The 72,089-nt window shown below is 45.0% G+C and overlaps 2 long non-coding RNA genes across 2 annotated transcripts; one reads left to right on the top strand and one right to left on the bottom strand.

Annotated features, from left to right (window-relative positions):
* Nucleotides 1-24,393: 24,393 nt before the first annotated feature.
* Nucleotides 24,394-24,763, bottom strand: LOC124652792. The gene is made up of 3 exons (XR_006987754.1): nucleotides 24,721-24,763; nucleotides 24,536-24,634; nucleotides 24,394-24,435 (listed from the first exon to the last, which is right to left on the bottom strand). It is a non-coding gene; the product is annotated as an uncharacterized LOC124652792 (long non-coding RNA).
* A 29,212-nt stretch (nucleotides 24,764-53,975) lies between these two features.
* Nucleotides 53,976-61,648, top strand: LOC124655288. The gene is made up of 3 exons (XR_006988621.1): nucleotides 53,976-54,284; nucleotides 54,561-54,674; nucleotides 61,603-61,648. It is a non-coding gene; the product is annotated as an uncharacterized LOC124655288 (long non-coding RNA).
* The last annotated feature ends 10,441 nt before the right edge of the window (nucleotides 61,649-72,089 follow it).

Below are 72,089 nucleotides of genomic sequence, written 5' to 3'. Positions count from 1 at the left end.
ACCTCTGAACATGTGAATTTTGATTATGCACTAACCCTCTAATGAGTTTGCTTTGAGTTTGGTGTGGAGGAAGTTTTCAAGGGTCAAGAGAGGAGGATGATATACTATGATCAAGAAGAGTGAAGAGTCTAAGCTTGGGGATGCCCCGGTGGTTCACCCCTGCATATTTTAAGAAGACTCAAGCGTCTAAGCTTGGGGATGCCCAAGGCATCCCCTTCTTCATCGACAAATTATCATGTTCCTTCTCTTGAAACTATATTTTTATTCGGCCACATCTTATGTACTTTACTTGGAGTGTCTGTGTGATTTTATTTTTGTTTTTGTTTGAATAAATGCTTGTGTGGGAGAGAGACACGCTCCGCTGGTTCATATGAACACATGTGTTCTTAGCTTTTAATGTTCATGGCGAAGGTTGAAACTGCTTCGTTAATTGTTATATGGTTGGAAACGGAAAATGCTACATGTAGTAATTGGTAGAATGTCTTGAATAATTTGATACTTGGCAATTGTTGTGCTCATGTTTAAGCTCTTGCATAATATACTTTGCACCTATTAATGAAGAAATACATAGAGCTTGCTAAATTTTGGTTTGCATAATTGGTCTCTCTAAAGTCTAGATAATTTCTAGTATTGAGTTTGAACAACAAGGAAGACGGTGTAGAGTCTTATAATGTTTACAATATGTCTTTTATGTGAGTTTTGCTGCACCGGTTCATCCTTGTGTTTGTTTCAAATAACCTTGCTAGCCTAAACCTTGTATCGAGAGGGAATACTCTCATGCATCCAAAATCCTTGAGCCAACCACTATGCCATTTGTGTCCACCATACCTACCTACTACATGGTATTTCTCCGCCATTCCAAAGTAAATTGCTTGAGTGCTACCTTTAAATTTCGATCATTCGCCTTTACAATATATAGCTCATGGGACAAATAGCTTAAAAACTATTGTGGTATTGAATATGTACTTATGCACTTTATCTCTTATTAAGTTGCTTGTTGTGCGATAACCATGTTTCTGGGGACGCCATCAACTACTCTTTGTTGAATATCATGTGAGTTGCTATGCATGTCCGTCTTGTCCGAAGTAAGGGAGATCTACCACTTTAATGGTTAGAGCATGCATATTGTTAGAGAAGAACATTGGGCCGCTAACTAAAGCCATGAATCATGGTGGAAGTTTCGGTTTTGGACATATATCCTCAATCTCATATGAGAACATTAATTGTTGCTACATGCTTATGCATTAAAGAGGAGTCCATTATCTGTTGTCCATGTTGTCCCGGTATGGATGTCTAAGTTGAGAATAATCAAAAGCGAGAAATCCAAAATGCGAGCTTTCTCCTTAGACCTTTGTACAGGCGGCATGGAGGTACCCCTTTGTGAAACTTGGTTAAAACATGTGTATTGCGATGATCCCGGTAGTCCAAGCTAATTAGGACAAGGTGCGGGCACTATTAGTATACTATGCATGAGGCTTGCAACTTGTAAGATATAATTTACATGATACATATGCTTTATTACTACCGTTGACAAAATTGTTTCATGTTTTCAAAATAAAAGCTCTAGCACAAATATAGCAATCGATGCTTTCCTCTTTGAAGGAACATTCTTTTACTTTTATGTTGAGTCAGTTCACCTATTTTCTCTCCACCTCAAGAAGCAAACACTTGTGTGAACTGTGCATTGATTCCTACATACTTGCATATTGCACTTGTTATATTACTTTACATTGACAATATCCATGAGATATACATGTTATAAGTTGAAAGCAACCGCTGAAACTTAATCTTCCTTTGTTTTGCTTCAATACCTTTACTATGAATTTATTGCTTTATGAGTTAACTCTTATGCAAGACTTATTGATGCTTGTCTTGAAAGTACTATTCATGAAAAGTCTTTGCTTTATGATTCATTTGTTTACTCATGTCATTACCATTGTTTTGATCGCTGCATTCATTACATGTGTTTACAATAGTATGATCAAGGTTATGATGGCATGTCACTCCAGAAATTATCTTTGTTATCGTTTACCTGCTCGGGACGAGCGAAACTAAGCTTGGGGATGTCGATATGTCTCAGACGTATCGATACTTTCTTATGTTCCATGCCACATTATTGATGATATCTACATGTTTTATGCATACTTTATATCATATTTATGCGTTTTCCGGAACTAACCTATTGACGAGATGCCGAAGGGCCAGTTCTGTTTTTCGCTGTTTTGGTTTCAGAAATCCTAGTAAGGAAATATTCTCGGAATCGGACGAAATCAACGCCCAGCATCCTATTTTTCCACGAAGCTTCCAGAACACCCGAGAGCCGCCAGAGGAGGGCCCTGTGGGCCCCAGACGATAGGGTGGCGCGGCCCAGGCCTTGGCCGCGCCCCCCTAGTGTGTCGTCGCCTCGTCGACCCTCCGACTCCGCCTCTTCGCCTATATAAAGGTCCCCGACCTAAAAACCTCGACACGTTCGACGAAACCGGAGAAAACCTTCCCGAGCCGCCGCCATCGCGAAGCCAAGATCCGGGGGACGGAGTCTCTGTTCCGGCACGCCGCCGGGACGGGGAAGTGCCCCCGGAAGGCTCCTCCATCGACACCACCGCCATCTTCATCACCGCTGCTTGTCTCCCATGAGGAGGGAGTAGTTCTTCATCGAGGCTCGGGGCTGTCACCGGTAGCTATGTGGTTAATCTCTCTCCTATGTGCTTCAATACAATAATCTCATGAGCTGCCTTACATGATTGAGATTCATATGATGATGCTTGTAATCTAGATGTCATTATGCTAGTCAAGTGGGTTTTACTTATGTGATCTCCGGAGACTCCTTGTCCCACGTGTGTAAAGGTGACAGTGTGTGCACCGTGTGGGTCTCTTAGGCTATATTTCACAGAATACTTATTCACTGTTATGAATGGCATAGTGAAGTGCTTATTTATATCTCTTTATGATTGCAATGTATTTTGTATCACAATTTATCTGTGTGCTACTCTAGTGATGTTATTAAAGTAGTTTATTCCTCCTGCACGGTGTAATGGTGACGGTGTGTGCATCGTGTAGTACTTGGCGTAGGCTATGATTGTGATCTCTTGTAGATTATGAAGTTAACTATTGCTATGATAGTATTGATGTGATCTATTCCTCCTTTCGTAGTGTGAAGGTGACAGTGTGCATGCTATGTTAGTACTTGGTTTGGTTATGTTGATCTGTTATGCACTCTAAGGTTATTTAAATATGAACATTGAATATTGTGGAGCTTGTTAACTCCGGCATTGAGGGTTCGTGTAATCCTACACGGTTAGTGGTGTTCATCATCCAACAAGAGGGTGTAGAGTCTAGCATCTATCTATTTATTCTGTTATGTGATCAATGTTGAGAGTGTCCACTAGTGAAAGTATGATCCCTAGGCCTTGTTCCTAAATATCGCTATCGTTGCTTGTTTCTTGTTTTCTTGCATCTTTACTTCCTGCAATATTACTACCATCAACCGCACGCCGGCAAGCACTTTTACAGGCGCCGTTATCTGCTGCTCATATTTATTCATACCACTCTGTATTTCACTATCTCTTCGCCGAACTAGTGCACCTATTAGGTGTGTTGGGGACACAAGAGACTTCTTGCTTTGTGGTTGCAGGGTTGCATGAGAGGGATATCTTTGACCTCTTCCTCCACGAGATCGATAAACCTTGGGTGATCCACTTAAGGGAAACTTGCTGCTTGTTCTACAAACCTCTGCTCTTGGAGGCCCAACACTATCTACAAGAATAGAAGCTCCCGTAGACATCAAGCTATTTTCTGGCGCCGTTGCCGGGGAGGAAAGGTAAAAGGCACTCATACTCCGGTCCCAGGTAAAGTATTTTTCTGTTGCCGTTGTGTGTGTGCTCCCGTAGACATCAGTGTCTACAAGAATAGAAGCTCCCGTAGACATCAGTGTCCCACAATTCCACATTCGTAACAAGTTATGGTCGACTTGTCCTTGGGGGCGACGGGGATGGCGTTGCTTCCAGTCCTTGGACCAGTGTTGTTGGCGTTGTTGTTCCCATTGTTGTTGTTGCTGGTGGGGTTGTTGTTGTTGTTGTTGCCTCCGGGCTTCGGGGGTCCTCCATGGTTGTTGATGTAGTTTGGGCGGTAATTCTGAGTAGGTGGCCTGTTGTTTCTTGGGGTGAACCCTCCAGAGGAGTTGTTGCGGTACTTTTGGGCATTGCTGGACCCATGCTGGTTCATCATCCGGCGCTTGCGGTTCTCGTTGGCTTGGTGAAGTTTTCCTTCCATCTGGATGGCGGAGTCCACCAGGTCTTCTAGGTCAGCAAAGGGAATGTTGACCAGTGCAGTCTGCATCTCATCATGCAGTCCGTTCAGAAATCTCTCTTTCCTCTTCTCATTGGTGTCGGTTTCGTCCGGGGCGTACCTTGACAGAGTAAGGAATCTGTCGCGGTATTCTACCACGGACATTCTGCCTTGCTTGAGTTCGCGGAACTCATCTCTCCTCTTCTTGATCAGTCTTTGGGGCACATGGTATTTGCTAAACTTGGTCTTGAAGTCCTCCCAGGTCATCATCTGTCCCGCATTCATTGCGCGGGCGCTTGTCCACCAGGCTCTTGCAGGTCCTGACAGGTAGTGGGTGGCGAATAGCACTTTTTCTGCGGCTTCTACTCCCGCAACTTCCAGGTTGTTCTCCATTGTCTGGAGCCAGTCATCGGCGTCAAGGGGCTCTTCGGTCTTGCTGAACATGGGTGGTTGGTGTTCTGAAAGTTCTTCAGCTTTGACCCAGGGTGGTCGTGGTTTCCATGGCCATGATTATTCTGAGCGATCTGTTGCAGTGCGGAAATGTTGGCTTGGCGTTCAGCTCTCTCGGCTTCTCGGTTTGCCATCATCATCTCTAGCATCTGCATCATGGCGTCTTGGTTGGCGCTGCGGGTTGGTGGGGCCATCTGATCATTGATGTAGATGATAAGGTAAGAGGGAAATTTCTATGGTTTGTTTGGGTTTTAAAGTTCAAGAAGTTTCAAAAAGTTCAAAACTTGAAAACTTGAGTAGTGTTGAGGGGGTAAAAACCAACAACACTTTTTCATTCATACCAAACATCACACATTACAAAGCTAACACACCGTTGGTTTGAAGAACCATTCATTCGCTCTACGATACAAGGGGATCCTGATACAACTCACACCTACTCAAGTTCTTTAGCGATACTACTCTTCGGGGTGGATTCTTCGTCTTCAGGGGTAATGTGCCTGGCGAAAGGCGAGTGCGTGGTCTAACTCCTTGTGGGTCTTGTACAGCATGAAGTCCAGGTGTGCTACATAGTGGTTCATCTCCGTGTGCGGGGGCATGGTCATCGGTCTTCCCATGGGGTCATGTCTTGGGTAGTAGATGAAGCGAGTGTTTTCTGATCTTGTTCTCATTTTGTCCGCACAGACGGGCAATGGCTTCTTGCATAGCTCTAACTATCCCTTCCTTCCAAGTGTTTCCCGTTACCGAAAACCAAAAGGTTTCCCATATTGGGGCTCCAGGCTTTCTTCGCAGATCTGCGGTAACTTCCCACCGAGGTGGTCCTCCCGACTGATTATTGAGGGGTATTCCGAAGAACTCAGGATACGGGCGTCCTAGATATTCCACTAGTTGCTTCAAATCCTTCTCGAACATGAGGTTTCCTCCGTGGCCAAGCTGATAGGACTTGCAGGTGTACTCCATCTGTGAGTAAGTTAAAGAAGTGGTCAAGTGTGTAAAATTTTATGTAGTTCTACAAGGAAAAAGGTAGAGCATGAATTTCTCATTTTGAAAAGATCTCAAAGATAAGAGTGAGAATAAGTTTTCACAAATATTCCCTTCTTTGGTTTTGAAATTAAGTTTGGCAGACGTCCATTCTAACTAGGGTCTCCTAAGGTCAAACAATGGCTCTGATACCAACTTGTCAACACCCGGATTTTTAAGTCCAGATGCATGTTATGCCATACATCGCAATCCCAGGAATATTGTTGTTGCGAGACATAACAGTTGAATATCATAAGTCATCATTCATTACATACCATAGTTGTCTTACAAATAGATCACATGATCCAATATTACACAAATAGTTGATCTACTGATCAACGAACATATTACATGGCGGAAGCGTAACGGAAGTGGACTGTCTAATCCACAGGCCAACGTCTGACGTCAGAAGATTCCCTAGTTGTCGTAGACGTCTTGTTGTTCGTCCTCCTGGTACTGCTGCTTTTCTTCATAGTCTGGCCATTGGAATAGCCAGGGACACAACCGTGAGTACTTTAAAGTACTCGCAAACTAAATACTAGTGTAAGTACTATCAATTCTAGTAAGGGGGTGCTAAGCTCTAGTTTATTTTGCATAAAGCCAGTTTTAGTTCACAAGTATTTGATAAAAGGCTCTTCATGTGCTAACTAACTCAAGTGGGAACATTAGTGTCATTCCCACAACTCAGTTGTAATTCAAGTCAAGTCACCTTTCAATTCATCAACCATTTTCAAGAAAACATCTGACAACGGTACAGTATGGCCTTTCCAATCGTCCGTAACCGTGGACCCGGCTATTCGAATAGGTTTACACTCTGCAGAGGTTGCACACTTGTGCCACAACATTTGATTTCATCTGTCGAGGATAACCCCGAATCATCGTAACACAGTACGCGGATCATCAACCATAACCTTTCACTTACAAACCCTAGTATAGGCACCTCTCCCCATGAGCTTGGCCTCCCGGTGAAGACCAACTCGTCAACACGGGAAGCGCACGAGGGCTTGGCCGTACAATTCACCTAATTTCACATCATTTCTCATACAACGGAGGCAGCCTCGGCATAACCCCTATGATGCTTGTTCAGAGGGAACCCATACTAAGATGTATAAACTTCCAGTTAAGCCCTACCCATAATCAGGTATTGTGGGGGTACTCAAAAATTGGAAAGGTATCGCATCCAAACCAATATCAGTTTTAGTCAAAAAAAAATCACCATCTCCTTCAAGTCATATTTACCTTCAAAGATCCTTCAATGGAATGACTCATCATTCCAAAGTTTTCAAATTTATTTCAAAACACAAGTTCCCATCTAGAGTAGTCAATTTTAGTCATTAGCACTAGCACTAATCATGAGGGGTGCTATCTTGCTTGGCCATCTTTGAGACTACTTTGCTACTCTAACATTCTAAACTTAGACCAAAGTTAACTATAAAAGTCACTTCTTCATAAATCAAGTAAAAACTTGCAAGGTAAAACTTGGGATGGGATCATGGTAAGTAAGGTAAGATCAATGGTGACTTGCCCCAAAGGGCTTTGCACTTGCAAGAATATTAGCTTGCCTTGGTTGGTGTACTGGTCAAAGTGGTCTTCCTCCTCTAGATGGTAGAAGCCTTCCTCCTCTTGGTATTCTCCGGTACTAGCGTCTAAAAACGAATACGAGATACAATCACCCAACAAAGTTCAAGAGCTATACTAAGCACACACAATGGGTTCACACAACTATCCTAGCATTCCACACTTACTAGCATGTGAGTTGGCTTTGTTTTCTTATTAAGAGAAAAATAATTTCCTCTCATTACAAATATTACTTTAGGGTTTTCATTTAAGTCCTTGAGGAAATAATTTCCTCTCATTGAATCTTGTTAAGATTTAATCTCCTCAAATGCATAATACATGAACCATTGTTAACCAAGGTCAACCATCCATAATCATCATTTGGGAAAATGATTTAAATGAGGTAGAATACCTCATACCATTTAACAATACCCATTATGATTTAATATCACCAAGTATTTCATGTGAGAGCATTTAGACCAGGGTCACAACTTCATATGAAAGTACTTGGGATAAGATTTAAATGAAGCAAAACACTTCATATGATTTACATAATAGTTTTGCACAATATCAACTAACTAAACTAGCCATGTAGTCCCTTATTTAAACTAGGCCATGATCACTCAAAGTAACCACACCATATTTTTATAGAAAGAATTAGTGGAAGTGAAATGTGAGCTATGAGAGTTGAAATCAACTTAATATCATTTTTGGTTGATTTTTAATAATTATTTGAAGTTGAAAACGTCTCTGCCTTGTTCTTTTTATCACAATAATTCTACAAAAGATTTTGGTGTGAAATTAGTGGGGTTGGATAGAGCTTTTCATAAGCTTTCCAACAATATAAAGTTCATCAAATTTGGTTGGGTAGATTTGATTCTATTTAATTTTGAAAAAGCATCTGCAAAGAAATTATTCAATTCTAAAATTTGAATTCAAACGTGTTGGGCTTGCGCGGGAAAGCAAATGGGCCGAAACGAGGGGAGACGGACTGGGCAGGCCCAGTAACGTTTCAGCGTGCCACGGGCCAACTGACAGGGCGGGACCCACTCGTCAGCGATGGAACTTACCGAATCGGTAAGCAAGGCTCAGAAGCGTTGGATCAGGAGGAGATCGGACGACGGAGGGTCGTCGTCGTCATCGTCGAGAGGCAGGCGCGGGCACGGCAGAGGTAGGGGGTCGACGGCGAGCAGGGACTCCGGCGAGCGGCGGCGTTGATGCAGGGCGACATTGCAGACGACGGCGAGCTCAACGATGGTCGTGGGAGCTCCGGGGATGGACTACAGCGTTGGCTTGTTCTGCGGCGGTTCACGGGCGGCGAGGTTGCAATTGGACGGCGGTGGTGAGCAATGTCGAGGGGAGAGAGTGCGAGGAGGATCAGAGGAGGGAGGGGAGGCGACTGGTGTGCTCAGTTGAGGAGGAGGGGCTCTCCTTTTATAGGAGCTCGAGGTGGCCGGAGGTCTGCAGCTATGTCGACAAGGGCACGGCGATTCCGGTGAGCGAAGGGGACAGGCGAGAGCAGCGCTAGCTAGGTGAGGTCAAGGTGGTGCTAGGGAGCCTGCTGGCGAGGTGGGGGACGGCCAGGTGAGCGCGGGCGAGGTTGATGCCTGGCGGCACGGGTGCGGGAGAACGGCGAGGTTGTCGACGGCGACTGCGCTTGCGAGGGCACGGGCGCGTGTCTAGTGGATTCGTGTTGCGGCGGCGAAGCTCACGGTGCAGAGAGGGGGTCTGGGGGAGGCGCAGAGCGTTGGAGCAGCGCGTGTCCAGTGCGCGTTCATGGCGTGCACGTGCGACGCCATCGGCATGGTCTGGCCATCCTGGGCGCGCGTCGTCCGGCGGCTGTCGGCCTCTTCCTTGACCAGGGCTGGTGTAGGCTGGTGTAGGGGAGTGAGGTGGCGCGGAATGGCACGGTAGCCATGGCTGGGGAGGAAGGAGAGAGGGGAGGGGCATGCACGTGCCCATGGACGGCATGGCCATGGCTATGCCATGTGTGCTCTCCCTCTTAGCGTTGCTAGGGTTGGTGTTGGAGGAGAGGGGACCAGGGAACCAGTAGAGCTCAAGTGGGGCAGTATGGTTGGGCCAAACACTATTTGAAATAGTTTTTGAGATTTGGGCATATTTGCCAATTCAATTTTGTGCCAAATTTGATCTATGCAATGTGGTTCCAAAATTTGAAAGTGGTTGATTTGGATGAGTTGCAACTGACCAGAGACAAACATAGGTGGTGGTGGAATTTTAAAAATAAAAGAAATGCAAAAATGCAAAGTGTGAGAGTGTTGAATCTGTTAAAAAGTCTCAACTTTGCATGAGCATAGTTTTTGATCCAAGATGATTTTTACATGGTGGTCGTTACAAAAGTTATTCACCTTGATGTGTAGTTGGAGGTGGTGCAAAGAATTGGGAAAGTTTGGTTTGAAAAACTTGAAATCTAGGGGCTCAAAGTAGTGACCAGACTAGAATTGGCAGATTTGACCAATATCATATGTGATCACAATTTGAGTTCAAATTTGATTTGATTTGAGTTTATTTGATTCCAAAAGTTGTAATAAGTGTTTAGTAACATAATACAACTAATGGTGAAGGCCAAATTGGTCTAGGTCCAAGATTTGCAAAAATGGCATAAACCATATGTGAGGGTTTGTGATTTTCTAACTTTTTATTCTTTTCTTTTTCTTTGCTTCACTTAGGAATGTGTGAGGTTTATTTAGTGTTAGATTGAGTTGGGTAAAGGGTTCAAACCATTTTGGGAAAGGGTGGGTGCCTAGGTCAAGAATTGATATTATGGCTAAGTGCCACATATGCCTCTATGCATATGTTTTACTTATTTTGTTTCTCACTTGAATTGGGTTGGTAAGCACTAGGTTAGGTTTGTTGAAGTATTTCAAACCATCTACTCATGGTAGAAAAAGCAAAGTTTATTATTTGTAAAAATAGCCATAGGCTTACATATGCCTTTTTCTTATTTAATATCCTTTCTTTTTTATTTTGGTTTCTCATATTTGATCCACTTTGTTTTGAGATGGTTAGGGTTTTAGGGTTTTGGAAGTAGGTTCAAAGTAATAACAAACAATCATGGGAAAGCACAAGCATTAGGTATGAGTACTAGGCATAGCACTTTATTTAATAAAAGTTTTTGTTGGTTCTCATTTTTGGAAAAAGGAAATTCATTTTCTTCTTTGTTTCAAAATTTGGGATGTTACACATCTCTTTCCACTTTTTTGTGTTCAGCGAAACCGGTGAGATTGACAACCTCACTGTAAGTTGGGGCAAAGTATTTTGGTTGTGTTGTGTGCAGGTTCCACGTTGTTGCTGACGTCGGTAGTGCGCCCTGCCAATAGTCAGCTAGCAACACCTTCAGAAGTCATGCCTTTCTCCTACTGGTCGATTAAATTTTGGTTTCTTACTGAGGGGAAACTTGCCTCTGTGCTCATCATACCTTCCTCTTGGGGATCCCCAACGGTGTGAAATCTGTACTCATCATGCACCTGTTGCATCGGGTCTGCATTGGAAGTAGGGGTCGTAGTTTTTTGACGCCCCGTAGAATGACCATGAACAGGTCCCTTGACATCTTGTACCGTCGCCGGAACATTTTTCCTTGAACACCGGATCGGTGCGGTGGAAGTAGTTTTTGTGGAGTCGGAGGTGCCCTTCCACTCTGTTGCGCGGTAGGTTTTTGACGGCCCTTGATAGAGCCCCGGTGCACCGGCGTTTGGTTTGAATTGTACTCGTAGAGGATGGAGGCCGCAACAGTAGGCAATGTCTGCGTCGACTGATCGGACTCCTCGTCGAAAGAGGAGTCAACGTTCTCTGTGCGGAACTTGTCCAACATCTGCCACATGTCCATCTGCGTGGGTACGAACTGCGTATTAATGGCCGCTCACAATAGTGCCGAAAACACGAGTAAGAAACCTACCGGCGCAATTGACCGAATAGGTCGTGGGCGGCGAGGCCGGACGGCGCAACCGGTAAAGTTTGGCCCCAAAACAAGCAACATGTGCGCGCCAGAGCCTACCCCGACTACGATCCTGCTCTCTGTCAACACCCGGATTTTTAAGTCCAGATGCCTATTATGTCATTCATCGCAATCCCAGGAATATTGTTGTTGCGAGGCATAATAGTTAAGTATCACAGTCATCATTTATTACAAACCATATTGTCTTACAACTTGAATCACATGATCCATATTACACAAATAGTTGATCTATTGATCAACGAACAAACAAAAGTTCATAGCGGAAGCGTAATGATAAAGGGGCTCTCTAGTCCACAGGCCAACGCTTGACGTCGGAAGACTCCTAGTTGGCGTAGGCGTCCTGCTGGTCATCTCCTTGGTAGTTCTGTTCATCTTCATACTCTGGCCATTTGAATAGCCAGGGACAAAGCCGTAAGTACTTTAAGTACTTGCAAACTAACACTAATGTAATTACTACAACTTTAGTAAGGGATACTAAGCTCTAGTTTAATTTGCATAAAGCCAATTTTAGTTCACAAGTATTTGAGCAAAGACTTATTCATGAGCTAACTAACTCAAGTGGGAACATTAGTGTCATTCCCACAACATTTGTTATAATTCAAACCAGTCACCAAATCAACATTCACTTCACCAACATTTTCAGAAATCTGACACCGGAAACTGTATGGCCTTTCCAACTGTCTGTAACCGTGGACACGGCTATTCGAATAGGTTTACACTCTGCAGAGGTTGCACACTTGTGCCACAACATTTGATTTCATCCGTCGGGATAACCCCGAATCATCGTAACACAGTACACGGATCATCAACCATAACCTTTCACTTACAAACCCTAGTATGAGCACCTCTCCCCATGAGCTTGGACTCCCAGTGAAGACCAACTGTCAACCTGGGAACTACACAGGGTTGGCCTTACAATTCACCTCAATTTCACATCTTTTCTCAACAACGGAGGCAGCCTCGGCATAACCCCTATGATGTGTGTTCAGAGGGAACCCATACTAAGATGCATAAACTTCCAGTTAAGCCCTACCCATAATCAGGTATTGTGGGGGTACTCAAAATTGGAAAGGTATCGCATTCAAACCAATATCAGTTTTGTATCAAAAATCACCATCTTCTCTTGGTCATTTTCACCCTCAAAGATCATTCAATGGAATGACTCATCATTCCAAGGTTTCAAATTCATTTCAAAGTCACAAGTTCCCATCTAGAGTAGTCAAGTTTTAGTATTTTAGCACTAGCACTAATCATGAGGGGTGCTATCTTGCTTGGCTAGCTTGAGACTAACTTTGCTACACTAGTAATCTGAATCACTTGGACCAAGTTAATTTATCCAAGTAACTCTTTGAAATAAACAAGTAAAAATTGTATAGTAAAAGCTTGGGATAGGCTTGTGTTAAGAAAGATAAGAATCATGGTGCCTTGCTCCAAAGGAGCTTTGCACTTTGCAAGAGTATTAGCTTGCCTTGGTAGTTCTCAAGGTTCTCTTCTTCCTCCTCCTGGTAGTATCCTTCCTCTTCCTGGTATTCTCCGGTGCTAGCGTCTAAATTTGAATACGAGTATAATTACTCACTAATTCAATGGCTATTCCCAGACATCATATATATTCACACAACTAGGCTAAGCACACAATTAATTCAATTAAGGTGCATTGGTTGTGTGACTTGAGGAAATAAAATCATTTCCTCTTATTCATATGTGAAAGTTAATTTCCATAGGGTTCTTGAGGAATAATTTCCTCTCATTGAAATCATTTTAAGATTTAATTTCTCAAACCATAATACATGAACTTATGTTGACCTAAGTCAACCATTCATTATCATCATTTGAGAAAATGATTTAAATGAAGTAGAACACCTCATACCATTTCATAACTCTACAAATGATTTAAATCTCCAAGTATTTCATATAAGAGTGTTTGACCAGGGGTTCAAACATCACATGAATTCACTTGAGACAGGATTTAAATGAAGTAAAATACTTCATATGATTTCTATATTAATTTTGGACAAAATCTCCTAAGTAAAAATAGCCATATTGTCCCTTATTTAAACTAGGGCATGATCATGCAAAGTGACCACACCATTTTCTTGCAGAAACAATTAGTGTAAGTCAAATGTGAGCTATTGGAGTTGGAATTAACTTAATATCTATTTTGGTTGATTTTTAGGATTTAATTGAATGTGCAAAAGTCTCTGGCTTGTTCTTTTTGTCACATTATTTCTACAACATATCTCAAGGTGAGACCAGTGGAAAGTTGTAGAACTTCTCCATAGCTTTCCAACAATATGAAGTCTGTTAAATTTGTCCAAGCCAAACAGATTCTATGGATTTTCAAAGTTGGAGCCAGTATTGAATTTGTTTGAAAAGAATTAAATCAAATTTAAACTTAACAGGCTGGCGGGAACACTAGATGGGCCGTAACGATTCAAACGAAAAGAAAACGGCCCAGTAACGCAGCTCGTGCGCTTGGGCCGCCTGACAGAGTGGGGTCCACTCGTCAGCGACTAATCAAGGCCGAAACGGTATGGATCAAAGGGGAGCGTTGGATTAGAACGGGATCGAACGGACGAGCGACGTCGTCTTCTCTGGCGAGAGCAAGTCACTGGCGCGGCGAGGTAGGGGGTCGGCGAGCTCACCGTGGCTCCGGCTAGGGTTGGCAGTGTGCTCGACGAGGTTGTAGACGACGGCGAGGCAGCCTGTAGCAGCGGCGTCGCTCGAGGTGGCCTGGATCGACGGCGATTTCACCGTGGCTTCCGCGGCTCCGATCTTCCAATTGAGGCAGCTCCGGCGACGATTGAGGTGGCTACTGGTGCGAGGAGAAGTGGTGGTGAGAGGAGATCATGGTGGTGTGCTCGGATTGCTCGGGGAAGGCCTCTATTTATAGAAGGGGAGGTGTGCTGCGGGGCAGGGTGGTGGTCGACATGGGTGCGGCTTCTCCGGTGAGTTAGAGGGCTAGGCGATGGCGCGGTGGTGTTCACGACGTCACCGCGGTCCTTGGACCATCAACAGCGCGGCAAATGGGGGCGTACGACGGTCGGGCGCGTGCGCGTACTGTCGCGGCCGTGGCGGAAGGAAGCTTCCTCTCCGGCGGCGGTAGGCGCTAGGGGGTGACGCGAGCGTGTCCGGCGAGCTCCGCGTGGCGAGGCGAGTACCGTGGCGCGCGGAGGTGGTCGGGGTACGGCGAGGTACGGCGATCGACGCGTGCCCGTGTCGCGCGCGTCCGTGCACGGGTGACGTCGCCATGTCGTTGGCGGCGCACCTGGAGCGTCCTGGGCGCGCTCCGTCCGGGTCGTGTCGTCGTCCTCTCGATCAACGGTGGGTACGGGCGATCTCCTGAGATCATGGGCGACGTGTTTGGCAAGGTGGCTCGGGCTGGAGTTGCAGAGAGAGAGAGGTGGGCGTCGAGGTGGAACGTGGCCGGCATGGCCATGGCTAGGCCATGTTTGGTCGTGTCCAAGAGGTGTCAATGCATGGTCTAGGTAGGGTTAGGTCCAGGGAGCATTGCTAGGTCAAGTGGTGATCAAGAGATGGCCTGGTTTGATCACAATTTGAAAGTTGGTGATCTTCCCAAAGTTTCAAAGTCTCCTCTTTGTTTGCTTCTAACTTTTGATCCAAGATGAATTTGGGGTGATGGTCTTTACAGAAGTTGTTCATCTTGTTGAGTACTTGGATGACATGCAAAGAATGGGATTTTTTTGGTTTAGAAAACTTGAAAACTAGAGGCTCAAAGTGGTGACCAGACTATAAAAGTCAAAAATGACCATTATTCTATGTGAGCCAAAATTTGAATTTGAATTTGGTTCAAAAGGTGTTACTTTGATTCCCAAAGTTGTAACAACTATCAAATAGCATATTACAAGTAATGGTGAAGTCAAATGGGTCTAAGGTCAAAGTTTGCAAAAAATGGCATAAGCCATATGTTAGGGTTTTTAGGGTTTTCCTCTTATTTGATTTCTTTCTCTTTTTGATTTATTTGGTTGGTGATCTTCACTTGATCACATTAGGGTTTTAGAGTTCATCACATAAACAATAACACAATCATCATGGCATAACACTCAAAATGCACAAGTCCTATGCAGGGTACTATATGCAAATAAAAAGTTTTTGTTGGTTCTGAAATTTGGATCTCTGGAACTTTGCTTCTCCCTTTTATTGAAATTTGGGATGTTACACTCTCCCACACGGTGAGAACCGAGCCGACGCCGAGTACTGCGGCGGGACGGCGGCGGGTGCGGTTGGAGTGGTGGTGTCGCATTAGGAGCAAAGATGGGGAAAAAAGAAGCAAATCGAAGCGCTCGATTTCGCTAACCTGACATGCTGGACCGAGTATAAAAAGGAGGACGCTCCACGCGATCGCGCAGTGTCCGTGGAGACGCAAACCTGGCGCATATTTGGGCTAGGTTTGCATCGTCGCGGACGGCCCGGTCACTTTGCGTCGCCCCGCTGAAGCAGGGCCTAGACCATTTTTGGTCTCCGCGGACGCAAACGGTCTCTCAGCGTCCGTTTCCGTCGCCCCTTACCACGAGAGCATATCCATGAAAAATCCAAGCCGCGGTCATCGTTGTTGAGCCGCAGCTCTCGGGCCAACTCCGGCCAGTGGCTACTCCACACGGCCGCCAACCAGTCCACATACTCAAAACCTGCAGGAGCAGCTTTACCCATTCAGGCGAACTGCGGCTCGGCATATTTATATGTGCTGCCTCCAAGAGCGAACGCCATGACATTGGTCAACGCAGGTGCACGTCATGATCATCTGGCATCTACAACCCTCCAACCATCATGCTCAGCGCCGCTTGGTCGTGTTGCTCACATAGTTCTGTTTCGAACGAACGAGGAGGGAGATGACGCGAACTCTGGAGCGCAGCGGCGAAAAACGAAAAGGGAGCGGAAGGATTCCCTCACACGCTTACACATGCTTGCTGGTTTACAGCTGTCAAAGTTCTAGGGTTGGAACCGTACCCTCTCACTGGGTCGGGCTACGTGTTGATATAGTGTGGAACAGCCCCACACGTGCCATATACAAAGACGTATTATACGGAGTAGAGTACTACTATATATCAGTATAAAAACTGTATTATAATGTCTAACACCCTCCCTTAATCTAAACCTCTAGAGAGGTTGAGATTACGTTTAAACTCATCTAGATCCTTAACACCTAAGACTTTAGTAAAGCCATCAGCAACTTGATCCTTTGTTGAAATGAATTTCATGTCAAGGAGTTTATCACTGACCCTCTCACGAACAAAGTGATAGTCAATCTCTATAATTTTGGTCCTGGCATGAAATATTGGATTTGCTGATGAATATGTAGCACCAAGATTATCACACCAAAGAATCGGTCTCTAGTGGAGCATGACCCCCCAACTCACGAGCCAAGGCTTCCACCCAAATCAATTCAGCTGTTGCATTTGCCACAACTTTGTATTCTGCCTCAGTACTTGATCTTGACACAATAGCTTGTTTCCTGGCACTCCATGATATCAAGTTTGGACCAAAGAATATAGCAAAACCACCAGTAGACCGTCTGTCATCAAGGCATCCTGCCTAGACTGCATCTGAAAAGGTACTAAGAAGAGAGGATCTAGATCTCTGAAAAGTAAGTCCAACTTTCACTGTACCTCGAATGTACCTTAATATGCGTTTCACTGTTGTCCAATGCACAGTAGTAGTAGCATGAAGATACTGATAGACTTTGTTCACTGAAAAGGCCAAATCAGGTCTTGTTAGTGTCAAATACTGCAATGCTCCAACTATACTTCTATAATTGGTACTATCCTCTGCACCAAGTGGTTCTCCATTTGTCAATGATAACTACTCTGATTAAAAAAGGTGTAGTACAAGTAGTACATTGTAACATGCCAACCTTCTTGAGTAAATTCATTGCATATTTCTCTTGTGTTAAGACAATACTATTTGAACTCTTCTTTACCTCAATGCCCAGGAAGAAATGCAAATCACCAAGATCTTTTAGTGCAAAATCATGATTCAACTTCCGTAAGAGAGCAGTAGTTGCCGCATCAGATGAACTTGCAACGATGATATCATCAACATAAACAAGGATAAACATAGTAACATCCGGCCTGCTGAACAGAAACAATGATGTGTCTGCTTTGGATGTTGTGAATCCAAGTTCTTGTAATTTAGAGCTCAAGCAAGAATACCATGCTCGTGGAGCTTGTTTTAGACCATAACGAGATTTATCCAATTTGCAAATATAATGTAGAATGCGAGGATCTTCATACCCAGGTGGTTGCTTCATATATACTTCCTCCTCCGGAACGCCATGAAGAAACGCATTCTTAACATCTAGCTACCTAAGGCTCCATCCCGTAGACACTGCAGCAGAAAGAACAAGACAAACAGTTGCTGCTTTAACAACATGACTAAAGGTATCTTCATAATCAAGGCCATATCTCTGTTTGAACCCTTTTGCAACCAAACGAGACTTGTACCGTTCAGCTGTGCCATCTGCATGTTTCTTGACTCTATAAACCCACTTGCAATCAGTAAGATTCTTAGTGGAGTTGGGAGGTACTAAGTGCCAGGTTTTGTTTTGCTTTAATGATGTATGTTCTTCATTCATTGCTTGTCGCCATTTTTCATCTCCAAGTTCCTCTGCCAGATTATCAGGTTCACATGTGGAAGAGAACATGCCATACCGAATAGTGTCATCACTATATTGACGAGGTTTGCGGATACCTCTTTGAAGCCTAGTACGAGGTCGTGGTGGTTCGGGTGAAGAATCTTCATCAGAATCTGTATTTGAAGCAACATAACCAGCAGGAGATATATCTGTATCAGAATCAATATCAACATCATTGTTTTTAGCGTCAGCATTGTTTTTAGCGTTGTCAGGATGTGCGTCTGGTCATGTACATGTGGCGAGCCAGGAGAGGCTAGAGGAGATTCTATGGGCCCTGCGTTTTCGTTGTCGGTCGGCTCATGATGGCGTGCAGGGGGCGACGCGTTTTCTCCACACGCGGGCGACGACGCGGCCGCACATTCGCCAGTTTCGACCATAGGCGCAAGTGGGCGGGCCCCCGCGCTGTCGGCACCTGATGGCGACGTGGCTGGCAGGGAGCGGCCAGAGCCAGGCACGCCAGGCGAGGAGGATCCGGGCTGCGGATCCGAGGTAGATGGTCTGGCAGGTGAATCAGCACAGGAATTTGTGCTTGTTGGATTTGCATGCAGATTTCTTGTTGGTGCATCATTTTGAGCAAGATTTTCGCTAGAATCTTCAGAATTAAAATCTGCATTTGCTATAGTATCACCAGAAACTTGAAGGGCATCAGTAATAGGAACAATATGCATATGATCATCAACAGTTACTCCCTCATGTGCATGTGATGATCACAAAATGTCAGAGAATAAAAGAATTTCATCTCTAAGTTCCGGCATTTGGATGAAGGGACTTGAACGGAAAAATATTTTCATCAAATACTACATCAAGAGATATATAAATACAGCCAGTGGAAACATCAAGACACTTTACACCCTTGTAAAGAGGACTATAGCCGAGAAAAACGCATTGTTTTGACCGAAAAGAAAGTTTGTGTCTATTATATGGGCGAAGATTGGGCCAACATGCACAACCAAAAACACGGAGAGAATCATAGTTTTGGCTTGACATCAAGTAATTTTTCAGCGGGAGACACAAGATCAAGGACTTTAGTAGGTAGCAAATTTATGAGAAAGGTGGCAGTAAGGAAAGCTTCATCCCAGAACTTAAGGGGCATGAAAGCATTTGATAGAAGAGCAAGACCAACTTCTACAATATGCCTATGCTTGCGTTCGGCGGAACCATTTTGTTGGTGAGCATTGGACAAGAGACATGATGAGTAATGCCCACTTTTTGAAAGAAACCGTGGAGCTTTTCATATTCACCACCCTAGTCGGTTTGCATAGTGACTATCTTTCTATTAAATTTTCGTTCAACAAGCTGTTGAAAGTTATGGAAAACTTGATAAACATCACATCTCTTTTTCAGCAAATAGATCCATGTAAATTTACTATAGTCATCAATAAAGCTTACATAGTACTGATGTTTCCCAACAGAGGCTGGAGCAGGACCCCATACATCAGAAAACACTTATTCCAAAGGAACAGTAGATACACTAGTGGAAACAGGATATGGTAATTGATGACTTTTTGCTTGCTGACAAGAATCACACACATAAGAATTTATTTTAGGAGTGTAAGCTAAATTGTTTTTCCTAAGCACTTGTTGAATAATAAAGGAAGATGGATGCCCTAGACGACGATGCCATGTGGATGAATACGGTTTGATGGTGATGAAGGCGTGCTTGTGGGTTTCGGCCATACTGGAGATGGGCACAAGAGGGTAGAGGCCGTCATGACAGGGACCCTTAAAGAGAATTTTCTTGGTGGCCTGATCCTTTATCAAAAAGAAAAATGAGTGAATTTCAATAAAGGCATTATTGTCTAGGGTAATTCTATGAGCTGATAATAGGTTTTTAGTGGCACAAGGAAAGAATATTATTCAGATGCAAAGAACTATGAGGTATATGTAATGTTGAATGACCAATATGTTGTACTGCCATACCTGTACCACTTGCATTGTGGACTTGATTGCGGACCTTATAATTGTCATGAGTATGCAGCTTGTTTAGTTGTCCTATGATGTGGTCCGTGGCGCCAGTGTCCATATACCAATTGGTGTCCACTCCATATGCACCCTTCTCATTGCGAGAGCGGTCTTCATCCTCATCATCACGGTCAGAATAGCATCACCAACACTCACGTGCAGGGTGCCCATATTTTGTGCAAATCTGGCAGGTAGTATTGACAAAGCGAGTAGGTGTCCGTCCACGGCCACCTCCATCACGACGCCGCACATCTCTGTCATCACGCTGATTGTACCCTCTATCATCACGGCAACCATGATACTGCCTGTCATCACGATACTGTTTGTCATCTCGCCTATTGTAGCCGTCTCTATCATCACGGCGGTAACCACCGCCACCGCCATATCTGTCATCACAACGATTATAGCCATCACGTTCATTAGGCCGGTAGCCACGATCATCACGTCGAGGGTAGTCATCACGCCGAGGAGGGGCATTGTCATCTCGGCTCTGAAGTGCACCGCCACCGCCACGCGCAGCTGCATTAGCTGTGCTCTGAAAAACGGTGTTGCTTTGGCCAGATTGGGACAGTGAAGTCTAGCGATCATCAAAGGCCTGAAGCTGCGAGCACATATCAATGCAGCTAGTGGCAGGATTTGCATTAATTGAGGTAAGAAAAGGTGTATAGCGATCATCATCCAGGCCGCCAAAAATGTAACCCTTGAGTTCATCCTGATCCACAGTTTTCCCGGCAGTAGCTAGTTCTTGAACAAACCCCTGCATTGTGGCAATATACTGCCGAGCTGACATGTCTTGTTTCTTGGTATTGATCAACGCACCGCACAGAAAGTTCACACGGGCTCGAGATTGTGATGCAAAGAGGCTCTGAATTGTCGACCAGATCTGATGAGCATGTTCTAGTCCAATCATCTGAGCCAAGAGGTCTTGATCTAGAGACTTTAACAGGTAACTCATCAAGGCTTGATCCCGAGCAAACCAGACGGCATAGGCCCGGCTTGGAACTTGAATCTTTTTCTTGTTTGTATCTTCGATCTCCTCAGTTGTGGGCGGTGCAGGATCGGAGCCATCCAGAAGCCCCATAGCTTGCGCACAATGAAACGCCGGAAGAACCTGAGTCTTCCAGAAGAGGTGGTTGTCCCGCGAAAGTTTCTCCGAAGGTGGCGATCAGACTCGCCGCAGCAGCGGCCGCCAATGGTGAAGAGGTTGACGACGACATGGTGTTTGATCTAGCACGGCGGCAGATGGTGGCCGGGCTTGGTTTGTGTGGTTTTTGGTTGTATCTAGGTTTTGTGACTCACGACAACAGGGGAAGATCGGAGTGGGTTTGTTTCTGGGGCTCTCGACGATGTGAGGCGATCGGAGCAGGTTTTTCTGGTCGTGTTCGTTGTTTTTGGATCCTTCACCGGCGACAGAGGTCACCGGCGGGTGAGGTGTGGATGCAGGGGCTGCCCTCACGAGGTGGGAGGAGGCAGATCTGATACCATGTCAAAGTTCTAGGGTTGGAACCATACCCTCTCCCTGGACCGGGCTACGTGTTGATATAGTGTGGAACAGCCCCACACGTGGCATATACAAAGACATACTATACTGAGTAGAGTACTACTGATGTTTTGGAACATGGGAGCATATGCTCCCTTTAGTTTAAAATGCATCTTACACACATTTTAAATTTCAAAAAAATTGAAACGAAAAATTCGCACGCACATCTTCACGTGCTACACGCTTACAAAGTTGTTTCATAAAAAATCGACTTGTCATGTGACGTGTGTAAAAAAAAAACTCAGTGCTAGAAATAATGCTTTTTACAAGACAAAATTTCTCTTTTTTACATAGTCCACAAAAAATGTTGGTTTTTCTTGAAATTTGACGAACGCACATATATTATGAAGATGTACATGTAGAATTTTTTGTCAAATTTCTTTGACACTTCAAAATAAGATTTTTTGGTAGAGAGAGCATACGCACCCGGGAGCCGAATTGAATTTCTGATAAAAACTGTATTACAATGTTTAACAACAGCCACTGGAATGACATGTCATGCAAAACCATCTTTCAATCGTCTTATAGCTAGTATGTCAAACGCCCTTGTGTGTTAGCCGTGTTAGTTTTTCGGTAGGAGCGTCGTTTGCGCATTGGATGTTTATTCACATTTTGTACCAAATCAAAAGAAATCCTCCAAAGTTATTTTGTGAAAATGGCTAAAATTTATAATAAATCAAGAACCAAGCTGGTTTATTATTTGGTTATAAGCTCACGTTGCCCTGGCTGTAAGAGTGTTCACATAGTGTTGGTACGCCTACCGGAGAGCGTAAATTAGTCGGAAGTGCACCAGTAAACCGAGACGGTGATCTAGAGTACCCTTGGGTTTGAACCATTTGATAGCTGGTGAAAAAACAACCTGCCACCGAAACCTGTGATTTGGTTCTCCAATGCCTTGTTCTTCATTTACTTAATATCTTGATTACTTTGCAGTAAGCTATTTTCGTGGATTTCCACGGCGCCACAGGGAAATCATCATGTAGTGTTATGTTTCCATACCCGTGCAAAATAAGTTGCTTTTATTACTAGTAAACAACAATCATTAAGCATGAAAAAGTCTCATGTTCCCTTTCTTATGTAATCTTAATCAAAAAAGACGCAACTCTCGTGTGCCTTCGTTAAAAAAAAATCATTCAAGCATGGAATTCTACCGCCCGCTCATGTGCTTATCCATGGCATTTGGGATCGCAGGCGGGGCAGGTCTCCCAGCATCCTTCTTTCGTGGGGTTACACAGCCCGTCCGGCATCGTGCAGCACCAGCAGGACTTAAAGTACCTCCCGTCTTTGAAATGGCATCCCATATACGGAGAGCAAAATTTCAGAGTAATCTTGCTCTCACCTAGAGATGTCGTGTTCACCGCCGTAGCGTTGGCACTTGTGTCGCCATGACCATCTAGGTACAACAGTTCACCTGATTCCGCATGCTCAGCAACGGGACGGCCTATTGCATTCAGTATAACACAAGTCCATCAGTATGCAGAACGTAAGTATATTATGTTTGGTAAAAATAACTATAAGAGTGCAAGATGGTAGTGATTATTGAACATATAATACTTACATCTTGCACAGACGGCGAGACATCCGATGAACAAGATCACCGTTGCGTGCACTAGGCTGCTCCCTGATCTCATATTTGTTACCACTCTTGATTCAACTCAATCTACTAGACGTCTCGACCACGAGGTTCCAATGCGAAAGGAGTTTGAGCGGAAGTGTGCCTGACCGTGACTACTGTAAGAATGTATAAATAGCAAGAGGGTGGAATATATGTATAATACTCACACTACAGGAATCCGGCAAGATGCCGACGGCCTACGGCCCTCGGCGTATCACCTACCTGCCCTTGGCGTACGATACGCCGACGGGGCCCCTCGGCGTAGCTCCTCGGGGAAGGTGGGCCTCGGCAGAGGCCACGTGGCCCTCGGCGTAGCGTCGCCCGTTGGCGTAGACGAAGAGGGCCGACGGCAGGCCTAACCCGTCGGCGTACTGGCCGTCGGTGCAGCTCGCTAACCGGCACCGTCAAGGTGACGGCCGTTACGGCTACGCCGAGGGCCGCACCGTCGGCGTACGCCCACACGTGGCGCGTCCTGGGCGACCCTGGCGCACGATACGCCGAGGGGTACACCATCGGCGTAGCTCCACACGTGGCGCGACCTGAGCGACCCTGGCGCACGATACGCCGAGGGGCACACCGTCGGCGTAGCCCTGTGCCATTTGGCACATTTTGGACGCGTGGCGCGCCCTGGGCATACCTGGCGCTACCCCGAGGGGTATGCCGTCGGCGTAGCCCTGTGCCATTTGGCACATTTTGGACGCGTGGCGCGCCCTGGGCATACCTGGCGCTACCCCGAGGGGTATGCCGTCGGCGTAGCCGCAGCCATTTGGCATATTTTTTTCATTTTTTCTGTTTCGCACGTTTTCCAGATTTGGCAGGATATAAATTCACATATAATTCACAGAAAATTCACAGGCATGAAGTGCAAATACACATAACATCAAGTGCATACATAGTGTCAATAGTGTCATAGGGTGCATACATAGTGCTATAGGGTGCATACATAGTGTGCATACATGGTGCCATAGTGTCGATAAGATACATGGGACAACTAGAGGAGCTCGTCGCCGCTAGACACCGGCCCGGGCCGATACCTTCCAGTAGAAGCTGCGGAAGAACCACCGGGAGAAGGACCGGGAGAAGTACCGGGAGAAGTACCGGGAGTAGCACCGGGAGAAGGACCACCATGATGAACCGGTGTCATGTCCCTCCCACCACCCTGGTTTCCGGAACATCCCGTTCCCTACACACATGTTCCCGAGATGTTAGCAATTTGCGAGGCAAAGGAAAGCCGTAGTATTCGGTTTGGCGAAGAACTTACCGTTGTTCTCCCATAGTACTCCGCAGCGAAATTTTCCTTCGATGGCATGTTTGGCGCCGGCCCCGGAAAGGGAGGCATCGGCCCTAAATCCATCTGTCTGTCCGGTTTGATTGGCCACCATCGACGCCTGCAAGATAGTTTACATGTCAGTCTTTGCAGAAATGAAGCATCAAACTAGGGGAAAGTGGGACTTGTCATCATTTGCGAAAACAAAGGTTGGAACTTACATGTATATATGCCATGTACTCCATGAAGTGCTGCTTGTGCTGGTTGAAGGCCACCTGATATTCTTGATGAGCGGCCACGTAGGCCGCCTCGAAGTCAGGCTACAATTTCACAAATTCATGTCTCGTTAGCACTTAGCAATGTATGAACGAAAGTCGGAAAGAGGATGGAAATGAGGGAAACTTACGTCGTATGCGGGTTGTTGCCGAGCCCGGCGACGAGGCGGGAGAGGGGGCTGTCCTTGGTGAGGCCCGCCTTGAGACGCGTGAAGGTCGTGGTGAGGGTATGCTTGACGGCCTTGTTCAGCATGGCGAGACGGCCATGCGGCAACCCTCCGGACGACAGGACCAACGACTCCTCGTCGACCTCCGCGCTCATGGGGTCATCCACCTCCGGGTGACGATGCCTCACCATCGCGCAGTAGTTCTCGACGTCCTCGGCGTAGGTGCCGAAGTACTCAGGGAGCGAGGGCTGAGGCTGCGAGAGATCGGGCTTCTTAAGCCGCATCTTGTTGTATATCTCGAGGTCAGACATCTCCTCCTCGGGTCCTAACGCGGCCCTCTGCATCGCGAAAGGAAATGTTGTGAGTACCAACTTTGAACATGACGGAAAATAAAATGTATACATACCGTCTTCCCCTTGTAGCGCTCGTAGCTGAGGTTTCCCCCCGGTGTGTGCCACCGTCGCCTCGGTTCTCCGCGTTCCGCCTCGCCACGGCTGCAAAGTCCTCGTCCATCTTGAGCCACCTCGTCCTAACCATCTCCTCCCATGCCTCGGCATGCGGCTCGGCCCAATCGGGGATAACCTGAAAATGCAATACTCAACTCAATCTAATGCAATTGCAACTTAGTAGCAATGTAGAATCTCATTGACATTTTACTCACCGACATGTAGTCCTCCACCGTCATCTCGTACTCGGCCTTAGCATTCTTACCGACAATGTCCAGCTTCTGGACCCTCTCGCCTCTCTGTGCCCAGAAGTGACCCGCGGACGTGATCCTTTGGTTGTACCACACCTGCGGTGTCAACCTCTCACAAGTCGCCCGCAAAGTCATGTTCGCGGCCGTCTCCTCAACCTCGGGCGCCACACGATAAAAACACTTCAATCATGCAAAAAAAACAATTGTGAGGGTCATGAGTTAGCACATTGGGGTCATCAAATATGAACGAAGCTCTCGAAAATATGTCTTACCCAAAACTTTCTCATCACGGCCTCAGCAGCCGTCGGGAAGCCTACGACGGGGGCACTCTCATAGTCCGTCCAAGTAGTGGCTAGCTTCTTCTCGCCAACGGGGACAGTGCCGAGGGGATAGTACTTGCCCGGCCAGAACTTCCTAAGCAAAGCTCCAATCATGCTGCTAGGCTGGCGCCCCTTGACCCCCGGAGGAAATGTCCAATTGCTGCACATGAAAATCAAACATTAGCACATGAAAATCAAACATTAGTACATGAAAATCGAAATTGCCAAATTAGTACAATTACTCAGGGCCAGCAGGAATAATAAGGGTCTTCGCCTCATGGGTCTTAGGCCCCTTCCTCTCGTCGGGGACTCTCGCTTCCCCACGAATCTTCAGTGGCTTCGGCCGCCCATCCTCCTCCGGAGTCTCAAACCCGCGGCTAGAGTCCTCCTCGGCCCTAGACTCCGTCTCCGCCTCCTCTCTAGACGGCCCCTCCAAAAAGAACCCGGAAGCAACGTCGCCTGAAGCCGAGGGTGGTGGCTCAAAGTCCGGTCCTCCCCAGCCACCTCCACCTCCAGCTCCACCTCCAGCTCCACCTCCAGCTCCACCACCTCGTCCCCGTCCTCGTCCTCGTCCTCCTCCTCCTCCCGCGCCGTCCTTGTAACGCGGATTGCGACGTGGTGCCCTCTCACTCCTTCTAACATTGGTCTTGCGCTGTTGCATCTTCTTAAGCAAGCTCGACGAGTCCTCCTTGCCGCCGCTCATATTGTTCAATCACCTGCATTGAGAAAGAGAAAACAATTAAGAAGCATGTTGAAAAATATATAAATAGTAAGCATAAAGACACTAAACAATTAAGAAGCATGTTCAAAAATATATAAATACTAAGCATAAAGATACTAAACAATAAAGAAGCATGTTGAAAAAAATAGAAATACTAAGCATAAAGACACTAAACAAATAAGAAGCATGTTGAAATATAAACACATAAAAGACCCTCACCAGCCGTCATCAATCTCATCGTCAATCTCATTTTGTTTCTCCTTGTCACTATCACTATCACTATCTTTTGAGTAGTAAGTTGGATCTTGATAGACGGGTGGAGGCTCATCATCGCTATCATCTTCCACTTGTAACTTCTCGAGCATATCTATGTCCTTTAGATCCACCATCGACTCACCACGAGTTTCGCATCGTTCCCGAGGTCCTCTTCAAGAACACATTCTAACTCAAAGTGCCCGAAGTCCTCTTCCTCTTGATAGAAAATTCCCTCGTATGTTACGGGGTCAATGTTGTTGTAATCGTCCTCGGAGGGAATCGGTAGGTTACCATGTGGCGATACCGGAACTCGACTTCCCAGCCGTTGAGTGCCGCTTTCTGGCATGGGTACGGCAAATAATAAACTTGCTTGGCTTGGTGAGCAACAATATAGACATCGGCTCCGGTATAGGTGGTGGAAGGCTTAACTTCAACTAACCCAATGGACTTGGTAATTCTCTCGTCCACCTCTTGGGTCGAACCAATGACACTTGAACACAACGAGATTGAGTTGTTTGTTTGTACGATTGAAGGTCAGCTCGTATACATTCTCTAACCTCCCGTAGTAATCAAAGGTATCGGATCCTTTAGTGAAGACACCAGTATTTATCGTTTTTGGATTCGCCCGGCCCTTTTGGTGTGTCTCTGTATGGAATCGAAACCCATTCACGTCATACTTCTCATACTTCATGATGTCACGGTTACAACCTTGGGAAACACATCTCAACTCATCTGTCATCTCAACGTTTGCATCAGCTTCCTACAAGCACGGTTCAAATTTGTTGTGTGCATTAGTTACGTGGAATAACAGGGACAAGTCACATATTGGTAGGTAAGAGGGACAGCTTAGACATTACTTTTTTCATGAACCAAGACACAAAGTTTATTTTTACTTCGGGAGCACCCTCTTTCAGTAGAGTGTCCAACTCCGCGCCCGTGGGATCTGATGTCTACGTTCCCCCTCCTTTCCTGTAGACAGTGTTGGGCCTCCAAGAGTAGAGGTTTGTAGAACAGCAGCAAGTTTCCCTTAAGTGGATACCCAAGGTTTATCGAACTCAGGGAGGAAGAGGTCAAAGATATCCCTCTCATGCAACCACTGCAACCACAAAGCAAGAAGTCTCTTGTGTCCCCAACACACCTAATAGGTGCACTAGTTCGGCGAAGAGATAGTGAAATACGGGTGGTATGAATAAGTATGAGCAGTAGCAACGGTGCCGAGAAAAGTGCTTGGCGTGTAGTTGATGGTGGTGGTATTGCAGCAGTAGTAACGCATGTAAAACGATAAACAAGCGATAGTAACGCGAGTAGTAGTAACGCAGCGGTAGTAACTCAGCAGTATTTAGGAACAAGGCCTAGGGAATAGACTTTCACTAGTGGACACTCTCAACATCGATCACATAACGGAACAGATAAATGCATACTCTACACTTTTGTTGGATGATGAACATATTGCGTAGGATTACACGAACCCTCAATGCCGGAGTTAACAAGCTCCACAATAATGCTCATGTTTAAGTAACCTTTAGTGTAAGATAGATCAACGCTACTAAACCAAGTACTAGCATAGCATGCACACTTGTCACCTTCATGCATATGTAGGAGGAATAGATCACATCAATATTATCATAGCAATAGTTAACTCCATAATCTATAAGAGATCATGATCATAGCATAAACCAAGTACTAGCATGGTGCACGCATTGTCACCTTTACACACATGCGGGAGGAATAAACTACTTTAATAACACATCACTAGAGTAGCACATAGATAGTAGTGATACAAACATGCTGCAATCATAAAGAGATATAAATAAGCACCTCACTATGCCATTCAATGAGTAAGTATTCTGTGAAATCTAGCCTAAGAGACCCACACGGTGCACACACTCTGTCACCTTTACACACGTGGGACGAGGAGTCTCCGGAGATCACATAAGTAAAACCCACTTGACTAGCATAATGACATCTAGATTACAAGCATCATCATATGAATCTCAATCATGTAAGGCAGCTCATGAGATTATTGTATTGAACTACTTAGGAGAGAGATGAACCACATAGCTACCGGTACAGCCCCGAGCCTCGATGGAGAACTACTCCCTCCTCATGGGAGCAGCGGCGGTGATGAAGATGGCGGTGGAGATGGCAGCGGTGTCGATGGAGAAGCCTTCCGGGGGCACTTCCCCGCTCCGGCAGCGTGCCGGAACAGAGATCCTGTCCCCCAGATCTTGGCTTCGCGATGGCGGCGGCTCTGGCGGGTTTCTGTGGGCTTCGTCAATTGGTATCGGGTTTTCTGATCCGGGGGCTTCTTATAGGCGGAGAGGCGGCGCCGGAGGGTCGAGGGGTGCCCACACCATAGGGTGGCGCGGGCCCACCCCGGCCGCGCCGGCCTAGGGTTTGGTGGGCCTGTGCCCCCTCCCCGGTGGTTCTCGTGTGTTCCGGAGGCTTCGGGTAAAATAGGAACTTTGGCGTTGATTTCGTCCGATTCCGAGAATATTTCGTTACTAGGATTTCTGAAACCAAAAACAGCGAGAAAACGAGGACTGGCACTTCGGCATCTTGTTAATAGGTTAGTTCCGGAAAATGCACGAATATGACATAAAGTGTGCATAAAACATGTAGATAACATCAATAATGTGGCATGGAACACAAGAAATTATCGATACGTTGGAGACGTATCGGCATCCCTAAGCTTAGTTACTGCTCGTCCCGAGCGAGGTAAAACGATAACAAGGATAATTTACGGAGTGACATGCCATCATAAACTTGATCATACTATTTGTAAAGCATATGTAGTGAATGCAGCGATCAAAGCAATGTGTATGACATGAGTAAACAAGTGAATCATAAAGCAAAGACTTTTCATGAATAGCACTTCAAGACAAGCATCAATAAGTCTTGCATAAGAGTTAACTCATAAAGCAATAATTCAAAGTAAAGGTATTGAAGCAACACAAAAGAAGATTAAGTTTCAGCGGTTGCTTTCAACTTGTAACATGTATATCTCATGGATATTGTCAACATAGAGTAATATAATAAGTGCAATAAGCAAGTATGTAGGAATCAATGCAGAGTTCACACAAGTGTTTGCTTCTTGAGGTGGAGAGAAATAGGTGAACTGACTCAACATTGAAAGTAAAAGAATGGTCCTCATAGAGGAAAAGCATCGATTGCTATATTTGTGCTAGAGCTTTGATTTTGAAAACATAAAGAGAGCATAAAAATAAAGTTTTGAGAGGTGTATGTTGTTGTCAACGAATGGTAGCGGGTACTCTAACCCCCTTGCCGGACAAACCTTCAAAGAGCGGCTCCCATTTTATTTTATTTTTGGATGGCACTCCTTCCAACCTTTCTTTCACAAACCATGGCTAACCGAATCCTCGGGTGCCTGCCAACAATCTCATACCATGAAGGAGTACCTTTTTATTTTAGTTTTATTATGATGACACTCCTCCCAACCTTTGCTTACACAAGCCATGGCTAACCGAATCCTTCGGGTGCCGTCCAACAATCACATACCATGGAGGAGTGTCTATATTTAGTTTGTTAATTTGGGACTGGGAATCCCATTGCCAGCTCTTTTTGCAAAATTATTGGATAAGCGGATGAAGCCACTAGTCCATTGGTGAAAGTTGCCCAACAAGATTGAAAGATAAACACCACATACTTCCTCATGAGCTATAAAACATTGACACAAATAAGAGGTAATAAATTTTGAATTGTTTAAAGGTAGCACTCAAGCAATTTACTTTGGAATGGCGGAGAAATACCATGTAGTAGGTAGGTATGGTGGACACAAATGGCATAGTGTTGGCTCAAGTATTTGGATGCATGAGAAGTATTCCCTCTCGATACAAGGTTTAGGCTAGCAAGACTTATTTGAAACAAACACAAGGATGAACCGGTGCAGCAAAACTCACATAAAAGACATATTGAAAACATTATAAAACTCTACACCGTCTTCCTTGTTGTTCAAACTCAATACTAGAAATTATCTAGACCTTAGAGAAACCAATTATGCAAACCAAATTTTAGCATGCTCTATGTATTCTTCACTAATAGGTGCAAAGTATATGATGCAAGAGCTTAAACATGAGCACAACAATTGCCAAGTATCACATTACCCAAGACATTTATAGCAATTACTACATGTATCATTTTCCAGTTCCAACCATATAACAATTTAACGAAGAGGAAACTTCGCCATGAATATTATGAGCTAAGAACACATGTGTTCATTTGAACCAGCGGAGCGTGTCTCTCTCCCACACAAGCATGATGTAATCCAATTTATTCAAACACAAACAAAAACAAAAGCAAACAAACGAGACGCTCCAAGAAAAAGCACATAAGATGTGGCCGAATAAAAATGTAGTTTCAAGAGAAGGAACCTGATAATTTGTCGATGAAGAAGGGGATGCCTTGGGCATCCCCAAGCTTAGACGCTTGAGTCTTCTTGATATATGCAGGGGTGAACCACCGGGTGCATCCCCAAGCTTAGAGCTTTCACTCTCCTTGATCATAGTATATCATCCTCCTCTCTTGACCCTTGAAAACTTCCTCCACACCAAACTCGAAACAACTCATTAGAGGGTTAGTGGACAATAAAAATTAACATGTTCAGAGGTGACACAATCATTCTTAACACTTCTGGATATTGCATAAAGCTACTGGACATCAATGGATCAAAGAAATTCATCCAACATAGCAAAAGAGGCAATGCGAAATAAAAGGCAGAATCTGTCAAAACAGAACAGTCCGTAAAGATGGATTTTATTAGGCCACCAGACTTGCTCAAATGAAAATGCTCAAATTGAATGAAAGTTGCGTACATATCTGAGGATCATGCACGTAAATTGGCATAATTTTCTGAGCTTCCTGCAGGGCAGTGGGCTCAGATTCGTGACAGCAAAGAAATCTGGAACTGCGCAGTAATCCAAATCTAGTACTTACTTTTCTATCAACGGCTTAACTTGGCACAACAAAACACAAAACTAAGATAAGGAGAGGTTGCTACAGTAGTAAACAACTTCCAAGACACAAATATAAAACAAAGTACTGTAGCAAAATAACACATGGGTTATCTCCCAAGAAGTTCTTTCTTTTTAGCCATTAAGATGGGCTCAGCAGTTTTAATGATGCACTCGCAAGAAATAGTATTTGAAGCAAAAGAGAGCATCAAGAGGCAAATTCAAAACACATTTAAGTCTAACATGCTTCCTATGCATAGGAATCTTGTAAATAAACAAGTTCATGAGGAGCAAAGTAACAAGCATAGGAAGATAAAACAAGTATAGCATCAAAAATTTCAGCACATAGAGAGGCATTTTAGTAACATGAAAATTTCTACAACCATATTTTCCTCTCTCATAATAACTTTCAGTAGCATCATGAGCAAACTCAACAATATAACTATCAAATGAAACATTCTTATCATGAGTCTCATGCATAAAATTACTACTACTCCCAACATAAGCATAATCAGTTTTATTAGTTGTAGTGGGAGCAAATTCAACAAAGTAGCTATCATTATTATTCTCATCATCAAATATAGGAGGCATATTGTAATCATAATCAAATTCACTCTCCATAGTAGGTGGCACCAAAAGACCACTATCATTATAATCATCATAAATAGGGGGCAAAGTATCATCAAAGAAAATTTTCTCCTCAATGCTTGGGGGACTAAAAATATCATGAAAACCAGCTTCCCCAAGCTTAGAACTTTCTATATTATTGTCAACAATGGTGTTCAAAGCGTTCATACTAATATTACTACCAGCATGCAAAGAAGATTTCATAGGTTTTTTAATTTTCGCATCAAACAATCCATGTTTTAAATCAGGAAATAGAATAAGAAGCTCACTCTTGTACATTATGCCAAACTAGTGTAAACAAGAAACAACAAGATGCAATTGCAGGATCTAAAGGAAATAGCTTTGAGCACACACACAACGGCGCCAGAAAAATACTTTACCTGAGACCGTGGTATGAGTGCCTTTTTACCTTTCCTCCCCGGCAACGGCGCCAGAAAAGTGCTTGATGTCTACGTTCCCCCTCCTTTCCTGTAGACAGTGTTGGGCCTCCAAGAGTAGAGGTTTGTAGAACAGCAGCAAGTTTCCCTTAAGTGGATACCCAAGGTTTATCGAACTCAGGGAGGAAGAGGTCAAAGATATCCCTCTCATGCAACCCTGCAACCACAAAGCAAGAAGTCTCTTGTGTCCCCAACACACCTAATAGGTGCACTAGTTCGGCGAAGAGATAGTGAAATACAGGTGGTATGAATAAGTATGAGCAGTAGCAACGGTGCCGAAAAAGTGCTTGGCGTGTAGTTGATGGTGGTGGTATTGCAAGCAGATAGTAACGCAGATAAAACAAGTAAACAAGCAGTAGTAACGCAAGTAGTAGTAACGCAGCAGTAGTAACTCAGCCAGTATTTAGGAACAAGGCCTAGGGAATAGACTTTCACTAGTGGACACTCTCAACATCGATCACATAACAGAACGGATAAATGCATACTCTACACTTTTGTTGGATGATGAACATATTGCGTAGGATTACACGAACCCTCAATGCCGGAGTTAACAAGCTCCACAATAATGCTCATGTTTAAGTAACCTTTAGTGTAAGATAGATCAACGCTACTAAACCAAGTACTAGCATAGCATGCACACTCGTCACCTTCATGCATATGTAGGAGGAATAGATCACATCAATATTATCATAGCAATAGTTAACTCCATAATCTATAAGAGATCATGATCATAGCATAAACCAAGTACTAGCATGGTGCACGCACTGTCACCTTTACACACATGCAGGAGGAATAAACTACTTTAATAACACATCACTAGAGTAGCACATAGATAGTAGTGATACAAACATGCTGCAATCATAAAGAGATATAAATAAGCACCTCACTATGCCATTCAATGAGTAAGTATTACTGTGAAATCTAGCCTAAGAGACCCACACGGTGCACACACTTGTCACCTTTACACACGTGGGACGAGGAGTCTCCGGAGATCACATAAGTAAAACCCACTTGACTAGCATAATGACATCTAGATTACAAGCATCATCATATGAATCTCAATCATGTAAGGCAGCTCATGAGATTATTGTATTGAACTACTTAGGAGAGAGATGAACCACATAGCTACCGGTACAGCCCCGAGCCTCGATGGAGAACTACTCCCTCCTCATGGGAGCAGCAGCGGTGATGAAGATGGCGGTGGAGATGGCAGCGGTGTCGATGGAGAAGCCTTCCGGGGCACTTCCCCGCTCCGGCAGCGTGCCGGAACAGAGATCCTGTCCCCCAGATCTTGGCTTCGCGATGGCGGCGGCTCTGGCAGGTTTCTGTGGGTTTCGTCAATTGGTATCGGGTTTTCTGATCCAGGGGCTTCTTATAGGCGGAGAGGCGGCGCCAGAGGGTCGAGGGGGTGCCCACACCATAGGGTGGCGCGGGCCCCCCCTGGCCGCGCCGGCCTAGGGTTTGGTGGGCCTGTGCCCCCTCCCTGGTGGTTCTCGTGTGTTCTGGAGGCTTCCGGGTAAAATAGGAACTTTGGCGTTGATTTCGTCCGATTCCGAGAATATTTCGTTACTAGGATTTCCGAAACCAAAAACAGCAGAAAACAGGAACTGGCACTTCGGCATCTTGTTAATAGGTTAGTTCCAGAAAATGCACGAATATGACATAAAGTGTGCATAAAACATGTAGATAACATCAATAATGTGGCATGGAACACAAGAAATTATCGATACGTTGGAGACGTATCAGGATCGCGCGGTAGCCACCACTGTTCATCCGTGAATTCGCTGAAAGGATACAATAAGCATTAGACCGAGACCATGTAGGTGATCGAAACTAGATACAATAAGCATTACACCATGTTACCTAATGAAATCGTGACCGCCATCATCGTCGTCCCCCCCCACCACTTCCTTCATGTTCATAAGCACATAGAGCATTATGCAATCCTTCTCTTCCCTCTCCAATCTATATTTTGTCCTTTACCAGCCTTGCCACCGGGACATTGGAATAGTTGAAGCTTGGGGTCATTCATGGGCACGTCGACATTGTAACGAGAGACCGGGTTATGCGAGTGGGAACTTCATCAGGATAGTACGTTGTTGCGGCATCTACCATCTCCCGAAGGCACGTTGCCTCGGCTATGCATGCTTCAATCTTGGCTTTGTTTCCAGTTATCTTCCGAATATACTTGAACTCTCTCTCAATACAAAACTGCCACCGAAACTGCACTGGGCCACCCAAGAGTGCCTCGTTTGCGAGGTGCACAATGAGATGTGCCATCGGAGTAAAGAAGCCTGGCGGAAAGATCATCTCCAAATTTCATAGCAACTCCGGCACTTGAACTTGCAGCTTCTCAATAACCATAGGACATATCTGCTTAGCACAGAGCGTGCGGAAGAAATGGCTCAACTCCGCGAGCACTCGCCATATTTTCTCGGGGAGATACCCTCGAAGCATCACCGGCATCAGCCGCTCAATCCATATATGATAGTCGTGACTCTTGAGCCCGGTGACTTTTCCCGTCGAAAGATTGACTCCCTTGCTCATATTCGAACAATAACCATCAGGGAACATCACGACGTATTTTAGCCACTTGAATGCCTCCTTCTTTTGGATGGAATCAAGGCAGAAGTCGGCGTGCGGCTTGAACCAATTCTTTCGACGGCCAGTAGGACGTTGCATGTGTAATTTCTTCCTATCACAGAGCTTCTCAACATCGACTCTAGCCTTGACATTATCCTTTGACTTCCGGGAATGTTTAGGCACGTGTGAAATAAGGACTCCGCGACATTCTTTACGGTGTGCATCACATCGATGTTATGGGGAAGTTCGAGGTCCTTGTAATACTCGAGCTTCGTTAAGGCTGCCCCGTGAGTCCAGTTGTGCGTTACACCATATCCCTCAAATTGATGGCCAGCTTCCGATGCCGCTGGCACGAGAGCACGTAGCTCGGCATCAACAGCTATACCATCGAACTTTGGCACCTCTGTTACTTCATGCACAACTTTGCCTTTCTTGAAGTTCTTTTTGTCTTCTCTGAACGGATGCCTCCGTTTGAGGTACTGCCGATTCGTGTCAAACACAACATACTTGCGACCCTTATTTAGCCAAAGGAACTCAAGTCGATGCTCGCACACTCGGGCATGGCCATTTACCAGCTGTACACCATCCGCATGTTAGGGCGTACCCGGGCATGTCATGCATGGTATACCGCAACCAAACTTTCATGCAGAAGTTTGTCTTCGATGCTCGGTCGTACGTCAACGTCCCGTGGTGCCAAGAGTGGTTCAAATCATCCACAATCGGCTGCATGTAGACACTCAAGTTCTTCCCCGGGTAATGGGGCCCTGGAATGATCAGCGACAGGAACATGGTCTTCCTCGTCATTAGGACTCCGGGAGGGAGATTGAGCGGAATTACAAACACGGGCCAACAACTGTAAGTGGCAGTCGACATACCATATGGATTGAAGCCATCTGTAGCTATCGCAATTCTGACATTCCGAGCATCTGCTGCCCTTTGGGGGTATTTTCTATCAAAGTTCTTCCATGCATTGCCATCAGATGGATGTCCCATCTTCATCCGCCCCTGATTGTCCTTTATTCGAGTCCCCATCTTGTGCCACGTCATCTGTTTGGCGGTCTCCTCAGTCAAGTAAAGCCGCTGGATTCTTTTTATGAATTGGAGATACCGAAGAATCAACTTTGCGATCTAGGACACATAAAATGACGCCACGCGGCTCCGCTCGATTTTTTGGCTCCGTTTGCTTTGCCAACTGTTCAAAACGGGGCCGCCGGGACATGCGGTATGGCCGTACCGGGAGCACGCGTGCACCCGTCCGCCAACGCGCGAAACGGAAAACATTTAGCACATAAAATGACGCGTCCTAGACCTAAACATTTTTCCCTCCATTTATTGAGCGAAGGAAAGTGTCGCCCCAGTTCAAATCCGATCAGTTTCCAGCGGATTCGGCGGGACACCGCAGGAAGCGGGTGGGATTCCCAGATGGCTTCCGCGCGCATATGGCATGTGATAGGTGGTGCGTAGGAGGTATCATACCGCCGCGCGGAGGTCCCGCGCCTAGTTCCTGATAATAACATGTTTGTCCTACCAGAGTATCCTGCTAATGGATGGAATGATGCCCCTCAGGACCCCATGCCTGCTGATGTTCAACCTGTTGCACCTGCTGTTGTGCCTGATGATCTGGTGGATGACAATGTTTCTGAAGTTACTGTGGCCCCTCATCCAACCCCAGTTGTTCCAAATGTTATGGTAAATGAGCTGCCTGATGATCAACCTCCTGCAGTAATTTTACAGCAGGCTGATTTGCTAGCAAACCAGTTACAAGGAGATGTGGTGCCTGTTGAAGTTGTTGCAGTGGAGGCTATTGCTGCAGCAAATTTAAACATTGTTGCACCACAGGATGTTGCACCTGTTATTGCAGCTGCAGCAAATCATGACTTTGTTCCACCTCAGTTTGTTCCTGCTTCACCTGTGGCTGTTGTACAAGGCTCTCCTGCTGCTGTTGATGTTATTATGGAGTATCAGATGGAAGATAATATGCTTATTGATCAGGGCAGTGAACAGGAAAATTCTGAAAGGGCTCTTATCTTGTTTATGACACCTATATCACAGCAGTTCCAGGAAATCTACTCTGCTTTGGATGCTATACAAGCAACTGCTCAGTCTGGCTCTGGTCTACCTGCTGGTCCTTTTAATCTTAGTACTACTCCCATTTTGCTGGATTTGGAGGGAGAGAAGATATCTATTGCAGATGTGCAGGTTGTGGATAATCTGCCACCTCCAGTTGACCACCCTACTCTTTCTGATGATACTGCTAGGAATCTGGTTTTTTCTTCTCTACCACCTCAAGAGGAATTTGTTCAGACAAGGAAGGTTACTGTCAAGAAGTCAAAAGATAAGAAGACAAAGAATTTGCTGGTGGAGGATGGGCCTAGAAGATTTACTAGAGGATCTGCTGCTAAAGAGGGGTATAGGGTGCCTCCTATAACAGACATTGCTCCAAAATCAAGGAAAAGGGCAAGGAAATCCATTCCTGCAGTGAGGGGTGATCTTGCACATGCTGCTGATGGTTCAAGTTCAGCTGATGCTTCTGGGACAGGACATTCTACCACTCCACAGATTCCTATTCAAACACTTCAGCACATTGGTCAAATTTTGGAGATAGAGCCTGGGCTTCTTACCACTGACAAGCTTACAGCAGTGTCAGGAGATGATCATCCTTCTGCTAGTGGTTAATGTTGTGCTTGTTAGTGTTCTGGGGAGGAAATGCCCCTTTTCATTTCCTTTATCTTAGTAGCTTGTGTGATTTTGTGTGCTGTCAGGGGTTTGTAAATGTGGATTGTATCTGCATTTGGATGTTGAACCTGTTATTGTTTCCTTATGAATTGTTTGCATAAGTTTAAGACCTGGAAAGTGCTTGATTGGAATATTCGTGGTATTAACTCTGAGGCTAAACAATTGGCTGTAAGAGAAAAAATGGAAGAAAGTGGTTGTGCTGTGATGTGTATTCAGGAAACAAAAAGGGATAATTTCGATCATAAATTCATTAAGACCTTTTGCCCAAAGCGATTTGATACTATTGCTTTCTCTCCCTCAGTGGGTGCATCAGGTGGCATTTTGGTTGTTTGGAATTCTTCCATATTTAAGGGCACACTCATTGAAATTAAAAGGTTTGCTATTGTCATTGAGTTTGTCTCAGTACATTCTGATCAAAAATGGACGCTTGTTTCTGTTTATGGGCCATGTCATGGGGAGCTCCGAGATGATTTTATTCAGTGGCTTTTCAACCTAAATATACCTGATGATGAGCTCTGGCTTATAATGGGGGACTTTAACTTTATTCGGTCACAAGATAATAGGAATCTGCCTGGAGGTGATCTAAATGACATGTTTATATTCAATGAACTCATTAGTCACCTGGGACTTCTTGAACTACCTCTCAAAGGCAGATCATACACTTGGTCAAACATGCAACAAAACCCACTGCTAGTGCAGCTGGACTGGTTTTTCTCTACTCCAAACTGGACAACTGTATATCCTAACACAGTGGTTATTCCATTGGCCAAACCAACCTCGGATCATGTACCCTGTGTTGTTACTATTGAGACAGTCATTCCTCATGCAAACATCTTTCGTTTTGAGAATTACTGGGTGGAGCAGCAGGGCTTTATGGACTGTGTATCTGCCACTTGGAATCTTTCAGTGCTGGGGGAGTAATGCTGCATCTTGGTTAGCCAAGAAGTTGAAAATGCTTAGAGGAGCTTTGAAACAATGGAAAACAAGTCTTTCACAATTAAAGGATAAGATTGTTAAATGTAATATTGTCCTAGCTTTCTTGGATAACTTGGAGGAAGAGAGGCCTCTTTTTCTCACAGAGAACAATTTCAGAAAAGTGGTAAAGGCACATTATGAAAAACTGCTGCATGCACAATTTCTTTATTGGAAAAAGAGATGTACTACAAGATGGATCAAGTTGGGTGAGGAAAATACAAAGTATTTTCATTCTATGGCAACCATCAGGTATAAGAAGAATGCAATTATCAGTTTAATGACTGAGGATGGCAGAATAGTTACAGATCATGGGGAAATGGCTGCTGTGGCTTTAAACTGTTATAAAAATAGAATGGGTACACAAAAAGTAATTTCAATGTGCCTTAATTTACAGAGTCTGTTGCATAGAGTGGATGGGCTGGATGTTCTTACTGTTCCTTTTACCCATGAAGAAATGGACAATGTTATCTCAAAAATGAAGCCGGACAAAGCTCCTGGCCCTGATGGCTTTAATGGGTTATTTTTAAAGAAGTGCTGGCCAATTGTGAAGGAAAGTTTTTATAAATTGGCAGAGGATTTTTATGATAATAAGCTGAATCTTGAGAGTATAAATACTTCATACATTACTTTGATCCCAAAATGTCATAGCCCTGAGAAGATCAATGATTATAGACCTATTTCCTTAACAAACTGTTGTCTGAAATTTCTCACCAAAATGGCGGCTGATAGATTGCAAGATGTCATTATTCAATGCTTACATAAAAATCAGTATGGTTTCATCAAGAATAGGACTATTCATGATTGTGTGGCTTGGGCTTTTGAATATATTTACCAATGTAAATCTAATGGTGCTCCTTGCATAATTCTGAAATTGGATTTTGAGAAGGCTTTTGATACTATTGAGCATGAAGCACTATTACAGATTTTGAGACATAAGGGGTTTAATGAACAATGGTTAAGATGGGTCAAAGATTTTCTTACCTCTGGTTCTTCCTCTGTTTTGCTTAATGGTGTGCCTGGGAAGCAGTTTAAATGTAAAAGGGGTGTCAGACAGGGGGATCCTCTTTCCCCACTTCTTTATGTCCTGGGAGGAGATGTCTTGCAGTCAGTGGTCAATAATCTGTTGCACAATAATTTGATTCAACTTCCTATAATTACTGGGGATCCAGATTTTCCCATCCTGCAGTATGCTGATGACACTTTGTTAATTATGCAAGAAGATGAGGCACAGTTACTGGTTCTTAAAGAGGCTTTGAATGATTTCAGTAAATCAACAGGATTGTATGTGAATTACCATAAATCTTGTTTACTGCCTATAAATATCTCAGATGATCAGGCAAATAGTCTGGCTCAGGTTTTTGGTTGTACTGTCCAGGGAATGCCATTTACATATCTTGGGCTCCCTTTGGGAACAACTAGGCCAAAGATTCAGGATTTAATGCCTTTGGTTGATAGACTAGAAAGGAGGTTGGTAGCTACATCTACTTTTCTAGCATATGGAGGAAGATTGCAATTGATAAGATCTTGCTTGAGCTCAATGCCCATTTTCTTCCTGTGCTCTCTTGATATACCACCTGGAATTATAAAACAGTTGAACAGAATAATTAGGCACTGTCTGTGGAGTGATAGGAAATCTGATTCAAAAGGGAAATCACTTGCTGCTTGGGACATGATCTGTAAGCCAAAGGAAAAGGGTGGTCTGGGAATTATGGATTTTGAGAAACAAAATGATGCTCTTCTTATGAAGCATCTGCACAAGTTTTATAATAAAGAGGAAATTCCATGGGTGAAATTGGTTTGGAACTATTATCCAAATGGAGTCCCACAGGCAACAAATTTATGTGGTTCCTTTTGGTGGAGAGATATTATGAAGTTGGTGGATAAATATAGAGAAGTTTGTACTGTTACTGTTGGATGTGGTGACTCTGTTCTTTTCTGGAATGATAATTGGAATGGTATTGTGCCCTCAAAGCAGTTTCCAAGATTACACTCTTTTGCTCTCAACCCACTGTTATCAGTAAAGGAAGTGAAGCTTTGTGAAGATAGGTCATCTCTCTTTTATCTTCCATTATCACAACAGGCCTATGGAGAATACATTGCTATGCAAGATTTTTTGGATACAGTACAGATCGCTGAGGATGGGAAAGATGTTTGGAAAACTATCTGGAAGGAGGGAGCTTTTACTTCACATTTATACTATCAGTACTGCTTCTCACATATACCAAACAGTAAATTACATTGCTGGATCTGGAGGAGTAAGGTAGTCCTAAGGATAAAGGTTTTTGCTTGGCTGCTGATAAGTGACAGGCTGAATACACGAGATATGTTGAGAAGAAGGAACTGGCATGTCACTAATGATTATACATGTGTTCTGTGCCATGCTAACCAAACAGAAGATTGGATCCATTTGTTTTTTGATTGTAATTTTAGCAGACGAATTTGGTCCTATCTACAGGTGGATTGGCCACAAGGTGACACCATTGAAGGCATGTTTTTTCAGGCCAGGAAAGAGTTTGCTAAACCTTTCTTTGCAGAAGTGGTTATTTTGGCATGCTGGCATATTTGGAAGCAAAGGAACAGCAAAAATTTTGAGCATATTAGACCTTCTTTTGGATCTTGGAAGGCACAGTTTGTGCATGAAGCCTCTTTGCATGTGCATAGAGTCAAGGATAAACATTCTGCTTCTTTCAAGTCATGGATTGACTCTCTGTTGTAATCTTTCTTTTTCTGTTTCTCCTCTTTGTTTGTAAATAGTTTTTCTGTGTACAGTTAAAAGCTTTAATAAATTGCTGTGGGGGTTTTGCCCTACAGTTCTTGGTCAAAAAAAAAATGCGCACCATGCAGCTCCTTCACAAAAAAAGCCCTTCCGGCACCCCGAAAATGGAAAACCCGTCGCCCGTGGTTCGGATTGGAAATCCGCGATCGGGGCCTTGCTTCCCATCCTAAGGCCCACGCACGTGCCAAATATGGCCTCGTTCCGACAAACTATGTGGTGAAACGGGCCGTTTCCTACTCATTTCCCCTAAAAGCCATAGAACTCCGGACGTGACAGCCCTGTTCGTGAAGGGTTTTTCAAGATAATTGCCGTATCCCAGTTCCATCTTTTGCAGTGGTTACTAGGACACATAAAATGATGCCACGCGGCTCCGCTCGATTTTTTGGCTCCGTTTGCTTTGCCAACTGTTCAAAACGGGGCCGCCGGGACATGCGGTATGGCCATACCGGGCGCGCGCGTGCACCCGTCCGCCAACGCGCGAAACGGAAAACATTTAGCACATAAAATGACGCGTCCTAGACCTAAAAACATTTTTCCCTCCATTTATTGAGCGAAGGAAAGTGTCACCCCATTTCAAATCCGGTCAGTTTCCAGCGGATTCGGCGGGACACCGCAGGAAGCGGGTGGGATTCCCAGATGGCTTCCGCGCGCATATGGCATGTGATAGGTGGTGCGTAGGAGGTATCATACCGCCGCGCGGAGGTCCCGCGCGATACTGAAATGCGCACCATGCAGCTCCTTCACAAAAAAAGCCCTTCCGGCACCCCGAAAATGGAAAACCCGTCGCCCGTGGTTCGGATTGGAAATCCGCGACCAGGGCCTTGCTTCCCATCCTAAGGCCCACGCACGTGCCAAATATGGCCTCGTTCCGACAAACTATGTGGTGAAACGGGCCGTTTCCTACTCATTTCCCCTAAAAGCCATAGAACTCCGGACGTGATAGCCCTATTCGTGAAGGGTTTTTCAAGATAATTGCCGTATCCCAGTTCCGTCTTTTGCAGTGGTTACTAGGACACATAAAATGACGCCACGCGGCTCCGCTCGATTTTTTGGCTCCGTTTGCTTTGCCAACTGCGCAAAACGGGGCCGCCGGGACATGCGGTATGGCCGTACCGGGCGCGCGCGTGCACCCGTCCGCCAACGCGCGAAACGGAAAACATTTAGCACATAAAATGACGCGTCCTAGACCTAAAAACATTTTTCCCTCCATTTATTGAGCGAAGGAAAGCGTCGCCCCAGTTCAAATCCGGTCAGTTTCCAGCGGATTCGGCGGGACACCGCAGGAAGCGGGTGGGATTCCCAGATGGCTTCCGCGCGCATATGGCATGTGATAGGTGGTGCGTAGGAGGTATCATACCGCCGCGCGGAGGTCCCGCGCGATACTGAAATGCGCACCATGCAGCTCCTTCACAAAAAAAGCCCTTCCGGCACCCCGAAAATGGAAAAACCGTCGCCCGTGGTTCGGATTGGAAATCCGCGACCAGGGCCTTGCTTCCCATCCTAAGGCCCACGCACGTGCCAAATATGGCCTCGTTCCGACAAACTATGTGGTGAAACGGGCCGTTTCCTACTCATTTCCCCTAAAAGCCATAGAACTCCGGACGTGATAGCCCTATTCGTGAAGGGTTTTTCAACATAATTGCCGTATCCCGAGTTCCGTCTTTTGCAGTGGTTACTAGGACACATAAAATGACGCCACGCGGCTCCGCTCGATTTTTGGCTCCGTTTGCTTTGCCAACTGCGCAAAACGGGGCCGCCGGGACATGCGGTATGGCCGTACCGGGCGCGCGCGTGCACCCGTCCGCCAACGCGCGAAACGGAAAACATTTAGCACATAAAATGACGCGTCCTAGACCTAAAAACATTTTTCCCTCCATTTATTGAGCGAAGGAAAGTGTCGCCCGAGTTCAAATCCGGTCAGTTTCCAGCGGATTCGGCGGGACACCGCAGGAACCGGGTGGGATTCCCAGATGGCTTCCGCGCGCATATGGCATGTGATAGGTGGTGCGTAGGAGGTATCATACCGCCGCACGGAGGTCCCGCGCGATACTGAAATGCGCACCATGCAGCTCCTTCACAAAAAAAGCCCTTCCGGCACCCCGAAAATGGAAAACCCGTCGCCCGTGGTTCGGATTGGAAATCCGCGACCGGGGCCTTCTTCCCATCCTAGGGCCCACGCACGTGCCAAATATGGCCTCGGTCCGACAAACTATGTGGTGAAACGGGCCGTTTCCTACTCATTTCCCCTAAAAGCCATAGAACTCCGGACGTGATAGCCATGTTCGTGAAGGGTTTTTCAAGATAATTGTCGTATCCCAGTTCCGTCTGTTGCAGTGGTTACTAGGACACATAAAATGACGCCACGCGGCTCCGCTCGATTTTTTGGCTTCGTTCGCTTTGCCAACTGTTCAAAACGGGGCCGCCGGGACATGCGGTATGGCCGTACCGGGCGCGCGCGTGCACCCGTCCGCCAACGCGCGAAACGGAAAACATTTAGCACATAAAATGACGCGTCCTAGACCTAAAAACATTTTTCCCTCCATTTATTGAGCGAAGGAAAGTGTCGCCCGAGTTCAAATCCGGTCAGTTTCCAGCGGATTCGGCGGGACACCGCAGAGAGCCGGGTGGGATTCCCAGATGGCTTCCGCGCGCATATGGCATGTGATAGGTGGTGCGTAGGAGGTATCATACCGCCGCACGGAGGTCCCACGCGATACTGAAATGCGCACCATGCAGCTCCTTCACAAAAAAAGCCCTTCCGGCACCCCGAAAATGGAAAACCCGTCGCCCGTGGTTCGGATTGGAAATCCACGACCGTTGCCTTCTTCCCATCCTAAGGCCCACACACGTGCCAAATATGGCCTCGGTCCGACAAACTATGTGGTGAAACGGGCCGTTTCCTACTCATTTCCCCTAAAAGCCATAGAACTCCGGACGTGATTGCCCCGTTCGTGAAGGGTTTTTCAAGATAATTGCCGTATCCCAGTTCCGTCTTTTGCGGTGGTTACTAGGACACATAAAATGACGCCACGCGGCTCCGCTCGATTTTTGGCTCCGTTCGCTTTGCCAACTGTTCAAAACGGGGCCGCCGGGACATGCGGTATGGCCGTACCGGGCGCGCGCGTGCACCCGTCCGCCAACGCGCGAAACGGAAAACATTTAGCACATAAAATGACGCGTCCTAGACCTAAAAACATTTTTCCCTCCATTTATTGAGCGAAGGAAAGTGTCGCCCCGGTTCAAATCCGGTCGGTTTCCGGCGGATTCGGCGGGACACCGCGAGGAAGCGGGTGGGATTCCCGGATGGCTTCCGCGCGCATATGGCATGTGATAGGTGGTGCGTAGGAGGTATCATACTGCCGCGCGGAGGTCCCGCGCGATACCGAAATGCGCACCATGCAGCTCCTTCACAAAAAAAGCCCTTCGGCACCCCGAAAATGGAAAACCCGTCGCCCGTGGTTCGGATTGGAAATCCGCGACCAGGGCCTTGCTTCCCATCCTAAGGCCCACGCACGTGCCAAATATGGCCTCGTTCCGACAAACTATGTGGTGAAACGGGCCGTTTCCTACTCATTTCCCCTAAAAGCCATAGAACTCCGGACGTGACAGCCCTGTTCGTGAAGGGTTTTTCAAGATAATTGCCGTATCCCAGTTCCATCTTTTGCAGTGGTTACTAGGACACAAAAAATTATGCCACGCGGCTCCGCTCGATTTTTTGGCTCCGTTTGCTTTGCCAACTGTTCAAAACGGGGCCGCCGGGACATGCGGTATGGCCATACCGGGCGCGCGCGTGCACCCGTCCGCCAACGCGCGAAACGGAAAACATTTAGCACATAAAATGACGCGTCCTAGACCTAAAAACATTTTTCCCTCCATTTATTGAGCGAAGGAAAGTGTCGCCCCATTTCAAATCCGGTCAGTTTCCAGCGGATTCGGCGGGACACCGCAGGAAGCGGGTGGGATTCCCAGATGGCTTCCGCGCGCATATGGCATGTGATAGGTGGTGCGTAGGAGGTATCATACCGCCGCGCGGAGGTCCCGCGCGATACTGAAATGCGCACCATGCAGCTCCTTCACAAAAAAAAGCCCTTCCGGCACCCCGAAAATGGAAAACCCGTCGCCCGTGGTTCGGATTGGAAATCCGCGACCAGGGCCTTGCTTCCCATCCTAAGGCCCACGCACGTGCCAAATATGGCCTCGTTCCGACAAACTATGTGGTGAAACGGGCCGTTTCCTACTCATTTCCCCTAAAAGCCATAGAACTCCGGACGTGATAGCCCTATTCGTGAAGGGTTTTTCAAGATAATTGCCGTATCCCAGTTCCGTCTTTTGCAGTGGTTACTAGGACACATAAAATGACGCCACGCGGCTCCGCTCGATTTTTTGGCTCCGTTTGCTTTGCCAACTGCGCAAAACGGGGCCGTCGGGACATGCGGTATGGCCGTGCGGGCGCGCGCGTGCACCCGTCCGCCAACGCGCGAAACGGAAAACATTTAGCACATAAAATGACGCGTCCTAGACCTAAAAACATTTTTCCCTCCATTTATTGAGCGAAGGAAAGCGTCGCCCCAGTTCAAATCCGGTCAGTTTCCAGCGGATTCGGCGGGACACCGCAGGAAGCGGGTGGGATTCCCAGATGGCTTCCGCGCGCATATGGCATGTGATAGGTGGTGCGTAGGAGGTATCATACCGCCGCGCGGAGGTCCCGCGCGATACTGAAATGCGCACCATGCAGCTCCTTCACAAAAAAAGCCTTTCCGGCACCCGAAAATGGAAAAACCGTCGCCCGTGGTTTGGATTGGAAATCCGCGACCAGGGCCTTGCTTCCCATCCTAAGGCCCACGCACGTGCCAAATATGGCCTCGTTCCGACAAACTATGTGGTGAAACGGGCCGTTTCCTACTCATTTCCCCTAAAAGCCATAGAACTCCGGACGTGATAGCCCTATTCGTGAAGGGTTTTTCAACATAATTGCCGTATCCCAGTTCCGTCTTTTGCAGTGGTTACTAGGACACATAAAATGACGCCACGCGGCTCCGCTCGATTTTTTGGCTCCGTTTGCTTTGCCAACTGCGCAAAACGGGGCCGCCGGGACATGCGGTATGGCCGTACCGGGCGCGCGCGTGCACCCGTCCGCCAACGCGCGAAACGGAAAACATTTAGCACATAAAATGACGCGTCCTAGACCTAAAAACATTTTTCCCTCCATTTATTGAGCGAAGGAAAGTGTCGCCCGAGTTCAAATCCGGTCGGTTCCGGCGGATTCGGCGGGACACCGCGAGGAACCGGGTGGGATTCCCGGATGGCTTCCGCGCGCATATGGCATGTGATAGGTGGTGCGTAGGAGGTATCATACCGCCGCACGGAGGTCCCGCGCGATGCTGAAATGCGCACCATGCAGCTCCTTCACAAAAAAGCCCTTCCGGCACCCCGAAAATGGAAAACCCGTCGCCCGTGGTTCGGATTGGAAATCCGCGACCGGGGCCTTCTTCCCATCCTAGGGCCCACGCACGTGCCAAATATGGCCTCGGTCCGACAAACTATGTGGTGAAACGGGCCGTTTCCTACTCATTTCCCCTAAAAGCCATAGAACTCCGGACGTGATAGCCCTGTTCGTGAAGGGTTTTTCAAGATAATTGCCGTATCCCAGTTCCGTCTGTTGCAGTGGTTACTAGGACACATAAAATGACGCCACGCGGCTCCGCTCGATTTTTTGGCTCCGTTCGCTTTGCCAACTGTTCAAAACGGGGCCGCCGGGACATGCGGTATGGCCGTACCGGGCGCGCGCGTGCACCCGTCCGCCAACGCGCGAAACGGAAAACATTTAGCACATAAAATGACGCGTCCTAGACCTAAAAACATTTTTCCCTCCATTTATTGAGCGAAGGAAAGTGTCGCCCGAGTTCAAATCCGGTCAGTTTCCAGCGGATTCGGCGGGACACCGCAGGAACCGGGTGGGATTCCCAGATGGCTTCCGCGCGCATATGGCATGTGATAGGTGGTGCGTAGGAGGTATCATACCGCCGCACGGAGGTCCCACGCGATACTGAAATGCGCACCATGCAGCTCCTTCACAAAAAAAGCCCTTCCGGCACCCGAAAATGGAAAACCCGTCGCCCGTGGTTCGGATTGGAAATCCACGACCGTTGCCTTCTTCCCATCCTAAGGCCCACACACGTGCCAAATATGGCCTCGGTCCGACAAACTATGTGGTGAAACGGGCCGTTTCCTACTCATTTCCCCTAAAAGCCATAGAACTCCGGACGTGATTGCCCTGTTCGTGAAGGGTTTTTCAAGATAATTGCCGTATCCCAGTTCCGTCTTTTGCAGTGGTTACTAGGACACATAAAATGACGCCACGCGGCTCCGCTCGATTTTTTGGCTCCGTTCGCTTTGCCAACTGTTCAAAACGGGGCCGCCGGGACATGCGGTATGGCCGTACCGGGCGCGCGCGTGCACCCGTCCGCCAACGCGCGAAACGGAAAACATTTAGCACATAAAATGACGCGTCCTAGACCTAAAAACATTTTTCCCTCCATTTATTGAGCGAAGGAAAGTGTCGCCCCGGTTCAAATCCGGTCAGTTTCCAGCGGATTCGGCGGGACACCGCAGGAAGCGGGTGGGATTCCCAGATGGCTTCCGCGCGCATATGGCATGTGATAGGTGGTGCGTAGGAGGTATCATACTGCCGCGCGGAGGTCCCGCGCGATACTGAAATGCGCACCATGCAGCTCCTTCACAAAAAAAGCCCTTCCGGCACCCCGAAAATGGAAAACCCGTCGCCCGTGGTTCGGATTGGAAATCCGCGACCAGGGCCTTGCTTCCCATCCTAAGGCCCACGCACGTGCCAAATATGGCCTCGTTCCGACAAACTATGTGGTGAAACGGGCCGTTTCCTACTCATTTTCCCTAAAAGCCATAGAACTCCGGACGTGATTGCCCTATTCGTGAAGGGTTTTTCAAGATAATTGCCGTATCCCAGTTCCGTACATCCAAGGTTAGCCAAACCTTACATCACACTTGTACACATATGTTATGGGCATATGCAAGTTTTCCAGCGATTCCGACGCTCCGATGGTCTGTATCTTGAAAAACCCTAGGGCGGGGACCCCGCAGATCTACCCCTATAGCTTTCTCCGTGTGAGGGTTTACCAATGGACTTTTTTACTTGCTTTGGTTTGTTTAGGACATATGTACATGGAAACCATAGGTTGGGCATACTTTACCATAAAATAGGCTCGTTTGAGCCGTGGCGGGAGTTTCCACATACAGATCCTGGATTTTACCAAGTGCTAGCCCATGTATGCGGAAATCGTCAACGCCGGGTACATGCAAGGTTAGCCAAACCTTACATCACACTTGTACATATATGTTAGGGGCAGATGCAAGTTTTCCAACAATTCTGACGCTCCGGTGATCCGTATCTTGGGAAACCCTAGGGCGGGGACCCCCGGATCTACCCCTATAGCTTTCTCCGTGCGAGAGTTTACCAATGTAATTTTTTACTTGTTTTGGTTTATTTAGGACATATGTACATGGAAACCATAGGTTGGGCATACTTTACCATAAAATAGGCTCCATTTGAGCCGTGGCGGGAGTTTCCACATACAGATCCTGGATTTTACCAAGTGTTAGCCCATGTATGCGGAAATCGTCAACAACGGGTACATCCAAGGTTAGCCAAACCTTACATCACACTTGTACACATATGTTATGGGCATATGCAAGTTTTCCAGCGATTCCGACGATCCGATGGTCTGTATCTTGAAAAACCCTAGGGCGGGGACCCGCGAGATCTACCCCTATAGCTTTCTCCGTGTGAGGGTTTACCAATGGACTTTTTTACTTGCTTTGGTTCTTTTAGGACATATGTACATGGAAACCATAGGTTGGGCATACTTTACCATAAAATAGGCTCTGTTTGAGCCGTGGCGGGAGTTTCCACATACAGATCCTGCATTTCAACAAGTGCTAGCCCATGTATGCGGAAATCGTCAACGCCGGGTACATGCAAGGTTAGCCAAACCTTACATCACACTTGTACATATATGTTAGGGGCAGATGGAAGTTTTCCAACAATTCCGACGCTCCGATGATCTGTATCTTGGGAAACCCTAGGGCGGGGACCCCGCAGATCTACCCCTAGGGTTAGGGTTAGGGTTAGAGTTAGGGTTAGCAATGTATGTGGAAACCCTAGGGTTAGGGTTAGGGTTAGAGTTAGGGTTAGGGTTAGAGCTAGGGTTAGAGTTAGGGTTAGGGAAACCGTAGGGCGGGGACCCCCACATCTACCCATATGTACATCGATAGCAAATGTTGGGCCTAGTGGCTCCGGTTGACCCGTCTGCGAAGAGCGTCACTCGTGGGACCTACATATGCCATCTACCAATTCTTAAAAAATAGAACCATTTTTTACATAATTCGTACTAGTAAATAAATAATACAAACATAATATAAAGTAATATAAGAGAGGAAAAAATAAAAAATAAACCCTACGGCGGGGACCATGCAAATCTACCCCTAGGGTTAGGGTTAGGGTTAGCAATGTACATCGATAGAAGATGTTGAGCCTACTAGCTCCAGTCGACCCGTCTGCGAAGTGCGTCACTCGTGAGACCTAGCTACATATGGCATCTACCATTTTTCTCATTAAAAAAGAACCATTTTTACATAACTCATACTACTACATAAATAAATACAAACATAATATAAAGTAAAGGAGAGAGAAGAAAATAAAAAAAACTAAGCCGAGGGTGGCCGTCGGCATAGGTAGGTCATGCACTATGCCGAGGGGCACCCTCGGCGCCTCGCTGACGCCGTAACCGGGACGTCACACGCGGAGCAGGTGTGCAGTAGACGCAGGCACTACGCCGACGGCCGTTTGTACGCCGAGGGTGGCCGTCGGCGTATGATGCTCTACGCCGAGGGCACAACTACGCCGAGGGGCTCGTTGGGTCTCTGCCCTGGACCGGACGTACGCCGACGGCCCCGACATTTGGCCGTCGGCGTACGCCACGGCCGTCGGCGCAGCACGCCATTCCCGTAGTGTCATATACAAGTACATTAATGTCGAGATATATGGTCCATTAATGGCGAGGTTAAATACAAGTATCTATATATTTGTTTACCTGGAGACAGGCCCGTGATTCAAAGATTTTCTTCCGCATAATTTCATGCATTAGTAGAATGGTTTAGCTTGAGACAGCTAATGGTGTCATAATGGTACAGAGTACGTGATTCTTAATACGGAGTATGAATGATTTTCTCGCCTCTTAGACTACTTACATAGTATCATAAGTACCGTAGTATCATGCACTATATAAATGCAAATGCTGATGTGTCGTCATATCAATTAATGATGAAAGGGATGATAGTGATATCATAGGTAGATACCATATCATAGCACATAGAACTACAAAAATTAATGTCAAATAAATCTTGTACATACTTTTGTATTGAGATTCTACAAATCATTAAATACATGTAACATATGATACTACTAAATGATACTCCCTCCATACCGGATAATAAAGCAAATCTGCGATTTGGAGAAGAACCGTTTTATTAGGCAAATCTTTGAATTAACTCACAGAATTAATTGTTGCGGGTGGGCTTGTCCTCCTAAATTCACTCCCATCCTTTCATTTCCTCCCACTTTAACTTCTCAAAACTTTTGCATGTCATGTTTCAGCCAATGCATGCGCTCAAATAGAGCCCATCGTTTGCATGCAGGGAAGGTTTACCTCGCCCGTGGGCCGCGACATTGATTGTTCAGCACTAAACATAATTAGCGGTTCCATCGACATCTCTACTACTTATCTCTATCTCTACTACTTAAAAAGAAGGAGCTTGTTCCCCCTTCTCCCCTACTTTGGTTGTCCTTTTGGTCGTTTACCTCAAGTTTTGGTCGTCTCGCACTACGCCCGCCCGCCCGCACGCGCTAAACTGGGCCAGGCCCATCACATCCTGCTCCTGCGTCGCACCATCTAGCTTTTCTCTCCCCTGGCGAAGTGACGATCCCTCCCTGTCCAACCCTAGCCGCCATGCCTTCTTGCCCCCACACGATTTCCTTCCTCCACCCGTCGGCGTTCTTTACGCGTGCCCCGTCCGCGCACCTCGGCGATGCGCCGCCGCCCATCTCCCCTCTCCCCTCTATCAAGCCTCATTAGCCTCATCAAGCCCCTCCTCCAACCCCGCTCCACGCACACCACCAAAACCCTAGCCCGCCCACCTCTCCCCTCCGCCTCGCTAGGTACTTGCCCGCATGGAGGAGGCGCTGCCAAGCTCACGTGAGGATGTTGGAGCGCATGGAATCCAGCGCATGCCGCCATGACCCATTCCTCCCCTCCCCATCTACGGCGACGGAGAACTTGCGTGGAGGACGACAGCAAGGAGCCCGCATCGTGTGAACCAAGTGCCGTCGAAGACAGGCACCTCCAGCGTCGGCGCTCCGAAACTGGGCAGGGAGGATATGATCTCGGCCTTCAGGGGCCTGGATCTGAGAGCCCTCCTCTGAATTATTCATTTGATTTTTTATCACTTAAAACAATCCGATTTGATTCTGCTGTTTTCCTAGAGATTCCTGTTCATATTGCTTCAGCCCGATTCCTAACGTATTCTATGGTAGCAGTGGTGGTCTAGGTGGAAGCAGTAAGCATGCCGGAGAGCCAGCCGAAGGACCTGCAAACGTTTCGTGGTTCACTTGGAGAATCACGAATTTCAGCAGGCACATCAGGATGAAGCACTACTAGGGTGCGTACAAATGGTGACCCCTTGGCCTCTTCACTTACTACAAGTTGCAGCTGCAGAAATATTTCAGAATATTTTATTTTGGTATTTTGGTAACATCGGTGGGTTTGATGCAGGCGTGTTCTTAGTTTTCCGAAGGGAAATAACGTAGAGCACTTATCAATTTACTTGGGACTCAACCAACCTCCCATGGGTTTGAGCCGATCTTCATGGCAGTTGTTTTCCTAATCTGGATACACGTTTAGTTCTGGTGGACAGATTGTTAGCTAGCTCCCGTTGGCTTGTTCGCTAATCTTGATGTAAGCATATCTCATCTGTACTTACAATCCAGGCTGCATTTTCTTCATGTAAGCATATTTCATTTGTGCTTAAAAACCATGCTGCATTTTTTTGTATTGAGCAGGCAGTGTTTTTGTAAAATAAGTTTTTACTGTCCATAAGCTCCATCATCGAAGTTGAAGTGTACTTGTTAGTCGCCTGATGATCATGGTGTTTTGACTTGTAGTCTCCAGAATGGTTCATGGATTACCACTATTAATAAATGTCATTGTTTGTGAATTAACCTTTGGCTCCGAATAATTAGAGGCTCAATTATGTGCACTCTTGTTTGCTTTCATGGTACATGCCTTTTATTTTGATTTTACTTTTCATGGAGATTTCAGGATAGGGGCAGCGTTGTAGTAATTTCTGAAATTTGTTTTTACCCTAGCTTGATGATATAAATTGTGTGTGGATTACTGAAATAAAACCTTGAATCTTGATATGATTCTGTAAAAGGCTGACATGATAAGCCATAGGTAATCAGTCATTTCTTGTACTCTTTAATAAGGACAAGGCATAGTGATTTCTTATTGTAATAACCATTATGAACAAGATGTGAGTTTTCTGTTCTTTATTGCAAATATATAATCTCTGAGAGATAATACTTTTCATGGAGATTTCGGGATAGGGGCAGCGTTGCAAGGGATAATTGTTGTTGCGGGATATAGGTAATTTCTGAAATTTGTTCTTACCTTAGCCTCGATTAGTCTAAATTTTGTGTGGATTACTAAAATAAAACCTTGAATCTTGATATGATTCTGTAAAAGGCTGACATGATAAGCCATAGGTAATCAGTAATTTCTTGTACTCTTTAATAAGGACAGGGCATAGTGATTTCTTATGCAATAACCATTATGAACAAGATGTGAGTTTTCTGTTCTATATTACAAATATATAATCTCTGCGAGATAAACTAAATTGGCACCTTCCAGGTTCATGCTTCACATACTATAAAAGTTATTATACATTCATTTATCGATGTAATATACTTTTTTTCCCTTAGTTCCTATACTTGATGAAATTTTTTGAAGTGAGATTGCTGTTCCTTAGTTCCTACCTACAAAAAAAAGATAAAAGCTATTAAAAATGGTGAAGCCATCGGTGATGACTTGCTAGGATTGCTGTTGGAGTCAAAGACACGGGAATCCAATGGGAAAGCAGATCTAGGAATGAGTACCGAAGAAATAATCCAGGAATGCAAGCTATTTTACTTCGCAGGTATGGAGACAACATCAGTCTTGCTCACATGGACACTAATTCTGCTCAGCATGCACCCAGAGCGGCAAGAGAATGCAAGAGATGAAATGTTGCACTATTTTGGAAGAACCGCACCTGATTTCGAGCACTTGAGTCGCCTGAAGATTGTAAGTATGAAATATATATTCTGACATTTAATATAACGAGCACAAGTAATGCCCCCTTCATCAATATGACAATATAAGTACCAAGTATATAAAATATAAGATTTCCGTAGTATTAAAATTGTACCACGTATCTGCATATACATTTAAGTGAAAACAAATACTCTTTATCTGACCGTGTCATTAAAAAGACTTTATCTGGAGCAAAACAGGAAGACATTGTGCTTTAAGTTCAGAAGGATTGGAGCAATGATCTTTATATTGTGTGTTTTTTTGCAGGTAACAATGATTGACATAGAGGCCTGGATCTAGGTGCGCCTCCTCTCCCCCTTTGTTACACAAAGCTTTGCGTACAATGCCTCCTGTAGAGTGAGCTAGCATGGCATGGACCAGGTGCGATGCAAATTCCTTTCCAGAAACATAGTTTTGCTTCTTTATTGTGTACTGACTATTATGTTTGTATCTCGGTATATTTTTGGGATTTAGGTATGAGAGACCTTAAAAATTTGTAGTGAGTTTAGACACTCGGAGCATAAAAGTTGTTGTCACTTTTGTGCTTTGTTGGGATCAGAAGTTTCTATCATGTTCTCTAGATAAGACTGTGAAGATCTGATCTGATTCAGAGTCTGGAAACCTTCAAGTCATGCATACCGTTACGGGCGGGGAGCTTATATTACCTACTTTTGTGTTTTATCAGTGTTAGAGCTATATACTATCCTTATTTAGTTTGGTTGAACATTGTAAACGGTTACCGTCAAAATGTCATCTGTATATATTGAGGTGTGAGAATAAATGATATGCATACTAATTTAGTACTAGGTTAGGTAATTATCCCATGGTGAATATGATTTAGGTAATTATTTCATGGTAATATTTAACCACAGAATATGCACAACCAATACGCAAGATCATTTAGTGAATTGGACATGTTACATATCTACACAGTTACGTACTTTACTTTTTTCTTTTCACTAGTAAAAATGCCCGTGCGTTGCCACGGGTCCTCCAATTTCATTTCGCAATGCTCATATATAATTCATAACTCACTATGAAAATTTAAAACAAATTAGGGATATCATAATATACTAATACCGAACGCAATAACAAGACATCGTTGATGTGCATCCGCGTGGTTCCAATTCTAGATCTTCTAGTTACTCTTCCGCGGTAAGTTCTACACCTGTTCTGGACCGTCATAAATGTCAACTCAATAACCTCACCTTTTGGATGTATAGTTAAATATCCGTATGTTGCCACGGTTCATAAAAAATATTTCTGGTGGCACATAGGATATAATGCACATAAATATTTAAAGATTTCAACACATCGAGCCAACAGAGAGAACATGCATTACCACAAAAGCACGAAAAAGTTTGAGCTGCATTTTATTGAAAGGATTTGACTATAAAATCTTTGCTTATCCTCCCTTGTTCAAAGACACGTTCTTTGCCCTTATCATATCAACTAACACTTATCATATCAACTAACACAGGTTGTAAGGCAAGCAAGAACCAATAGTCCAGCCGTGCAACCATAAGCAAGTTGACTCTAGGTCCCCTATCTATCTCTCTTTCTCAATCCTGGACTTGAATGGCTTCCAAATTAACCATAGACCTGGACCCTACATAGACCCATCTGCAATCTACAATATAATGTATTTCCCATATGGGAAATAGAATAGATTTTCTGCATTTATTGCACAACATTTTATTGGTTTTACATTAGGAGGCAAAAAGTTTCTTGAACAAACCAAGAGACCACTCCCTGATTTCCATTAGAAAAAAACATTCTACATAGTTCTTAACCACAACACAGCTACCACCATCAACGCAACAAAAAAAGGAAAACTAAGTTACTACAGTTTCAAAAAAAGGCTACACCTAAAAGAAAACCAAACATGACACTTACATGCCACAGCCAAGCAAACTACCAAAAGTAAATGTCTAGAACCCAACATCTTCTTTCTTCCCAACGATGAACCACATATCCTTTATTTGGGCTCTTTTTACACAACTCCAAATTCTTCACCCTCCTTCTTGACCTATTCTCGCAGCCTTGGTCTTCATGCGCTCCAGCTTCGACTTGCTCGAAATATTTCACACGTTGACTTGCTCCAAAACCTTTGCGGGCAGTTGTAACTTCAGCTTCGCTGCCTGCAGATTTGCCCAACATTTAATCCCAAAAAAAATTATTCGTCATTTCTATAGGCTCAGATGGCCATTTATTTACAAAGCATACCAAAACATAGCAGCTATCTCCAGAGTCTTCAATTTCTCTTTTTTCCTACTGAAAGTTTTTAACCAATCCACCAAACATTGTTGAGCATTGTCGCACTTAAATCCAGTTGCACAACTGACGGTATTCCATAAATATCTAGCTTCTAATAGAATATCTTAGATCAGCTCCAAGAAGGATTTCACTCGCAATGGGTAAAAGTTAAGAGAACTGAGCCCTGGGTAAAAGCCTTCTAAATAGTAATATTTTGTTCGTCAAGAAGCCCAACTTGACACAGATTGCTACAATAGTTTCGTTGCTAGCTAGTAGGGCGAACCCATGAAATATTAAGACCTTATGGTACAACACCTACTTAATTCAGGGTTTAAGAAGCACATCAGCGTATTGCGGGAAGCATCTCATAAATATAGCTTTTTCCTTTGCCAGAACTCCTACTCCACATGTACCAATTATGTGAGAAAAGATGAACAGGTTGAAGGCTATGCAATCAAACTCAGACACAAAATATCACATATATTTGTTTGACTTCTTATAACACCTCTCCCAATCACTTTCCAACACAACATGTATACAAAAATGGAGTAAAGAATGATAAATTCGTAAGGTACAAAATTTGCGAGAGTAACTACTTTAATTACATGCTTTTCACTTGTTGCCTCTATGGACCTTTTTTCAGAGAGAGGCATGTGTGACCAAATTTACTGAAGGATGGATCATATATTCTATCCAATCAAAACACACGTTTTATTTCATCAACGAAAATAATGCAGCCACGATGCTAGCAGATAGCATCGGTGTTGCTGTTTACCTTAATGAAGTAGAGGTGCACATTCTCTCCGAATATTCTCTTCTCCATGTTGTACTCCCAAATCCCCGTTCCCAAATTGCAGCGGATGTAGATTAAATTGGTGTGCTTTATACCAGATATTAGAAGAGACCTGGCGGTAGTGAAAACTACTATTCTAGTATTGGTAGCAGGGAGTCGACCGTAGTTCTCCGACGGTGGCAACCAACAATACTTCTGCTTCTCTCCGAATATTCTCTCTTCCATGTTGTACTCCCCAATCCCTGTTCCAGAAAATGCAGGAACCAAGGCCTCCAAAGATGATAAGAAACACATATCAATAAAGATGTAACGGAAGGCAGCTTGTGTAAACTATACTGTTTGACTGAATGCAGACTGGCTCACAACTTCCAGCAATCAACACCTTCATGCACCGAGAAAAGTTCATCAACATGATTTTAAACAAGTAGTAGCACTTGAGAACAGATAGAAGCTTCTCAATCCAGTAACACATAAAGTAAATTGAATGAAAAGAAAAAAGTAAAGTACGTAACTGTGTAGATATGTAACATGTCCAATTCACTAAATGATCTTGCGTATTGGTTGTGCATATTCTGTGGTTAAATGTTACCATGAAATAATTACCTAAATCATATTCACCATGGGATAATTACCTAACCTAGTACTAAATTAGTATGCATATCATTTATTCTCACACCTCAATATATACAGATGACATTTTGACGGTAACCGTTTACAATGTTCAACCAAACTAAATAAGGATAGTATATAGCTCTAACACTGATAAAACACAAAAGTAGGTAATATAAGCTCCCTGCCCAGAACGGTATGCATGACTTGAAGGTTTCTAGACTCTGAATCAGATCAGATCTTCACAGTCTTATCTAGAGAACATGATAGAAACTTCTGATCCCAACAAAGCACAAAAGTGACAACAACTTTTATGCTCCGAGTGTCTAAACTCACTACAAATTTTTAAGGTCTCTCATACCTAAATCCCAAAAATATACCAGATACAAACATAATAGTCAGTACACAATAAAGAAGCAAAACTATGTTTCTGGAAAGGAATTTGCATCGCACCTGGTCCATGCCATGCTAGCTCACTCTACAGGAGGCATTGTACGCAAAGCTTTGTGTAACAAAGGGGGAGAGGAGGCGCACCTAGATCCAGGCCTCTATGTCAATCATTGTTACCTGCAAAAAAACACACAATATAAAGATCATTGCTCCAATCCTTCTGAACTTAAAGCACAATGTCTTCCTGTTTTGCTCCAGATAAAGTCTTTTTAATGACACGGTCAGATAAAGAGTATTTGTTTTCACTTAAATGTATATGCAGATACGTGGTACAATTTTAATACTACGGAAATCTTATATTTTATATACTTGGTACTTATATTGTCATATTGATGAAGGGGGCATTACTTGTGCTGTTATATTAAATGTCAGAATATATATTTCATACTTACAATCTTCAGGCGACTCAAGTGCTCGAAATCAGGTGCGGTTCTTCCAAAATAGTGCAACATTTCATCTCTTGCATTCTCTTGCCGCTCTGGGTGCATGCTGAGCAGAATTAGTGTCCATGTGAGCAAGACTGATGTTGTCTCCATACCTGCGAAGTAAAATAGCTTGCATTCCTGGATTATTTCTTCAGTACTCATTCCTAGATCTGCTTTCCCATTGGATTCCCGTGTCTTTGACTCCAACAGCAATCCTAGCAAGTCATCACCGATGGCTTCACCATTTTTAATAGCTTTTATCTTTTTTTTGTAGGTAGGAACTAAGGAACAGCAATCTCACTTCAAAAAATTTCATCAAGTATAGGAACTAAGGGAAAAAAAAGTATATTACATCGATAAATGAATGTATAATAACTTTTATAGTATGTGAAGCATGAACCTGGAAGGTGCCAATTTAGTTTATCTCGCAGAGATTATATATTTGTAATATAGAATAGAAAACTCACATCTTGTTCATAATGGTTATTGCATAAGAAATCACTATGCCCTGTCCTTATTAAAGAGTACAAGAAATTACTCATTACCTATGGCTTATCATGTCAGCCTTTTACAGAATCATATCAAGATTCAAGGTTTTATTTTAGTAATCCACACAAAATTTAGACTAATCAGGCTAAGGTAAGAACAAATTTCAGAAATTACCTATATCCTGCAACAACAATTATCCCTTGCAACGCTGCCCCTATCCTGAAATCTCCATGAAAAGTATTATCTCTCAGAGATTATATATTTGCAATAAAGAACAGAAAACTCACATCTTGTTCATAATGGTTATTACAATAAGAAATCACTATGCCTTGTCCTTATTAAAGAGTACAAGAAATGACTGATTACCTATGGCTTATCATGTCAGCCTTTTACAGAATCATATCAAGATTCAAGGTTTTATTTCAGTAATCCACACACAATTTAGATCATCAAGCTAGGGTAAAAACAAATTTCAGAAATTACTACAACGCTGCCCCTATCCTGAAATCTCCATGAAAAGTAAAATCAAAATAAAAGGCATGTACCATGAAAGCAAACAAGAGTGCACATAATTGAGCCTCTAATTATTCGGAGCCAAAGGTTAATTCACAAACAATGACATTTATTAATAGTGGTAATCCATGAACCATTCTGGAGACTACAAGTCAAAACACCATGATCATCAGGCGACTAACAAGTACACTTCAACTTCGATGATGGAGCTTATGGACAGTAAAAACTTATTTTACAAAAACACTGCCTGCTCAATATAAAAAAATGCAGCATGGTTTTTAAGCACAAATGAAATATGCTTACATGAAGAAAATGCAGCCTGGATTGTAAGTACAGATGAGATATGCTTACATCAAGATTAGCGAACAAGCCAACGGGAGCTAGCTAACAATCTGTCCACCAGAACTAAACGTGTATCCAGATTAGGAAAACAACCGCCATGAAGATCGGCTCAAACCCATGGGAGGTTGGTTGAGTCCCAAGTAAATTGATAAGTGCTCTACGTTATTTCCCTTCGGAAAACTAAGAACACGCCTGCATCAAACCCACCGATGTTACCAAAATACCAAAATAAAATATTCTGAAATATTTCTGCACGCACCCTAGTAGTGCTTCATCCTGATGTGCCAGCTGAAATTCGTGATTCTCCAAGTGAACCACGACGTTTGCAGGTCCTTCGGCTGGCTCTCCGGCATGCTTACTGCTTCCACCTAGACCACCACTGCTACCATAGAATACGTTAGGAATCGGGCTGAAGCAATATGAACAGGAATCTCTAGGAAAACAGCAGAATCAAATCGGATTGTTTTAAGTGATAAAAAATCAAATGAATAATTCAGAGGAGGGCTCTCAGATCCAGGCCCCTGAAGGCCGAGATCATATCCTCCCTGCCCAGTTTCGGAGCGCCGACGCTGGAGGTGCCTGTCTTCGACGGCACTTGGTTCACACGATGCGGGCTCCTTGCTGTCGTCCTCCACGCAAGTTCTCCGTCGCCGTAGATGGGGAGGGGAGGAATGGGTCATGGCGGCATGCGCTGGATTCCATGCGCTCCAACATCCTCACGTGAGCTTGGCAGCGCCTCCTCCATGCGGGCAAGTACCTAGCGAGGCGGAGGGGAGAGGTGGGCGGGCTAGGGTTTTGGTGGTGTGCGTGGAGCGGGGTTGGAGGAGGGGCTTGATGAGGCTAATGAGGCTTGATAGAGGGGAGAGGGGAGATGGGCGGCGGCGCATCGCCGAGGTGCGCGGACGGGGCACGCGTAAAGAACGCCGACGGGTGGAGGAAGGAAATCGTGTGGGGGCAAGAAGGCATGGCGGCTAGGGTTGGACAGGGAGGGATCGTCACTTCGCCAGGGGAGAGAAAAGCTAGATGGTGCGACGCAGGAGCAGGATGTGATGGGCCTGGCCCAGTTTAGCGCGTGCGGGCGGGCGGGCGGGCGTAGTGCGAGACGACCAAAACTTGAGGTAAACGACCAAAAGGACGACCAAAGTAGGGGAGAAGGGGGAACATGCTCCTTCTTTTTAAGTAGTAGAGATTCAATTTACTTTATGTGTTACTGGATTGAGAAGCTTCTATCTGTTCTCAAGTGATACTACTTGTTTAAAATCATGTTGATGAACTTTTCTCGGTGCATGAAGGTGTTGATTGCTGGAAGTTGTGAGCCAGTCTGCATTCAGTCAAACAGTATAGTTTACACAAGCTGCCTTCCGTTACATCTTTATTGATATGTGTTTCTTATCATCTTTGGAGGCCTTGGTTCCTGCATTTTCTGGAACAGGGATTGGGGAGTACAACATGGAAGAGAGAATATTCGGAGAGAAGCAGAAGTATTGTTGGTTGCCACCGTCGGAGAACTACGGTCGACTCCTTGCTACCAATACTAGAATAGTAGTTTTCACTACCGCCAGGTCTCTTCTAATATCTGGTATAAAGCACACCAATTTAATCTACATCCGCTGCAATTTGGGAACGGGGATTTGGGAGTACAACATGGAGAAGAGAATATTCGGAGAGAATGTGCACCTCTACTTCATTAAGCTAAACAGCAACACCGATGCTATCTGCTAGCATCGTGGCTGCATTATTTTCGTTGATGAAATAAAACGTGTGTTTTGATTGGATAGAATATATGATCCATTCTTCAGTAAATTTGGTCACACATGCCTCTCTCTGAAAAAAGGTCCATAGAGGCAACAAGTGAAAAGCATGTAATTAAAGTAGTTACTCTCGCAAATTTTGTACCTTACGAATTTATCATTCTTTACTCCATTTTTGTATACATGTTGTGTTGGAAAGTGATTGGGAGAGGTGTTATAAGAAGTCAAACAAATATATGTGATATTTTGTGTCTGAGTTTGATTGCATAGCCTTCAACCTGTTCATCTTTTCTCACATAATTGGTACATGTGGAGTAGGAGTTCTGGCAAAGGAAAAAGCTATATTTATGAGATGCTTCCCGCAATATGCTGATGTGCTTCTTAAACCCTGAATTAAGTAGGTGTTGTACCATAAGGTCTTAATATTTCATGGGTTCGCCCTACTAGCTAGCAACGAAACTATTGTAGCAATCTGTGTCAAGTTGGGCTTCTTGACGAACAAAATATTACTATTTAGAAGGCTTTTACCCAGGGCTCAGTTCTCTTAACTTTTACCCATTGCGAGTGAAATCCTTCTTGGAGCTGATCTAAGATATTCTATTAGAAGCTAGATATTTATGGAATACCGTCAGTTGTGCAACTGGATTTAAGTGCGACAATGCTCAACAATGTTTGGTGGATTGGTTAAAAAATTTTAGTAGGAAAAAAGAGAAATTGAAGACTCTGGAGATAGCTGCTATGTTTTGGTATGCTTTGTAAATAAATGGCCATCTGAGCCTATATAAATGACGAATAATTTTTTTTGGGATTAAATGTTGGGCAAATCTGCAGGCAGCGAAGCTGAAGTTACAACTGCCCGCAAAGGTTTTGGAGCAAGTCAACGTGTGAAATATTTCGAGCAAGTCGAAGCTGGAGCGCATGAAGACCAAGGCTGCGAGAATAGGTCAAGAAGGAGGGTGAAGAATTTGGAGTTGTGTAAAAAGAGCCCAAATAAAGGATATGTGGTTCATCGTTGGGAAGAAAGAAGATGTTGGGTTCTAGACATTTACTTTTGGTAGTTTGCTTGGCTGTGGCATGTAAGTGTCATGTTTGGTTTTCTTTTAGGTGTAGCCTTTTTTTGAAACTGTAGTAACTTAGTTTTCCTTTTTTTTGTTGCGTTGATGGTGGTAGCTGTGTTGTGGTTAAGAACTATGTAGAATGTTTTTTTCTAATGGAAATCAGGGAGTGGTCTCTTGGTTTGTTCAAGAAACTTTTTGCCTCCTAATGTAAAACCAATAAAATATTGTGCAATAAATGCAGAAAATCTATTCTATTTCCCATATGGGAAATACATTATATTGTAGATTGCAGATGGGTCTATGTAGGGTCCAGGTCTATGGTTAATTTGGAAGCCATTCAAGTCCAGGATTGAGAAAGAGAGATAGATAGGGGACCTAGAGTCAACTTGCTTATGGTTGCACGGCTGGACTATTGGTTCTTGCTTGCCTTACAACCTGTGTTAGTTGATATGATAAGTGTTAGTTGATATGATAAGGGCAAAGAACGTGTCTTTGAACAAGGGAGGATAAGCAAAGATTTTATAGTCAACTCCTTTCAATAAAATGCAGCTCAAACTTTTTCGTGCTTTTGTGGTAATGCATGTTCTCTCTCGTTGGCTCGATGTGTTGAAATCTTTAAATATTTATGTGCATTATATCCTATGTGCCACCAGAAATATTTTTTATGAACCGTGGCAACATACGGATATTTAACTATACATCCAAAAGGTGAGGTTATTGAGTTGACATTTATGACGGTCCAGAACAGGTGTAGAACTTACCGCGGAAGAGTAACTAGAAGATCTAGAATTGGAACCACGCAGATGCACATCAACGATGTCTTGTTATTGCGTTCGGTATTAGTATATTATGATATCCCTAATTTGTTTTAAATTTTCATAGTGAGTTATGAATTATATATGAGCATTGCGAAATGAAATTGGAGGACCCGTGGCAACGCACGGGCATTTTTACTAGTAGAATTTAGAAGCCAATCAGCGCCTGCCTTGATCCCGCTGCTACCCCAGATTTGCCTTCTAATCCGGTATGGAGGGAGTACTATGCATTGTGAAGATAATATCGTACACTAGTATCATATGCATGATACTACTATATGATACTTCTCATTATGACTAATCTTACTTCCTATGTTCTTATTCACTTAAAATAAAATTTGAAAAATCTGATCACATATTTAAAAAAATAACATCTACAATATAAAATTTATGGTTCTAGAATCGTCTAAAGTATGCTTAGATATTATATGTTTTTGGTAGTATGAATTCATGGATATATAAGCCACAGGGCGTCAGGGGCTCATCACCAGGAGTAAAGATGGCAATAGGTAGGCTATGGACAGCGTGGAGCAATACCCATAACCGTACCCGTGAGCTTTAAGGAAATAGAAACACACTTGCTACCGTAGATTTCTCTTTTGTTGACGTGTCATAGTAAACTGCAAATGTTTCATCTGTAGTCTTATAGTACTTTTGTATAGTTTTATAGAAATTATTACCATATATAACACTATTGATATAAAATTTCACTCATACTCATACCCGACGGGTATCCATACAAATTGAGTACCAGATGGGTAGGTTAAATTGTACAGAAGTCTCGCAACTTTATATTTATTGAGAGTATTGAGTACCAGATGGGTAGGTTAAATTGTACAGAAGTCTCGCAACTTTATATTTTTTCCGTATTTATTGATAACAAATTTGGTTAAAAATAAATTATCTCAAATCAGTAACAGGTAGTTGAGTAAATAACAATTAATAAAATATAAAAATCATATTCTCATATTCTAATTTATAAGTCAACAAAACTAGACATGTCAAGTAAGAAATTGACAATAAACAGACAGGAAATGGGTATACTCACGGGGTACAGAGCTATACTTGTGCCCTATCCATAACTTAATGGGTAGGGATGGGTACTACCCATGGCATAAAAGTGTACACATACTCTGCCTATGCAGGTATGGTACCTACCGTACATGTGGGTAAAATTTCCATCCTTAACCAGGAAGACTCGCTAGAGCAATTGGGGCACCCTATTCATTCAACTCCCTGAGCCGAGTGGAACAGGGGAGGCGCTAGCAAGTGGACCTGAAGGAAGCCCAAGAGAGTAGTTGTAGGGCTTGTTAGGCCTGCGAGTTGACAACCTGACTCGCCGCATTTATTATAAACCCTAACCATGGGTGTTCATATAAAACCCAGCGTGGAACCCTAAAGGGATCGATCTCATCCCCATCCTACTCGCAGTAGCCATATCCGAGTACTGACCCCTCTCCCCATTGTAATCTATCAATCAATATACACATGCAGGAAGTAGGTCTTTTAGTCTCCAGAGCTGCTGGGTAACTCCCTGTCCCATTGCCATCTCGATCAACAGATGGCTACGCCTCCCTTATTCCACACCTCTGAAGTGTTGCACCATGTAGCGTGGGACGTCAGGCCTAAGATCCACGGTGAGACCCTTCTCGCCAATCTAACGGCCAATCACCATCGGCCGGATGATCGCCACATCCAGCCGAGCAGCTATTTCCCAGCTTCAGTGCTCGTGACCAACGTCGTGATGGTTTCGATCGGTATGATCAACCTATTCGCTGGCTTCACGGGAGCCACCGATCGGATCGAGTCAGAAGAAGATACCACTGTACACCTCATTCGGCCAGATCTACACCGCCACTCTCCTTGTAACATCCCAAAAAATTCAAAACAAAGAAAATGAATTTCCCTATTTCCAAATTTTGGAACCAACAAAAACTTTTATTAAATTTAGTTAGATACATAGTGAGCATGCTTAATTCATGTGCTTTTGCCATGATTGTTTAATTAGTATTTGAAATGATCTTAAACCCTAAACCTAACCCTCTCTTCACCATCCAAGTTAAATAAAAATAAAAAGAAATTAAATAAGAAAAGGGCCTATGTGCCTATGGCTATTTTTGCTAAAACTTTTACCTAGGCTTTTCTACCTTGTTTAGATGTTTTGAAAACATCAACAAACCTCATCTAGTGTAACGGCCCCGGTAGTACCCCAACTAGATTTGCTTGTTCTTTTTTATTTTATGCATAGTCATGTGCATCATGCATTTTTCTTAACCCAAAATATATTTTAATAAACTTTATTTTGGTTGCTAAATTGCTCTCCCTCTCTTTGTCTCAAATTAAAACCTACTTTTTCTCTGTTTATCTTCATATATAAAACTGTTAAAAAATGGTTTTAAACAATGCTTTAAAATTAAAACAGAAAAACATTTTATAAAAAAAGAGAGGGAGAGGAGCTCTCCAACCCGGCCAGGCCAGACCCAGCCCAGCCGGCAGCCTCCCCCTAGCCCACCTCCTTCCCCTTGGCCGATCCAGCCCACCTAGGAAAACCCTAGGGTTTCCACCGGCCACCCTGGCCATTTTGCAACCCACACCCCCCGCCGCCGGCCCCTCTCTTTGCAAAATCCCCCCTGCTCCTTTTCTTTTCGCGAGTCGACCCTTCCACCTCTCCATCTCTCAGCCTCTCTCCCGCACGCGAGACGCGGAGCCCGAGCCACTCTCCTGGCTCTCGAGCGCCCCGAGCGCCCCGACGCCGCCATGCGCCTCCTCCCCGCTCCCGCCCGTCGCCAAGTGTGGCCGCCGTCCCTCCACTTCCGACCTCGCCCTCCTCTTAGGCCGCCGCGCCGCCGCATCCTGAGCTCCGCCGGCGCCCGCCTCACAGACGACCTCGCTGCCTAGGGTCGTGCCGCGCTATCCCCGCCCCAGCCTCCAGCTCTGGTCGCGTCGCCACCTGCCCGTCGCCGCTCGTCCGCGCGAGCCCGTCCACCTCCTGCTCCCATCGGCGGTCCTCTTCCAGGTTCTCCAATCGATGCGGCCATCGAGCAGGCCCGGTGGCGCAGCTCCACGTCCCTGTCTCCTCCTCCGCTCGTTCTCCGTCGCCCCGGCAGCATCTCCAACCGCGCGCACGTCTTCGTCCATCTCTATTTTACATCTTGTCCATCAGCTGTTTGTCCCTTTGTCTAAAAGAGTCACATTCGCAGGAAATAAAATCTTTGCAAAAGCTCTGCTCTTGGTTCGGTTGCTGCTCATCTACCTACGCGGATTCTTCATTCCGGTGTTGTGCTGCTGATTGATGTATGTGAGACGCCGCCCCAAGGACCGAGTCCGACGTGTGAATATTAACCCGATGAATTCATGGTCGCCGTCGACAATTGAAACCGAAGGCGCCAATACAAGTTCTCCACCGACAATTGAAGCCGGAACCTCATGTTCTCCTTCATGGATCGGAAGACCGAACCCTGGTGTCATCTACTTCCTCTCCGAACTTATCCGGCGACCGTCTATGTTCCGACCGTGAGATCTCGACCATGAGCCTATTTTCTAAATGTTATATAACTTGCTGCATTTATCATATCGTCATGTGTGCATCGCATATCATCTGGTGCATCGCATATGTGGGTTCGGGTTAATAGTGAACCACCTAATAAAAATAAATATGGAATTGTGCGGGAATTATCTATCGTGTCCCGGTTCCATTTAAATTTGCGTAGCGCACCCATGCCAGGTTTTGCCATGCTAATCAACATTTAATATGCGGGGTAGATAAATAACTTGAACCTAATAATTGTTTGTCGGACTTCCGATTCCGCTTAAATTGGATAAGTTGCATCGCCGCATCATGTTTGCCATGCCATGCATATCATATCATGATCATGCCGATTCTTCTTTCGTAGTAGTAAGTGGTGCATCCGTTGTTTGTTCTAGTGCTTTGCTTCTTCTCGGATAGGATCGCGAAGTGGTGCGGTGAGATACGACGAGTTCTCTGGATGTCCCTCGGCAACCTTTAACAGGCAAGCATTTCCCCTATACTCCTGTCCCTGCAGGAGTCGCTCACCTATTTTATTTTGCCTTCTCCCTCATGCTATCCTTAAGTTGCGTTCTTGTCACGTGTCCCTTCCACTTGTTACCTCAAGCAGCCCATATTGCCACCATCACCTCCCACGGCTATTGTTTGGTTATCGGGTCTGCCTTGTGAGTCGTAGTGCATGCTAGTGTTGTCTTATCTTGTTACCGTTGTTGTTATCTTATCGGATTATATGTTGGGAAGAATCATGGTTACTTTATTTGTTGATAATTGTTTAGCGGAGGCATCGGTGGGTCAGCTGCTCGTTTTGTGACGGCTCACTTGTGTTTCCTAAATATCTTAGGACCCCGAGTTCTTGTTATCTGTTCCGAGACCGAGCGCTCTAACCACACGTGGGTATGCTTACCGGGTCTCCCCTCGACCACTGCCGGAATCTACAGCTTTGTCCAGTGGCCACAACTAGTTTGGATGTTTGTTTTGTTTCTCCCGGGCGTGCAAGCATGTTTCTTTGTGGTCAGATGATATGATGTTACTTTGGGGAAGCCATGTTGCCTTGTAACCCCGTTGTCTCTTGCACGTCCGTAGGTGCGGCACGTATTGTTAAGAGGTCATCATCTAGTGGGCTCTGATCCTCTTAGCCGTTCTCGCAACAGCTAAGTCCGCGTCAGAGTTCCGATCGGGCTCTGAAACGGGTTAACTTAGTTAGGTGGCTTCCTGGACATTGTTGTGGTGAAGGAGAGTGCGAGTCGTGATATCCACCTGTCGCAAGTGGTTTGATCGTGCGTGTGGGCACATTTGGGCACCCCTGCAGGGTTACAATCTTATCGATAAGCCGCGTCCGCGGTTATGGACGACTTGGAGCTGTATGACTCGACCATAGACAACTTACACCTGTTTTTTCAATCATAATAACTTGCGTAGTAAGTTAGCAGTACTTAAATAATAAATGGTTAAAACTTGACAACCGCGTGGGTGCCTTTGTAAGTACTTCTTTGCGAAGGGGGAAAATATCGGCTGTGTTATGTTTGCAGAGTATAGAACTGTTAGTTTGTGCGCTCTCTCTTCTTCTCTGATTAGACGAATGTTGTAGAGTGTCTCTATAGGTTTCTAGTGCTTGCGCGCTGCCGCTTAACCCCACCATATTGCCTATGACGTTCCTCTTGCGTCCTCTAAGTCCCCTGCGTGCCTCAAGTACAAAGGACGACTGGTTGACGAATGCTTATACGTCTTGAAGTCTTGTTAAGTACGAACCCGTACTTATTGCTGCTTCTACGGGATATAACCGGGCAGGTATGAAGATATGTTTGATGAAGACGACGTTAGCAAGGTTACCCTTCCGGCTTGGCCTGGGCAGGGTTATGGACGTCACTGGTTATCTTCAGGACTCTTAGTCCAATTTGTATCTTGTCCGTACTCGGACGTATTCGATCTTCTGTATGATTTGGGTCTTTGTATTGTATATTTTTATCTTGACTCGTTGGAGTCGTTGTTGTAATATATGTACCTTGTGGGCTCTATTGTAATCCTGTTGTAATGTTACCGCTCGTGTTAATTCCTCTGGCATCACGTGTGTGATTCGTCGCGCACGTCGTGTCGGAGGGCGTCTCTGAATCGATATCTTGCGGATTTTGGCGGGATCGCTGGAATCCTCATGGTACCGGTTCCGGGGCGTCACATCTAGTACCTACCAACTAATTCAAGTGAGAAACAAAAATAAAATCAACATATGCATAGAGGCATATGTGGCACATAGCCATAATACCAAATCTTGTCCTAGGCACTCCTACCTTTCCCAAATTGTGTGAAACCATCACTAAACCTAATCTCACACTAAATGGACCCTAAATCATGCCCAAGTAAAGCAAGGGGAACAAAATAGAAGATTAAGAAAAATTGCAATTTCACCTCTTATGTGTTTATAGCCATCTTTGCAAATCTTTGAACTAGACCTTTTGGAATTGTTTCAATGGATTGGAAATGTTCCTAAACTAATAAGAATCACTTTTGATTCAAGAGAAAACCAAATCAATAAAAGAGAAAGAAAAGAAATGGCGGAATGCAATCTCACTCACATACACATTAGGCAAATTATGCAAATCTTTAACCAAGGCCTCTTTTGCTTGTGCCAGTGCTTGTGAAACACTTATATATCAATAACAAACCCTTTTGCATCTAAGGAACACAAATCAAATCAAAGGGAAAATCAAATCTCTCTCACATATGATATTGGTCAAATTGCCCTTTTATAAAATGTTGCCCACTTTGCACCCCTGGTTTGGAGGATTCTTAAACCAAGACCTCTCACTTCTTTGCACCTCATCCAAGACCACATCAAGGTGAACATTTTTATGTTTACCATTAAGGTTGACTCTGCCTAGGTTGACCAGAATAGATGAGACAAGTGGAGACTTTGAAACAAAGGGAAGATCATGCACATTTTGTGATTTTGCAAACCAGCACCATTTGGACCACCACCACCACCACTCTACTCCACTTAATATTTAAATCAATCTCACCAAAAAGAATTTCAAAATTCAACAAAAATTCTCATGCGGCCATTGTGTCGAACACCTTGCAGGCAGCATTTTGCAAATACAACACATGCTTTTACACAACAGATATTTGACTAAACCTTGCATGATCAGATGTGACCATCACTCCTCTACACCTCATGCGTCTCTACATGTACTTGCTCTGGCTGATTAAAGTGTGGAGAGGGCAAAAACAATCTCTGCCGTGCACCATGCCGGCCCTCAAGCACTTGATCACTCTGAGCCTCCACTCTCTCTCTCACCTTGTCCTGGAGCATCACAAAACCTCCCTGGTCATCACACTCACGGCTCGAGATCGCGCGAGGCCAGCATTGGCCGAGCCAGACACGCCCAGCACGCCCAGTACGTGCCAGTCGGCATGATCACCGTGCACTGGACGCGCCAGAGAGGCGAGTCGTGCCATCGCCTCCGTCCTCCCCTACATCTCTATCTCTGCATCGAGCACCCTCACCACTCCCGCTAGCCCATAGACATGCTCACTCTCCTGCGCAGGACCCGTCGCCGTCGCCATGATCAAGAATTTGCCGCCAGTACCGTACCCGTCGCGTCATGATCATGAGCGCTCCCCTCACCGATTCTCTGCGCCAGCTACACGTTAAGAACCGCCATGATGCCTGCAAGCACACGCCCCCATCGCCATGCCCCTTCGCCGTCCAGAAACGCCGCACCACCGTCGACCCTGCCCCGCACCCTCGGCCACCACTCGCCCCTATAAATACCGGCTTCCCCTGGATGATTTCAGCACACCATCGCACTCCCCTCCTTCTTCTAGCTCGCCAATACCCCTTCCCCTCCTTGATTGAGCCTTCCTTCGCCGGAATTTAGCCGGAGACCGCCGCTCCCGTGGCCAGATCAAGACGGCGATTCCGTCCACCTCAAGCACTCCCCCGACCACCGCTGACCTCGCCGTCGACTCCTCGTTCGTCTGCGACCCTCCTCGATCCTCGCCGGAGCTCCGGTAGGCCTCCGACCCCCTACTCACGCCACGGCCAGTGCTGCCTCTCGTCGTTGACGATGATGCACATGCGTCGTTGGATCGGGATCTGATCGTGCGGCTGACTTTGAAACATACCGTTTCGGTGTTATAACTCACCGACGCGTGGGTCCCACGCTGTCAGGCAGCCCGCTCGCGCCAGACGCGTAGCTGGGCTGGCCCATTTCCCTCTCACTTGTTCGGGCCCGTTAAGTTTCCCGCGCTGGCCCTTTTATTTGAATTTGGATAATTCTTTAAGTTTGAAATTCAATACTGGCCTTTGCTAGAATTTAAATAGTTTCAAATCTACAAGTCCAAAATTGGTGATTCAAAATGTTCTAGAATCCTTACAAAATGATCTAACTAATCCCACTGGTTTGAACCCTAGAACTATTATGAAATTTGAATAGAAAAAATAACAAGTCAGAGACTTTTCAGATTTCAAATAATTATTAAAAATCAACCCTAATGAATTTTGAAGTGAATCCAATTGCTATAATTCACATTTCAACCCCTCTAATTTAATATTAAAAAATATGATATGGTTACTGTACATGATCATGGGCTAGAATCCAAAATTGGCTATGTAGTCAATCCTAGCCCATTTAAATTATTTCAAAAATTAAGATTTCAAATCCATGGGGTGTAGCACCTCATTTAAATCATATTCCCTAGTGGTATGAAGTAATGTGATGACCTCTCTTGCATGGTCTCATATATGCTCACTTGAGGATCTTAAATCACAT

Source organism: Lolium rigidum, chromosome 5 (genome assembly GCF_022539505.1).
Source record: "Lolium rigidum isolate FL_2022 chromosome 5, APGP_CSIRO_Lrig_0.1, whole genome shotgun sequence".
In the NCBI taxonomy this organism is placed as follows: Eukaryota; Viridiplantae; Streptophyta; class Magnoliopsida; order Poales; family Poaceae; genus Lolium; species Lolium rigidum.
Note: the sequence above shows the minus strand (reverse complement) of the source record. Positions and strands in the feature narration are given on the sequence as shown.